The sequence below is a fragment of the Nicotiana tabacum genome, chromosome 7 (assembly GCF_000715075.1).
Source record: "Nicotiana tabacum cultivar K326 chromosome 7, ASM71507v2, whole genome shotgun sequence".
NCBI lineage: Eukaryota > Viridiplantae > Streptophyta > Magnoliopsida > Solanales > Solanaceae > Nicotiana > Nicotiana tabacum.
The window spans coordinates 148,158,066-148,230,154 of NC_134086.1; the positions used below are offsets into that span (position 1 = coordinate 148,158,066).

The 72,089-nt window shown below is 37.0% G+C and overlaps 3 protein-coding genes across 4 annotated transcripts; 2 read left to right on the plus strand and 1 right to left on the minus strand.

Annotated features, from left to right (window-relative positions):
- The first annotated feature begins 22,990 nt into the window (after nt 1-22,990).
- On the plus strand, nt 22,991-26,426 carry LOC107780608 (GDSL esterase/lipase At4g01130). Its single transcript, XM_016601161.2, has 5 exons — nt 22,991-23,341; nt 24,615-24,824; nt 24,898-25,055; nt 25,266-25,536; nt 26,074-26,426. Exons 1-5 carry the CDS (start codon nt 23,107-23,109, stop codon nt 26,340-26,342), a joined length of 1,143 nt encoding a protein of 380 aa, XP_016456647.1. The 5' UTR covers nt 22,991-23,106; the 3' UTR covers nt 26,343-26,426.
- An 18,690-nt stretch (nt 26,427-45,116) lies between these two features.
- LOC107765254 (GDSL esterase/lipase At4g01130) lies at nt 45,117-49,822 on the plus strand. Of its 2 annotated transcripts, XM_075217841.1 has the most exons (6): nt 45,117-45,249; nt 45,366-45,473; nt 47,847-48,056; nt 48,145-48,302; nt 49,062-49,332; nt 49,449-49,822. In XM_075217841.1, the coding sequence occupies exons 2-6, from the start codon at nt 45,410-45,412 to the stop codon at nt 49,703-49,705; spliced, it is 960 nt and encodes a 319-aa protein (XP_075073942.1). In that variant the 5' UTR covers nt 45,117-45,249; nt 45,366-45,409; the 3' UTR covers nt 49,706-49,822. The 2 variants fall into 2 exon arrangements, with proteins under 2 accessions (XP_075073942.1, XP_016439363.2); XM_016583877.2 differs by having other exon boundaries at nt 45,124-45,473.
- A 1,474-nt stretch (nt 49,823-51,296) lies between these two features.
- Nucleotides 51,297-51,998, minus strand: LOC107765255 (uncharacterized). Its single transcript, XM_016583878.1, has one exon. It carries the CDS (start codon nt 51,996-51,998, stop codon nt 51,297-51,299), a length of 702 nt encoding a protein of 233 aa, XP_016439364.1.
- Between the last annotated feature and the right edge of the window lie 20,091 nt (nt 51,999-72,089).

Consider the following 72,089-nt stretch of genomic DNA (forward strand, 5'->3'; position numbering starts at 1 on the left):
GTCATGTATGGACGTGAGGGTGGCGATGGGGTTGGGCTTCGAACCAGCTGCTCGACCATGCTGGATGCAGCAGGAGCAGCAGAAGCCGCTTGGTTTTGGAGCAAAGGCGACGAGGCAGCAGCATAAGCAGCAGAAGGGAGCTATTTGGAGTGAGCGACCAGCAGCCATGGGAGCTCAGGCTCGAGCTCGACGAGGCAGCTGAAGACGAAGCAGAAGTGACGGGGTTGAGAAGAAGATGCAGCAGCAGTAGGGTGTGTTTGGACGTAGTAGGAGTCGCAGCAACGCAGCAGCTATGGGAGCTTGATGAGCTCGGCAATGGCGGATGTTGTTCGTCGATGAAGACGAAGCTTGGGGCAGCAGCTGGTCGAAGAAGAAGATGCACAGTAATGGGGGTCGTTTGGCCTTCAATGGCGGACGAGGGAGGGGCTGTTTGGAGTGAGCTTGAGGGTGAGAAGCCATGGTTGGCTAGGGTTTGGGGTGAAGGTTTTTTTTGGAGAAGAAAAGAGGGGGTGGCGGATGGGTTTAGTTTTAGGTTTAGGTTTTTTTTTTCTTTTTTTTTTGTTTTGTTTTGTGAAGTGTAAGGTAGGAAGATAGGGGTGTTGGGTATTTGGGTTATGGACTGGGTCGACCCGGTTTGAAGTGGACCGGGTCACGGGGAAGGTTGGGTATTTTTTGGGCTTGTGGCTTGAATTTGAAGAAGAGCCCAATTCCGATTTTCTTTATATTTTTGCTCTCTTTTCTTCTTTTATTTTTCTAAAACTAAATTCTAAAAATCCTTAAATTATCACATAGAACTAAATTAAGTTATAAAAGCGTAAATTAACTCCCAATAACAATTAACACACAATTAAGTAATAAGCATAAAATTGTACAATTCGACATTAAATGCTAAAAATGCAAAAGATGCTTATTTTTGTAATTTTCATTTTTGTAAAACAAACTTAATTACTAACAATTGTATAATTAAATCCTAGATGCAAAATGCGACATATTTTTGTATTTTTTTATTAATTTAACAAATAAACATGCACAGACAACTACAAATAATTATCCAAAAATGTCACAAAAATTCTCAAAATTGCACAACAAGGAAAATCATTTTATTTTGAATTTTTGGGAAGTAATTCTTTCATAGGGCAAAAATCACGTGCTTACAGTTTTAATAACTTAATTGTATAAAAATCCTTATTTATATATATATATATATGTGTGTGTGTGTGTGTGTGTGTGTGTGTGTGTGTGTGTGTGTGTGTGTGTGTGTGTGTGTGGATTTTTATACAATTATTAACTTAATTGTACAAAGTTTGCATTTTCAACAACCAGTATAAGACACTTAAATAAAAGAAATTCTAAGCTAAAATACTACACATTACTACGCTACAAGGCTCTAAATTTACTACGCTATAAGGGTCTATGTTTTACTACGCTAAAAAGGACTAGATTTTACTACGCTAAAAAATAATCTAAACTAACCATAAACAACAAATAAATTTAATTGCAAATAAAATACAAAACGGCATGAAAACACACATATATAAATCAGGATATTAACAGACAAATTTATTTTACTAATTTATATTTTTTTAGAAAACACTAATATTAAATCCGGATAAATTTAACATGCTAGTTTCGAAAAAAAAACACAAACCGAAATAGAACACATACAAATCAAATAATATGCATTATTATAAATGTTTCAACTTAAAATAAATCGAAATACCTCGATTTAGAATTTTCGGAAAGCAAAAAGATTGAAATTTTGACTCCGGAAGTGTGAATCAACAATAACACGAAGCTCTACTCGAATGTGGGACCTACGTTCTTCGAGTTTTATGTGTCGGGGGGACCCAAAAAAAAAATTTATTTAAAAAAATGGCAGAAACGAGTCTGGGGTGGGGGACCAAGAAGGGAGGGGAGTTAAAATAATGGAGGATGAATCAGCATGGAAGACGGAGGGGATATAAAATATGTATGTATAGCGCCACTATACCTGGCGCTATACATTAATGATGTATGTATAGCGCCAGGTATTGTGGCGCTATATCTGGGCGTGTCAGATTTTACAGTATAGCGTCACAATATCTGGCGCTATACATTAACGGTGTCGTTACTGTTAGTGTATAGCACTAGGTATTATGGCGCTATATATAAAAATGTAATTTTTTTTACCACCTATTTGTGTAGTTTGAGTCCAAAAGAACCACATTTTGATTCCGGACTCCCAAATACTTTTAACTTAATAAATAATAAGATTTTTAAATAAAAAGCTGAGTATATGACGAGAATGGATCAGCAATCAGGTGCAGCCTTCATAGGTATTTGAACTTGTTTATGCTATCCTTTTCCATATTTGTGATGGATTTTGATACTAATTAAATAAGCTTAATTACCTAAATTTTGAATTGGTTAACAGATTGTTGATATTGTTTGAGCAAAAAAAGTAGGAGTCCTTTTTTGTTAAACTAATTAAATAAGAGGACGGAGGGTAAATTCTAGTTAAAGATAATTAATTCTAGATCCGAGATGAATAATATGAGTAGAAAAACATAGCTGAGTATAAATGCTGGCAGCGATTATGACCAGATTTAATAGCATAAAGAGAGATGCATTAAGTAACATTAAATGACAATAAAATGTAAATAAAAAAAAAAAGAATCACCCAATCTTGAGTGAGGCGGATCTTCTTTCATTTGATAAAGATGAATGATAGATAAATACAAGAACCTTAGGACCATTTTGGGATCTGATGAATGTCTGGGATCACAGGTCCTCTAATCTCTTTAGATATGCGTGTTTACATATTTTCTAGCGAGAGGGAGAGAGAGCCCCCTTTTGGAAAGTCTTCTATTCCTTTTTATAAGGGGTATCCATAAAAAATCCTAAAAAAGTACAGTTAGAAGGAATATTCAAAGAATATTCCCTTTGAGGATTCCAAAGCAAACTAGCTGTTTCATCACTGTCATTGTCCGATCTCGATCTGCCCGACCTCGACCTTATTGATAATTGTCTGACCTCGACCTTATTGATGATTGCCCGACTTCGATCTATTATCTTCGCGTGCCAAATTTCTCTGATCTGATTTTGACTCATACAGGCACAAAAGCACGTTTCATTTTTCCAAATAAGTGAGAGAGCCGAGGAAACTCATGCTCCACCTACTTAAAAAAAGAAACATTAATATATTAGTTTGGAGGTTTAATTCAGATGAAATGTTGGTTTGGCTTAATAAATTCAAACTTTACAAAGAAAAATCAAATGAAATTCATATTTTAACACAATTTCAGCTTCTGCAAAATATTGAAGTTATCTCGTATCTTAAAATAAAATTTTTTCGAATGTAACTCAACAATTTATCCAAACGTACGCTAAAGTTCATCATATTTCTGCAAGGAGAAATGGGGGATAAATTAACGGACTGGATTGACAAGATCTGGCGGCATAGCACAAGCCACGAAAGTATGGTTGTGATATCAACCGATATATTTGCCAACGAGGACTGCGAAGCATCTGAATACGTACTTGAAAAATGGGGCCCAATTTCAAACTTTTGCTGATATTGTCGGTGTGTAAATTTTAGGTCCCCGAAATGACGTGTACCACCCACAACACGTAGTGAAAAAGTGGACCCCACAATTTTGCGTTTTCGCCTAGGCCAGCTCACGATCACGACCTTCTAGATAGATGTTGTTGTGGCCCACGTGTCACCTCTGTGCTTCCACGTGGCTATAAAAACGTGGTTCTCTATTATTGGCTAGTGCCCTACGACTTAGTAATATTTAATGCTCGCATTTGGCAGGTGGCCTTGGTTGGATGTGACGTCACCTATTTTTTTCCTTCATTTTTCTTTCTTTTCTCATTTTCTGTTTCTTTTATATTTTCACTCTTCGTACACATGACACATTCTGACAGAGTCCATGTTTCGATAAGAGTAGTTTTAGGGGATCTTCCAACTAATTTATTTTTACGGACAAAGATTAAAACGTAATTACGTTTTATATAATCTTTCTGTAATCCTCATATGGTTTTAGCTTATGCTTTAGTATTCTTTGTGTTGTTTTATTGACTTGTCAAATATAAAATGATACACATGATCAAATTCGTTGGACCTGCTCTATTATCGTAAAAAATCAATGAACCAAAAGTTTTATCATTGTTATGATAAATATCATATTATGGTGGATATCTACTCTTCCTCCATGATCTTCATGTTAAGTGCTTAATGACATATTCAATGACATATTTTCTATGTTCAATGACATATTCCATGATATATTTTCTTCACTTTTCATGCCTATATAAAAGACTTGTAATAGATAGAAAAATACACACAATTGAAGAAGAAAATTTCTTCCTTCTCTCTATCTCTATTTCTTGTTCATGTTTTACTAAATTGCTTTTATTTCTTATTCATGTTTTACTAAATTGCTTTTATTTCATAACAATCATAAGTTTATGCTTAATTTTTCCACAATACGTTAATAATTACAAGATGACCGCTATTCGAAAATGAGGGTGAGTTATATCTATGTTTAAATTACTTTATTCGACATTAACGATTGTCACAAATTTTAATATTTCTAATCCTAATATTTGGAGTTTGTGGAATTCATTATTTCATAAGTGATACATGATGTTGGTGTTTGACTCAAAAGATTTTTAAATCTTTTAAAGCAAATCAATCAAAGATAATCGTAGTAAAACTTAATTAATACCGGATCGAAAAATTGAATGACCGCAATTGCAAATTAGATGAGTAGAGCATCAAAAGATCTTATTCAAAATTGAGCGCAGCCTTCCGTCTCCGTAGAGGGGGAAGAAGAATTACAATTGTTTTGCCCTTTTCGGAGTACAAGGATTGAGCTCACCGTATAGGGGGAAGAAGAATTAAAATTGTTTTGCCCTTTTCGGGGTACATGGATTGAGCTCACCGTAGAGGAGGAAGAAGAATTACAATTGTTTTGCCTTTTTCGGGGTACAGAGATTGAGCTCACTCCTTCTTCTTTATACGAAAAGCCCTCTTTTCTTCCCCTTTCCGGTGGAGTTCTATTCATCTCTTTATTTTGTAAGGAATCCCCCCTTTGGAGCTTACTTGCACTTGTATATATAGTCGAAAAATCCTCTTACCCTTGCCACGACCTTGGCGTGCTTGGGGTCGTAAGGTCTCCTGGTTGTTGTTGTGTGGAATGTCTTAAAAGAGGGATTGGATTAACTCTATTGACTTCTTATCCGGTGGCAAAAATGTGATCGTGACCGCACTAATCAAAGTGATCAGATTTTGACCAATACAGTTGGTATACTTCTTTTGTTGTAGTGATGTTGTCATAGTACTTACATAGTTACATAATGTTAAAAATATATTTAAATATTTAATTCTATATTATTTGTGATAAATGATGGTGTTCATTATAATTAACATGCACTCGGCTAATATATTGAATGGTTCGCTGTAACTACAAGAATATGAGCCCGTTTGAATTGACTTGCATTTAGGTTAAAATAGCTTTTAAGTTATTTTGTAGTGTTTGAATAAAGTAACAAAAAAGTACTTTTAAGTACTTATTTTTAAGCTAAAATGACAAAAATAAGCCAAAAACAAGAATTCTTAACTTATTAGAATATGCTTAAAAATCACTTTAAAAAAGCCCATCTAAAGGGGCTCTATATGTCGTTAAAGTTGCCAAGTAAATTGAAGAAAATGTGCTCAAAATAAGGGGAGAAATTTAAAAATAGTCAGATTTATAAGTGATAATTCAAAAATAGCCATAGTTTTAAAAGTAATCGAATTGTAGCCACTTTTTATGTAAAGATAAATCTGAACGAAAACACTATTCAAAATCCGGAAAATCTTCCAGTATAATATACTAGAGTTCCAGTATAATATACCGGTCCAGCATAATATATTGGAGATTGGAGAACCGGTGCTCCAATCGCCAGTATATTATGCTGGAACTTTCCGCATGTTGGAGTTCCAGCATAATATGCTGGAAGTTCATACACAGGTATACCGATCTCCAGTATATTATGCTGGAACTTTCCGTATTGCAGTAAAATAATGGCTATTTGTTAATGATTTTACAAGCACTGACTATTTTTGAATGAACAGTCCGAAAACTGACTAGCCCGTGATATTTTTACTAAAATAAGTGTAGCTTTGAGTTTTTGAAGATTTGGATTAAAAATTCTCTGCATAATTTTCACTTTGGTTTATCAAATTATTCAAACAAATACTATTACAAAAATTAAACCCCAATTTCTAAAAATTCAAAAAAATGGGTTATGAGATATTTAAGTTTTCATCTCATTAATCAGTCAATCTTCCTATTAGTAATTTTTTTTCGTACTTAATATTTACATGCAAATAACTCTTAATCATATGAGTTACACGTTAAAGCTAAAATTATTACTTGAGTGACAGATACATGATTCACGGCGAAGAGAGAGAATTGACGAAAGGCCTCTGACGTGGGTAGCCTTTTGCCGTTAAGTGACAAGGTGACGTGTCTTGCAGGCACATGATTTTACCAATTTCCCAATGGGTCCAGCTGACGTGGTCCATAGCAAAATTTTCAGATCCGATCTTTAGATATATTTTGTTGACAAAAGAGAAAAAAGGTCTCTGGATATATTTGAGTCATTACTTCAAAGTTGAAACTAGGCCCCGTTTGGCCATATATTTTGGCAATATTTTTTTTAAATTTTTTTTGAAAATATTGTTTGTTCATAGATTAATGTTTATTTTTGAAAAATTTCTGAAATTATTTTTCAAGTTAACAAAATTTAGTTTAGGGTAGATTTTGGGTGAAACTTGTTCTCCCACTCACAAAACTTTAAATTTTTTTCAAATAAAATGTATGTCCAAACATAATTTCAACTTTCAAAAATTATTTTCCAAAACTACTTCAAAAATTATTTTTTCAAGTATCAACTAAATCTATATCCTAACGCTAGCTAGATTTTCCATTTGTTATTTGGTCCCTCAAGAATTAAAAAGATCAAAAACTTTACATAGACAAGGAGATTTTTCCTTTGAACATTTTTCGGGTTCTCGTCTTTGTTCTTCCAATATTGAATTTTTTTCCATATAATTAGTGTATACGGTAGAAATCGGGGCTATACGATTTATAGGCTCGAGAGGTCGTCCAAAGCTCGAGTTCAGGTAAGGTCGAGTTCGAGCCCGATAGACCAGACTCGAGTTCGGAGACAGAATGCAATCTTGAAGATAGGAGTACGAGGAATACCGGGGTCGAGTATGCTCGACTTCGAAATAATACCGTTATGGATTTGTAGCAGAATGAGCTAGATTCATGCCACGTCCCCAAGATCATGGCGCAAATCCTGGAATATGATTGAACTATTCCGTACTAAGCGGTTAGACAACTGTACCTAGAATATTCCTTATTGTAAATAGAAATATACCTTATTTAGGGTTCCCCTATTATATAAAGGGGACCCGAATCATTTGTAACATCATCTAATCATTGAGCAAAGAATATACTCTCTATTTTTTCGCCTACCGTTCATCATAATTGTCCTTAAGCTCTACAGCTCTCACTTTAATTTTCTTGCCTAATTGTTCTAAATCCACCTCGAGGTCACTGTTGCTGGGTAACATTAGTTTGATTCACTTATTTCTTTCATTTGTACTTCATATTTTTTGATTATCAATAGGTATTGAACTAGATCACATATCTTTAAAACTACTAATCAAATTTAATTGTTACTCGTATTTCGAGGTAAACAATTAATTCTAGAGTAACATTATGCATTTTTATATAAAAAACAAACTATTACTATCTTTATTTATCTTCATATACAATTTTTTTATACAAAAAGCATATGACGAGTAGGTTGAACTAGGGCAAATGCCTAAATAGTCATTCTCAGGGATGCTATTTAGGGGTTAGTCAGTACTTATTTTGTCCTGAAATTTTAAACTAAAAATCATAACTTCGGAGCAATTCACGATATTTTTGTCTTGAAAAACTAAATTCAGGATAAACTGACTAATTTTTAAATAACAACCATTTAAGTTGCTACCTGGTGTCATTTCACGTTGGAATCGTTCTACTAATCTAACATAAATCAGGCTTTGGGTTGGCCTATGGAGGGAGAACGGTGGCACCGTATAGCCAGTTTTCGGACTAGTCATTTAAAAATAGTCAACGTTTACCAAGTCAATAAAAAATAGCCACTATTTTGCTGCAACAGAGATCAGTCCAGTATAATATACTGAAGTTCAGTGTACCTGTGTATGAACTCCAGCATATTATGCTGGCCGGTATATTTTGCTGGCTCCAGTATAATATACTGAAAACTGGAGCACCGGTGCTCCAAACTCCAGTATATTATGCTGGACCGGTATACTTGCTGGAACTCCAGTATATTATGCTGGAGTTCTAGTGTACTTATGCTGGAGCTCTATTATATTATGCTGGAGTTCCAACATACTTATCCTGGAATTCCAGTATAATATGCTGGAGTTCAAGTATACTTATGCTGGAACTCCAGCATAATATACTGGCGTATTTTCCATGTTTTGAACAGTATTTTCGCTCAAATTTATCTTTATATGAAAAGTGACTAAATTTCAATTACTTTTAAAATTGGGCTATTTTTGATCGACCAATTGTAAATCTGGCTATTTTTGAATTTCTCCCGGTCATGTGTTGCTAATCTCGTGCTTTTTACGCTAGATGGGCATGGCCAGCTTTTGTGGTCTTGTATTTAGAAGCTGATTACAATTTCAAACTTACAATGATCTGATTTTTAGTGTGAATGCATACCATATGAGATGACCACTCTTCCAAAAACTATTTTAAAAAAAAAAATAAAAAAAAATAAAATTTGATCAATGGGAAAAGGATATTTTATAGCTTAAAAGAGCTTACTGGCATTGGTCCATCAAGCCCAAAGCCCCAGAATCCACGTTCAGCTCTACGGTCCATAAATCGTTGAGATATTGGTAAGGGATTTTACATAAATAGCCGATCATATTTTTTTTTTACTTTTTTAGTTATACATATAGATTATACATTTATTATACATAATTATACACGTATAATATATAAATTATGCATATCTTACTTTTACCAGTTATTTTTAATTTAAACGGTTAGGTGACAGCTATTTGGGTTAATTCTTTTATTGGTAAGTATATGAAGGCCCAAAGAGTACGCGTCGTTGCTTTGTTCTACTGGGGAAGGAAAGGAGTACGAAAAGGAAAAAATCCCCATCTTTGAGCTTGGACTGGGAAAACGATCATTTTGCCCATTCTTCTTCTTTCCCTTTTGCTTTGCACAGGTATCTCAATAGATTCATCATCTAATTTAATCAAGTCTTGTTTACTTCAATTTGAAAAGAACTATTTCAATTGTTTCTTCCTTTGTAAAATGTATAAGTGAGTCGGAAGGCTGGGATGAGATAATTCAACAAAGAAGACAAAGAAGCACCTAATAGTTAGAGAAGACTCACTGCATTATTGTACGATATTAGACAACCAAACTGGTCAATATCAGAAGTGTTATAAGGCGATAAAAAAAGACAGTCCGGTGCACAAAGCATCCCGCATTCTGATCAAACAAAGTCCGACTTCCACAAAAAGTAAAAATCACAAAGAAGATTGTGCTGAGGTTGCAATGCCAAGGTAGCAAACATATCCCAGTACCCAATCAGGAGGTGCAAGCATTTTGAAATTGGTGTGGACAAAGATGTAAGCATAAACTATAATTCACACCAGGATCTTGAACATGATAATCTTACACAAAATCGTTACAGAAAATATACCTGAAGCGAAATCCATTATCTTGAAGCGGAAGCGTTAATCGGTAATTGGTTTCTCGCCCCTTACCCTAACTTTACGTTACTGCCGACTTTAGTGATGGAAAAGAGAATAAAAATACGGTAATCTTAATGGGTGGGGAGATGACCAATTTATAGAGGTTCTCACTTAATCTGGTACGTCCATCAAGTAACCAATCAGACGGATGAGATTTGATAATTAATTAAATATTAATTATGGGACTTAACTTATTGGGCCACATACACGTAGGAAAATAACTTACATTCTCCCACTTGGCCCAATAATCACATAATATTAATATTTAATATATGAACATTAGTTGCGCATAAACAAATCTCTTCTATAATGTCCATCATAAATACCATAATATGATAAACTACTAAATGTGAGTTATGGCGGTTATATATAATTTGTCTACATACTCCCTTCCATATACTACAACATTAGCAACTCATTGTACCAGGTCCATAAGCTATAAAATATTATGGTCCACAATAATGTCTCATTGAGATTTATCCTGTAGTATCTCAAAACAATAATGTGTACATCATTATGAGAAACAGGAAAGCATTAATGTATATCAGAAACTTATAAATGTACTCAGAGTGTCAAAACATCATAAATACATCAATCATTAATACAACCAAGACCCATTCTATGTACATATTCTTTAAATATCTTTGGAGTACTTATCGTTCTTGGAGAAGAATACTGCTGCAGAATTATCACAGTAAATTTTCAGCGGCTTGGTAATGGTGTCGACAACCCCAAGTCCTGAAATAAAGTTTTGCAGCCATAATGCATGAATTGTGGCTTCAAAACATGCCACAAATTCTGCTTCCATTGTGGATGTAGCAATGACAGACTGTTTGACACTCTTCCACGATATTGCTCCTTCAGCTAATTGGAACACATAACCAAACGTGGATTTTTTAGTGTCAATACATCCAGCGAAATCTGAATCCGAATATCCAACAACTTCCAAATGCTTGGATCTCCTATACATGAGCATGTAATCCTTCGTTCCTTTCAGGTACCTCAAAACTTTCTTTGCAGCTTTCCAGTGATCAATTCCTGGGTTACTCTGATATCTTCCTAGCATTCTGACCGCAAAACTAATATCCGGTCTTGTGCAAGTCTGAGCATACATCAGACTACCAACAATTGAAGAGTAAGGAATTGATTCCATTTTCTTTCGTTCTACATCATTCTTAGGGCATTGCATGCGACTAAATTTGTCCTCTTTTTGAATTGGAACAATTCCTGCTGAACAATTGTTCATATTAAATCTCTCTAGAATTCTTTCGATATAGCCTTTCTAAGACAATCCCAATAATCCTTGTGATCTATCACGAAATATTTTTATTCCTATCACATAGGATGCCTCGCCCATATCTTTCATTTCGAAATTCTTAGAGAAAAAATCTTTTGTCTCACGCAATATGCCTAAATCATTAGCAGCAAGTAGAATATCATCAACATATAGGACTAAAAATATAAACTTGCTCCCACTGATCTTTTGGTATATACACCGATCAACGGTATTTTTCACAAATCCAAAAGATGTTATGGTACCATTAAACTTTATATACCATTGTCGTGAGTCTTGTTTAAGTCCATATATTGACTTTTTTAGTTTACACACCATTTGACATTTTTCTTTAGTTTCGAAACCCTCTGGTTGGTCCATATAAACATCCTCCTCGAGATCTCCATTAAGAAAGACAGTTTTCACATCCATTTGGTGTAACTCTAAATCATAATGAGCCACCAAAGCCATAATAATTCTTAACGAGTCTTTCTTTGAGACCGGCGAAAAGGTCTCTTTATAACCAATGCCTCCTTTTTGAGTATAACCCTTGACAACAAGTCTGGCTTTGTATCGTTCAATATTGCCATCTGAATAGCGTTTGGTCTTAAAAACCCATCTACACCCGATTCTTTTAGAACTTTCTGGCAATTCAACAAGATCCCAGACTTTATTGTATTCCATGGATTTTAACTCTTCCTTCATGGCATCAATCCATTTTTCAGACTCATTACTTTCTATGGCTTGTGAAAATGAAACCAGATCCTTATTAAGACCAATGTGAAAATCTGACCCTTGCGAATAAACCACGTAATCATCCGAAATAGCCTATTTTCTAACTCTTTGAGATTTTCTTAATGGCATTTCTTATGGTTCACTTGTGTTAGATATTTGTGAGTTAGTTTCTTCATGAATAGTTTCATCCAAATGTTGCTCGGTGTTGTCAAAGTGTTCTTCAACAACTGGAACAATATTTGGTATTTGTGTGAAAGTAGGCACATTCGTGGGTAATAGAATATTGACCCTCACCTCTTCTATTTCCACACTTTGCTTTTCAACACTCCCACTAACCTCACCATTATCAATGAATCTTGAATTACCGGTTTCAACAATTCTCGAACTATGGTTTGGACAGTAAAATACATACCCTTAGATTTCTCTGGGTAACCAATAAAGTAACCACTTACTGTTTGAGAATCTTGTTTCTTTTCTTGTGGATTATAAACTCTAGATTCCGCTGGACAACCCCAAACATGGGGATGCCTTAAACTAGGTTTCCTTCCTGTCCACAGTTCAAAAGGGGTTTTGGAACTGCCTTACTAGGAACCCTGTTTAATAAATATACAACGGTTTTAAGAGCATACATCCACAATGATTTAGGTAATGAGGAATTACTCATCATGCTCCTAACCATATCCATAAGTGTTCGATTACGCCTTTCTACAACACCATTTTGTTGAGGTGTTCCTGGCATAGTATACTGTGCACATATGCCATGTTCCTCGAGGAACTTTGCATATGGACCTCGACATTGTCCTGATTTATTATATTTTCCATTATATTCACCACCTCTATCTGACCTAATGATTTTCACCTTTCTATCTAATTACCTTTCAACATTGACAAACACCTTGAGAGCATCTGTTGCTTGAGATTTTTCTTTCAGCAAATAGATATATCCATAACGTGAAAAATCATCGATAAAAGTGATAAAATATTTCTCTCCACCAAAAGATGGAACATCAAAGGGTCCACAAATATTGGTGTGTATAATTTCAAGAAGCTGAGTGCTTCTTGTGGCACCTTTCTTACTATGCTTGGTTTGCTTTCCCTTAATGCAATCCAAACACATAGTAAGATCAGTAAAATTTAGATTCGGAAGAATCTCATTCTTTACTAATCTTTCTAAACTTTCTTTGGATATATGACCCAAACGTTTATGCCACAAGTAAGCAGAACTTTCATCTAGTGAACTACGTTTAATTCCAATATTATATTGAACAGTAAGAAAGGATTCAGAAAAATCAATGTCGAGTTTCAATTTATATAAACCATCACTAAGAAAACTAGAACCATAAAAAATAGCATTCTTATAAAAATTAAAACATCCATTTCCAAACTTTAAATCAAATCCAGAAACATCAAGTCTTGAAAGAGAAATCAAATTCCTAGAAACTGAAGGTACATAAAGAGTCTGTAATAGATCAAGGTGACGTCCAGTCTCCATGATCAAACGATAAGTCCTTATGCCTTCAATTGGAGCCTTCATACGATTTTCCATGAACATGAAATCCTTATTTGGATTTGTAGTTTGGATCGTAAGGAATCCCTGCAACGTAGTAGATACATGAGCAGTTGCACCAGAATCAAGCCACCAAGTATTATTAGGAACTTCTACTAAATTTGATTCGACACATACAAAATCACTAATTGTACCTTTCTTTTCGAACCAAACTTTACGTTTCAGGCAATCTTTCTGATAGTGTCCTTCCTTGTTACAGAAACGACACGTATCTGCCTTATGTTCCTTGTTAGCACCCTGTTGAGCTTTAGCATGTGCTTTCTTCTTCTTGAACTTGTTGGCCTTCACTTTAAGTCCTTTACCAGCTCCTTGACCCATGAGGTTAATTGAATGATTCCCTTGTTTCTTAAGTCTTGGGCATACTGGACAATTCACTAACATTTCACTTATCCTTAATAGTGTTATAGTTAATTTGAAAAGGTCCATACTCAGAAGGCAAATAGTTCAGAATAAACTGAACCAAAAAGGAATCATCCACTTTCATCCCCAAGGTCTGAAGTCTTGCTGCAATGTTAATCATCTCGATGATATGATTTTGCATACTACGTGACCCATCAAACTTCATGGTCGTGAGTTTAGCCATTAGTGTACCAGCGAGAGACTTATCTGCAGAACGAAAACGTTCTTCCACAAACTTCAGGTATTCCCTGGCACTTTCTGTTTGTAGAATAGTACTCTTAATATTGTTGGCAATATTCATTCGCATAAACATAAGACTTAGCATGTTAGAGCATTCCCATGCTTTATAGAAAGACTACTCATCCGCACTGCTCGAATCAGTAATGGCAACGGGCTTATCATTTAGCAGAGCCAAGTCAAGATCCATCACACCTAAGTGGAACTGGACTTGTTCACACCATTCAGAGAAGTTCAATCTATTGAACACAATAACAGACGAAACAAGCGAATGAAAAGGAATAGCTGCAAAATAGATAATACATGCTCACAAATCAATATGGATTCAATAAAACAGTTAAAGCATATCGCAATTCTCCTTTGGGTAAATACTACGACACACTATTATAATTTAAATGCCATTTAGTCTTTAATAGGTAATTAAATATTTTTAACCAAATATATATGCCATCTTTGGACAGACAATATATATTTGACTAAAGAATATTAATTTTACCTCATCATATTCACTATTCATAGAATAATTGATTCACCTTTGGGTAAATCCTTAAGTTCTAGCAATAGTGAAAATTAATTTATCCATTAATTTTTAATTATTGGTATTTCATTAATTTCATGGATAAATTATAATTTTATGTATGCATATTTTTCATGAACATACTAGTTTGGCCACTTTGGTGACTAACAAACTATATAAATATAAATGCACACATAAAATAAATATTTGAAGATTTTATGCATGTGAATACTTTAAACAATCTAGTTTGATCAATTTGGTGACTAACAAACTATATAATTTTAAGCACATATATAAATAATCAATGGCCCTAATTTTAAAATAGTAGCCTAAAGAAACAAACATAATTTCATGACCACAATTATAAAATAGGGACATAATGGGATAACTTAGTACAACATAATCCCTATACGGCACTGCAAATTCATTTCGTGCGGTGCCGCTTTTTCAATCATCAAACTAGTATGTAGATTCTTCATTATTTAATATTACTGCTGTTTATTCCAATAAATATTTATATCATGATATACTATTCTGACACATATAATCATTGTGGTTGAACACAGGAAAATAGAATTGTATTCATAAATTGCAGACAGAAGCACATATTCATAATTATCAACCCACAAAGCTATATTACTCTTTGTATTTAACCATTCAATATGTACATAAATTAATGGTTCATCTTGGTATTAGAGGATGAGAGGCAGAACCCATTAAACTAAAGATTCCCTAAATTTTTTTTTGATTACAAGGTCACGGTCAGAGACCTCATTAACTCTTAAAACATACAGAGAAGGAAAATACTTTTACTACATTCATTCGGTCAGATTTTTTTCTTTCCGTATGTTTTCAAATTAATCTCTTCAATCGAAGATTATCAGCAAATATCCATGTTCATGATACCACATGTAAGTATAAACTTTAATTCACACCAGGATCTTGAACATGATAATCTTACACAAAATCGTTACAGAAAACATACTTGAAGCGGAATCCATTATCTTGAAGCGGAAGCGTTAATCGGTATTTGGTTTTTCTGTTGGGAATAAACCCCTTACCAAAATAATATTCACGGTAATAAAGCGGAATAATAATGTAGCACCGAGATACAGTAATTAACAAGAATAAAAGAGTAACAATGACACCAAGATTTTTACGTGGAAAACCCTTCTGAATAAGGGAAAAAAACCACGACCCCGAGAGGAGCAACTGATATCACTATAGTAAGGAATTTTACACTTTGTAGGTCGGAGGTAAATACTCCAAAGACCACTACAACACTCAAAAGAAATAACCCTCTTTTGATATTCCCACCTCACTACAATATCGCTCACTCTCTATTTTCCTCACAGACTATTTTCTTATACCTTGTCTGTGAAACCTCACTCTTTCTTTCTCTCTTTGTTGGTGTGAAGAAATGAGAGTTGAAGCTCTCCTTTTATAGCCAAAGCTTCACCCTCTAAAGCCTACAATATTTGACAATTTACACACATTTTTCACTTCAACAAAGTTGGCTACCAAACCAAAGAAATTCAACAAGGTTGGCTACCAACCAAACCAAGTCAACAAGGTTGGCTACCAAACCAAAGAAAACTCTTATTAGGCACATGCCTAATACTTCTTCAATGAGATGGACATCATCAATCTCCCCCTCCAGTCTCATTCATCCAGAGGAGGTAGCACTGTCTTCTAGTTTGAATGCATGCCGACAAGTTCTTTGCATAGCTCGAACTTGTTCCTTGGTACCACCTTGGTCAGCATATCTGCGGGATTCTCATTTGTAGAAATCTTCAAGACTTTTAGAGATTCATCATCTACCATTTCTCGAATCCAATGATATCTCACATCAATGTGTTTGGTCCTTGCATGGTACATAGAGTTCTTGCTAAGGTCTATTGCACTTTGACTGTCACAATAGACGACATACTCCTTCTGATGCAATCCAAGCTCTTGAAGGAATCGCTTGAGCCATATCATCTCCTTGCCAGTTTCTGTAGCAGCAATGTACTCTGCTTCAGTTGTTGAAAGTGCAACGCACTTTTGCAACTTAGACTGCCATGATATAGCTCCCCTGAAAATGTAAACAAATATCCAGTACTGGATTTTCTGTTGTCAATGTCACCTGCCATATCAGCATCTGTATAGCCCTTCAAGATTGGATCAGATCCTCCAAAGCACAAACAATCTCCCGTGGTACCTCTCAGGTACCTGAGTATCCACTTGACTGCTTCCCAATGTTCCTTTCCAGGATTTTCAAGAAACCTGCTGACAACACCAACTGCGTGAGCAATATCAGGTCTAGTACATACCATTGCATACATCAAGCTTCCGACTGCTGAAGCATAAGGAACTTTAGCCATGTTCCCTTTCTCCTCCACTGTTGTAGGACACATCTTCTTACTCAACTTTAGATGACCAGCAAGAGGTGTGCTGACTGACTTAGCATTCTTCATGTTGAAGCGTTCTAGTACACGTTCAATGTACTTCTCCTGAGATAGCCACAACTTTCTACTTGTTCTCTCTCGAACTATCTTCATCCCTAGAATTTGTTGTGCTGGGCCCAAGTCCTTCATATCAAATGACTTGGACAGATCTCCTTTCAACTTTGCTATCAACCCCTTGTCTTTTCCTACAATTAACATGTCATCCACATACAACAACAATATAATAAAGTTATTCTCAGAAAATCTTTTGAAGTATACACATGGATCAGAATAGGTCTTTAGGTATGTTTGACTTTTCATGAATGAATCAAACTTCATGTACCACTGCCTTGGTGCCTGCTTCAATCCATAAAGACTCTTATTCAATTTGCACACCATGTGTTTCTTTCCAGCTATTTCAAATCCTTCTGGTTGCTCCATATAAATCTCCTCTTCCAAATCTCCATGAAGAAATGCAGTTTTCACATCCAACTGCTCCACTTCAAGATCTAGGCTAGCTGCTAAGCTCAAAATTGTTCGAATAGAAGTCATTTTAACAACGGGGGAGAAAATTTCGTCAAAATCAATACCTTTCTTCTGTTCGAAGCCTTTAACCACCAATCGAGCTTTGTATCTGACCAGCTTGCCATCTCCATCTTTCTTGAGTTTAAAGACCCATTTGCATTTGAGTGGTCTTTTACCCTTTGGAAGTTCAACCAGCTTGTATGTGCCATTTTTCTGTAGAGATTCCATCTCTTCTTGCATAGCTTTCATCCACTGGTTCTTTTCTGGATGGGACAACACCTCCTTAAGACTTTCTGGCTCCCCCTCATCACTGATGAGGACATACTCTGTGGAAGGGTACCTGCGTGACTCTACCCTTGGCCTCTCTGATCTCCTCAGAGGTTGATGTTGTTCTTCTCCCTGAGTGGGGTGCTCCACTTCCTCGACACCTTCATCAAGTTGCTCCCCCTGCTCAATAACCTCACCAGGTTGCTCCCCCTGCTCGGCAACCTCGTCGGTCGTACTTTCTGCACTTGTGGGATTGTTAGAAGTAGAAGGAATAGTAACAAAGTTAGGAATTATACCATTCTTCGCCTTTTCTGACATATCAGCAGCAGTTCTAACTTCACTTTCTCGGAAGACTACATCTCTACTTCTGATGACCTTCTTCTTTACAGGATCCCACAGTTTGTACCCGAACTCTTCATCTCCATATCCGATAAATATGCAGGGAATAGATTTATCATCCAGCTTTGTTCTCTGCTCTTTTGGTACATGTGCAAAAGCTCTGCAACCGAACACCTTCAGATGCGAGTAGGACACCTCCTTGTTGGTCCAGACTCTCTCTGGGATTTCAAACGCCAACGGAACTGATGGACTCCTATTGATCAGGTAACAGGCTGTCTGAACTGCTTCACCCCAGAATGACTTAGGCAGTTTAGCCATTCTGAGCATGCTTCTCACCTTCTCCACAATGGTGCGGTTCATCCTCTCGGCTACGCCATTGTGCTGTGGGGTTCCAGGAACTGTCTTTTCATGTCTGATCCCATGACTTGAACAATACTCTTCAAATTCCCTTGAAGTGTACTCACCTCCATTGTCACTTCGGAGACGCTTTAGCTTTCGACCCGTCTCCCTTTCTACTAGAGCATGCAACTTCTGGAAAACTTGAAACACCTGATCTTTGGTTTTCAAAATATAAACCCATAATTTTCGTGAAGCATCATCAATAAAAGTAACAAAATATTTGTTACCGCCCATTGATTCAATTTCCATTGGGCCGCAAACATCAGAATATACTAAATCAAGTATATTCAATTTTCTTTCAGACGATGTCTGAAATGAGACTCTATGCTGCTTACCAAATAAACAGTAGTCACAAGGTTTTACAGTTGTACCTTTGGCATAAGAAATGAGTGATTTCTTGGCAAGAATCTGCAATCCCTTCTCGCTCATATGACCCATTCTTTTGTGCCATAAATCTACAGAAATCTCATCTTGTGCTGCGTTCAATTCACCTTGGCATATTTCTGCATTTGTCCTGTACAACGTGCCACGAGCAACTCCCTTTGCAATCACCAATGATCCCTTAGTGAGTCTCCACTTTTGATTTGCAAAATAACTCTCGTATCCATCTCGGTCTAAAGCAATTCCCGAGATCAAGTTCATCCGCAAATCAGGTACATGCCGCACATCCTTTAGAACCAATGTGCATCCGACATTTGTCTTGATACAAATGTCACCAATCCCCGCAATCTTTGAGTAACTTGTGTTACCCATTTTCACTGTGCCGAAATCACCTGCTACATATCTGCAAAAAAGATCTCTTACCGGTGTGGCATGGTGAGATGCCGCTGTGTCAACCACCCATTCCGACTCTGGACCTGACAGGTGCATGCATTCCTCTTCCTCATTTATAAAGAGGACAACATTATCATTATTTTGCACCATGGCGGCTGTGTTGTCGTCATTCTTCTGGCCACTGGTTTCACCTTTGCCCTTCCTTGGATTTGGGCAATCTCTTTTGAAGTGACCTGGTTGATTACAGTTGTAGCAATTTCTGACTCTTGATTTGGATCGGTTCTTTGACTTCCCACGAGCTCCGGATCTACCATAGTTGTTCGAACTCCTTTGATAACTCCTGCCTCTACCTTCTGTGATGAGAGCCTGTCCTTGATTTTCAGGCTTCTTTCTCATCTTCTCATTGAGTAGAAGAGCCGATGTGACATCTTTCAACTCAATAGTAGTCTTACCGTGCAGGATGGTTGTTGCCAAATTATCGTACGAAGATGGCAACGAGTTCAATAGCAAGATGGCTTTATCTTCTTCCTCGATTTTCACTCCGAGGTTGGCAAGCTGTGTGATTAGTCCGTTAAACACATTTAAATGTGACAAAAAATTCGTACCTTCACTCATGTGTAGGGCGTATAACTGCTTCTTCAGGTACAATTTATTTGTCAGCGTTTTGGACATGTATAGGCTTTCCAACCTTGTCCAAATTCCACGTGCAGTGTCTTCATCAATGATGTTATTTACCACATCATCTGATAAGTGCAACCTGATTGCACTAGCAGCTCTTTCATCCAAGTCAGCCCAATCCTCAGCTTTCATGGTATCAGGCTTTTTGGAATCAACATCTAGAACCTTGTGTAATCCTTGTTGGATGAGCAGATCTCTCATCCTTCTTTGCCATGTTGAGAAACCGTTATCTCCATTGAATTTTGCTACCTCGTACTTTACTCCGGACATTTTTATTTTTCACCAAGTATAGTACTACCGACAGTGAATAGTATTTCAGTGAACGAGCAGCACCTGTGCTCTGATACCAGTTGTTGGGAATAAACCCCTTACCAAAATAATATTCACGGTAATAAAGCGGAATAATAATGTAGCACCGAGATACAGTAATTAACAAGAATAAAAGAGTAACAATGACACCAAGATTTTTACGTGGAAAACCCTTCTGAATAAGGGAAAAAAAACCACGACCCCGAGAGGAGCAACTGATATCACTATAGTAAGGAATTTTACACTTTGTAGGTCGGAGGTAAATACTCCAAAGACCACTACAACACTCAAAAGAAATAACCCTCTTTTGATATTCCCACCTCACTACAATATCGCTCACTCTCTATTTTCCTCACAGACTATTTTCTTATACCTTGTCTGTGAAACCTCACTCTTTCTTTCTCTCTTTGTTGGTGTGAAGAAATGAGAGTTGAAGCTCTCCTTTTATAGCCAAAGCTTCACCCTCTAAAGCCTACAATATTTGACAATTTACACACATTTTTCACTTCAACAAAGTTGGCTACCAAACCAAAGAAATTCAACAAGGTTGGCTACCAACCAAACCAAGTCAACAAGGTTGGCTACCAAACCAAAGAAAACTCTTATTAGGCACATGCCTAATACTTCTTCAATGAGATGGACATCATCATTTTCGCCCCTTACCCCTAACTTTATGTTACCATTGACTTTAGTGATGGAAGAGAGAATAAAAATACGGTAACCCTAATGGATGGGAAGAGGACCAATTTATAGAGGTTCTCACTTAATCTGGTACGTCCATCAAGTAACCAATCGGACGAATGAGATTTGATAATTAATTAAATATTAATTATGTGCCTTAACCTATTGGGTCACATACACATAGGAAAATAACTTACAAAAAGAAAGGAAAGGGAACCTCTCTATTCTAGATTGCCTGTGAAGTGTAATCCACAGCTCTCATTTTTGCTGCCTTTTATGTTATTTTGGACGTTGCCACTTATGGGTTACATTGCTTTACAATAGATGATTTGTGCTATGATAACAAAAATGACAGCCCGATGTACTAAGCTCTCGCTATGCACGGGGTCCAGGGAAGAGTCGGACCCGTGACCTCCTGGTCACATGGCAACAACTTTACCAGTTACGCCAAGGCTTCCCTTCGATTTGTGTTATGATAGTGAATTGGAGAAATATGAGGGTTTTAAAGAAGAAAGTCAAGTTGAGAAACTTTTTATTACAATAAAATTTTGGTGCAATAAAATAAAAATTACGTGATCATTTGTGAAATTAATCCCTTATATATATGTCTTTTTGTCTAATATACCATTTATCCATCTCTTAAATGTCTCATTTAATCAAGAATTCACCAATTAGAGTGGTAATGGTAAATCTTAACGAGTAATAAGTTCTCCATCTTATTGTTCTGAAACCTCAAATATTTTGTACCTGTCATTTTAGTCATACTCCTATTTTCTCTAGGAAGATCGAATATTCATTTATTCACCATCGTCAACTTTACGCAAGTCATGGTTTTTAGTAGTAGGAAAACAAACAATCATTGATAGTTGCCCCTTCTGAACTAACAAAATCCAATGTACATAATCTTGTTCGTTGCATTTCCCTCGCAATTTAAAGTCTAAACACAAGGTACATGTTTTAGCCTATGGTGCAACTTAACTTTATAACCGCTTTTATTAATTATTTTTTAGGAAGATTTCAACGTTATTTAAAACACGTCTTGAACCACGTCACATAAATGCACCCGCGGTTCGCAACATATTTTATCTAACATTGTTGAGATTTGGATTTGGGTCACATAAATGCGCACCCAAATTTAGGATTACGTATCACAACTACGTCACGGGAACCGTACCCGTAGCTATGATAATTTTATTATAATGCGCCTAAGGCAACTAGCACATCTAAATTACTTTCCTAATCTTTGAGATTGTTGGGGTGCCAAATTTATGAACAAGATATTAGTAGAGCAAAGGGCTAGCTAACATGCATTTGACTAATTGATTAAATATATTAACTTTACTGAAGAGAAAATTATTCTAAAAGGAATAACGTAAAAATAAAAATTTCCCACCTCAAATATCCAAGAAATTGTGAATTACTAGTACTTTATATGCATCAATCAGAAAATGATGACATTATTCATTTGAGTTGCCAATCTTTGGAACTATGAAATAAGTCTCATACATGAACATTAATTTTCATAATTTAATTTTGTGTACTTCCATTTCTAGAAGAATTAACTATTATATTATTTTTTTGAGGTGTCGAATAATTTTTTCTTTTGATATAAAAATGACATTCAGTAATTTTATATAAGATTTTAATGTAAAAGCTTTATTTTAATTTAAAAAAATAAGGAATTGATATTCAAATTAAGGCTGAAATTAGATTATTTAACCGCTGACTGCTATCTTTCGTAATTGCCATTCTTTTTAAATAGAGGAATTACAAGATAAGAACTTCAAGACTATATATGAAATAGTAACCCTCTTTTTCCATTCGACTTAAGCAATGTTGAAGTTTCAACACATTTTTCTAGATTTAGAAAAATACTTTTTGAAATTTGTATTTCCCAATGTGATAGAATAATTCAGCAGTAAAGAAAAAAAAAAAGGAAAAACTTAAAAAATCCAGGGTTAATGATTGGAAAGAATTACAGTGACAATGTTTGTTTTTGACATATATACACTTGATTGCGTCACTAGTTGTTGTCTACATGCACAGCTTCTCTGTCTACAAATATGGAAAAGTGCTTTCACTGAATCCCACAGTACTACTCCATTTTATCCATAGTTACTTCTTGTTTGAGAGAAAACACAGAACATGAAGCCGTCTTATTCAAGGGTTGTTTTTGTAGCAATGCTGTTCTTTATGGTGACTACAACAGAATGCAAGAAATCATGTGGATTTAAGGCAATCTTTAACTTTGGAGATTCAAATACTGATACAGGTGGTTTTTGGGCAGCTTTCCCAGCTCAGGGCCCTCCCCATGGAATGACTTACTTCAAGAAACCTGTTGGAAGGGCAACTGATGGCAGAGTCATCCTTGATTTTCTAGGTCAATATATATGATTCTATCTCCATTCTTTAAGTTATATATGGTGATTGTGTTAGGAATTTAATTATAAATGATATTTAACCGAGCAGGTTACGAAACAAATGTAAAGAAAAATTCTTTTTTTAATAAAACTTGTGAGTACAACTCTGTGTATCCCCTGATTCTTGTCTCTAATTTGTTTTCCTTGATTCGAGGGCTGAAGCAGCGTATTTCTCGAGCGCAGGATGATGTGGACCTCCTTGTTATTTACTTGATCGTCAAGAAGAGTTAGTAGCGCTTGCTATAAAGAGTTACCTATGTAATTGTAGGTCAACTTAATGTGATGGTGTAAAAAGTTTTATATATTTGTGAGCGCACATAACTTAAAACTCTTTTCTTGAATGGATCCTACTATATAATGATGCATTTCTATAGCATCTTTGCCATCTTGGAAAACAAGATTTCTTTCAATTCTTTATTTTTGTTTGTTCCATGATAAGCATTAACTTATATCCCAGCATTAATTGGTTCTAGTTTCAAGCTAAAAGGTACTATTGAAGATTTAAAATGTATGTTAGAAAAAGAGTTTACAGGCCTGTTTGCATTTGCATTTAAAAGAGAACAAAATAGCCGTAGCTGGAAAAAGCAGCAAACTTGGTCCATGCTTTGTATTATCATTGGAAGCTTTTGTTTGTCCCTATAGTTTCTGTCCTAGATCCTTATCCTAACTATTGCACCCGTGACCGCTTCATATGTGTGCTTAATTTCGATTTACATTATTAGCCCTTTTCAGTGTTCTGGCCGGTCCCTAACTCTTGGCACCATACCATAAGACTAGTGAATTATAAAGGTTGAATCAGTTAAGTCATTTCCAGAATTATTGGAGGAATTAATTAAATAGAATTGTATTTTCTCGAACAATTTAAATTTTTAGTTAAGACGATTATATATACAGATAAGTATAGTTGAGGTCTTCGGTTCAAGCCTCACTGTCATTCATCAATAAAAAGAATTCGACCGTAAAAAAAGTAAGAAATCGCACGTGAAAATGTTTATTGAAGATATAATTAAGTAATATTTAAAATTGCCAATTTTTTGCAGCTTAAACTTATAGAATGAGATGGTCACCCATTTAAAATATCTACAATAATGATTAATTGGCTAATAATCTGGATCCTTCACACAATTATGTATTTAGGAAAATATTTGTCCTCCTTACTTCATCCCGCCTCTCATAAATTTCAGTTTAAATCTGTAACAGTTATTTGAAAGTTTGGTTGTTCCTCATGTGCAGCTCAAGGATTAGGTTTGCCATTTTTGAGTCCATATCTGCAGTCAATTGGATCTGATTACAGACATGGTGCTAATTTTGCAACATTGGCATCCACAGTGCGCTTGCCACAAACTTCTTTATTTGTTACTGGGGTTAGCCCTTTTTCTCTTGCGATTCAGCTTCGACAGATGAAAGAATTTAAGGTTAAAGTCGATGAACATCACCACAAAGGTACATCATATTTTTTTCCACAAATAGATATAATGTGTATTAATGTTATTCGTAATCGAGTCTGAATTTTCAGGGAAGACTAATCTGCCTTCGCCAGACATATTTGGGAAGTCACTATATACATTCTACATAGGCCAAAATGATTTCACTGGAAATTTGGCAAGAATAGGAATAAGTGGAGTGAAAGAGTATCTACCTCAAGTTGTTTCCCAAATAGCCAGCACCATCAAGGTAGCATCTTTAATTGGTCCCAGCATTCAATTAATAATTAGTCCCTTGTCATTTTTTCTCTTGTTTTTCTTTTTCTTTTGGAAAACTACTAATGTGTGAGTGTAAACTAGCTATCAGATAAAGTACACTTTTATTTACCTAATTATGCGTGTTATTGGCTCAGACATGTGCGACTTCTGATATTGATGTTGGTTCTGTTCTATTTGCCAGGAGATACATGCATTGGGTGGGAGAACATTTTGGGTGCTAAATTTAGCACCAATTGGATGTTACCCTGCATTTCTGGTGGAGCTGCCTCATAACACTTCTGATATCGACCAGTTTGGTTGTTTAATATCATACAATAATGCAGTGGTGGATTATAACAATATGCTCAAAGCAGCATTGGCAAAAACAAGAAAAGAAATTGCTGATGCAAATGTGATATACGTGGACACTCATGCTGTGCTCTTGGACCTCTTCCAACACCCTACTTCTCATGGTATTTGTTTTCCTTTTCTATTTAAGATAAAATGCTCAACAGTCCGAAATTCTGTTTTGAATGCCGCAAAATCTGACATTTTATCAATCTAACGCTTTAAGGCTAGAAAGATACTGGTTTTCTGCACATAATCCACAGCAATTAGGCCCCATTTTGTCATGAATAATATTTGTAAATGGAGTACTGAATTTTAGTATTTCAAACAGTAAGGAAATATTAAAAAAATTGTTTGAGGAGTATTTCAAGGGTACTGGTAATGGTTTTCATTCACAAATCTTTCAATTCCTTTCCTATATAGCTTCCTTGACCTTCAGAATACAATTTACATATTCGAAAATTATTTAAAAAATCATGTAAATCACATTCATTTATATTTAAATTTTTTCTAAGACAATTATTAGGAAAAAATATATTTGATTATAATCATAGTTTAGAAAAAAGGATTGTCCGGCTCTTCAAATAGTAAAAAATGTCATTCTTTCTAGCCAACCAAAAAAAAAAGTCATTCTTTATTTAGTGAAAAATATGCTTTTGCAGGGCTAAAATATGGAACCAAAGCATGTTGTGGATATGGCGGTGGTGCTTACAATTTTAACCAGCAAATATTCTGTGGAAATACCAAACAAATAAATGGAACTACAGTAACAGCCAATGCCTGTAAGGATCCACAAAATTATGTAAGCTGGGATGGAATACATGCCACAGATGCAGCAAACAAACTCACTGCATATGCCATTTTAAATGGTTCTTATTTTGATCCTCCTTTTCCACTTCACCATTATTGTGATGTCCAGCCTATAGATTGACACTGTTGTTTCTTGTGTTTAGCAATAATAAACCATGACTCATGAGTCATTTACTAGCAAACTGAATGAAACGAACTTAAATTTTCTTGATGCTTTGATAATTTATTTACTTATTTATTTCATAATGGCGGTGTCTTCATCAGCTAGTGTGTACCTCTATTATTCTACTAAGTACTTGCTACATGTACCAAATTAAAAGAAATCACCTAAATTTTAGTTATTGCGAAGAAAAAATTGTTGGGGTTTTAAGCTTATTTTAGCTTAAAAGAGGTTGAATGAGAAATGGAGAAAAATTAAAATATTTGAGTTTCCCTCTTTGACAAAAGGACATTGTCCATATTGGAGGAGGAAAAGATTTTTGATGGTTATATATACAATTGCTCTTCCTCTAGCTCTAAAGAGTTAACAAGAAGGCAAGCCTCGCGCCGCCGTCGTCGCTCGCTCGGCTTCGGCGTCGGTCAATTGATTGATTAATTTTTTGGACCAAATTTATTTGTTAATATTAAAGATTAACGTAATATTATTAATCCAAACTATTTGTTTTTGTAATGGAAAATTAATTTTCCTCCCCGTTTTGAATTCCCGTTTTATTTTGCGTAAATAGCCATTTGTATTATGGCCGTTTTACGTGAACAGTCATGACAGACCTTCTGAGCTGGCCTCGTGTGTTGGGATAATTGTACACGACCAGGTATAACTTGTGTTATAAGTAAATAAAGTCGATACACGAGTAATCCAAGTCAATCTCATTGAATGGCAATGAAACGAGTTTTGGGATATTTAGAACATACCGAGGACTTTGCTTTGCACTACAGTAAGTATCCTGCGGTGATTGAAGGATACTGTGATGCAAATTGGATCACCGTTTCAACTGATTCTAAATCCACAAGTGGATATGTATTCACTAATGGTGGAGGAGAGGTATCTTGGAAGTTGTCCAAACTAACTTGTATTGCCCGTTTTACAATGGAGGCTGAGTTCATAGCCTTAGATAAAGCTGGTGAAGAAGCTGAATGGCTCCCAAATTTCTTGAAAGATATTCCATTTTGGCCCTAACCGTTGGCCCCAATATGTATACATTGCAATAGTCAGGCGGAAATTGGAAGGGCTGGGAGCGTTATGTATAACGGTAAATCTCGTCATATACGACGAAGACATAAAATCGTTAGGAAATTACTCTCTAGAGAAATTATCACGATTGACTATGTAAAGTCAAGCAATAATGTGTCGGATCCACTTACAAAAGGCCTAACTAGAGAGGTAGTTGACAAATGATCGAGGGGAATGGGACTATGACCGAGGACAAGTCATTGTGGCGGTAACAATATCTAGAAGACTGGATATCCCAAGATCTAGGTTCAAGGAGATCAAACAAAGTCATTAATAATGGTTCAACATTGTCAACTAAAATTTTGGTTCATTCTCGTGGTGAGACAATGTTCAGTACCAAGGATAAAGTATTAAGGCTTTTTAATGGTTTCTAAATTTGATATCGCGTATATCAAATAGTGTATCTACGGGATGAATATTTAGGAATCACCTATGTAAGTGTGAAATGTTAGCCGCTTCAAGGAGAGTTCTGTAAGGCCAATTCTCTATGCATTTATGAAATCAGGCAGTGTTCATGGCTGAAACGAACATAACATTGAGAATCAAAGTCAATTAAGGGTTGATTGTGTGACTTATGGTTGTCTAGGTATACAACAAAGTTCGACGTTTCAAAGATATCAAATCTACCGATTGATCGAGTATATCCGACGTAAGTTCACTACGGAAAGTTCAAAGGGAAACCTACTTATCCAGATGCGATTAATCCTTGCTTGCGAATCACAGTTTTCATGCATATTTTCGTGATATAGCCATTTCCCATTGATGTGGGGGATTGTTGGGGTTTTGAGCTTATTTTAGCTTAAAAGAGGGTGAATGGGAAATGAAGGGAAAATAAACTATTTGAGTTTCCCTCCTTGACAAAGGGACATTGTCTCATATTGGAGGAGAAAAAGACTTTTGATGGGTATATATACAATTGCTCTTCTTCTAGCTTTTAAAGAGTTAAGAAGAAGGCAAGCCTTGCGCCGTCGTCGTCGTTGTCCCTCGCTCGACTCGGCTTTGGCTTCGGATTTTGTCAAATGATTGATTGATTAATTTTGGACCAAAATTATTTGTTAATATTAAAGATTAACGTAATATTATTTAATCCAAATTATCTGTTTTTGTAACAAAAAAATAATTTTTCTCTGCATTTTGAATTACCATTTTATTTTGCGTAAATAGCCATATATGTTATGTTCATTTTATGTGAACAGTCATGACATACCTTCTGAAGAGTTGCACCTCTTCGTTTAAACTCAACATGTTGGCTATAAAAAGCACACTTCCCTTAGATTTTTCATATGAAATTTCTGAGTTCTCCTCTTCTTTCTGTATTGTTTTCTTACAAAACAAACATCGTAAATGTGATTTGCTGTCGCCAGTTGTGTTCATTGAAACACTAGGGTTTGAAGTACCACTACAGTAGTGTATAATCCGTCTATCCTGGAAGAAAATAATCGATAACCTCGGGTACTAGGAGGGAATTAAGTTCCTTAAGGAAACACTGTGAATTCAGTGGGCTCGGATTAAATTCTGTTTCTTCTACATTTTTGTTTATATGTTATTTTCTTCTCCAGAATTATTTTACAAATATAGTATACTAACAAATTTAAGGAACTTAATTATTTTCTGTATTTGTGTTATACTCACTATTCTGGAGACTAAAACCTTTGTGGTTTTCTACTCCCGTTTTGGAGATTAAAGCCTTCTTGGTTTTCTACGCCATTTGTTTACTTTAACATATATCCTATTTTGGTTTACTATCAGTTATTTGGAGACTAAAATCCTAGTGATTTTCTACTCCATTGGAGATTAAATCTAAGTGATTTTCTACTCATGTTTTATTCGGTTTGAAGATATAAAAACTTCACCGTTTATTAAACGTTTGTTTGTGTCATTCTTTTGCAGAATTGACGACTGAGAACAGAAACCAGACTGTTCCTATGGTGAATGCCAATGCATTGACAAGCCGAACAATACCGGCAGAAAAACTCAAAAAAAAATTCGAGATCGATTTCAAGCGGTGGCAGCAGAAGATGTTCTTCTACTTGAAGACTTTAAGTTTATAGAAGTTCATTTAGGAAGATGTTCCTGTTCTGCCCGAGAAACTCCAGACAATGAACGCTTTCTCGTGACTGAGGCGTGGAAGCATTTTGATTTTCTGTGCAAGAATTACATTCTTAGCGGACTGGAGGACGATCTGTATAACGTCTATAGTAATGTGGAGACGTCAAAAGAACTGTGGATTGCACTTGAAAAGAAATACAAAACTGAGGATGTCAGGTTGAAGAAAATTGTTGTCGCTAAATTTTTGGACTACAAAATGGTAGATAGCAAGTCTGTTATTACCCAAGTTCAGGAATTGCAAGTGATTATTCACGATCTCCTTGCTGAAGGTATAAGTCGAATTAATACTTATGTTGAAAGTATTAATTATATTATTATTACTAACAGAATTTTTATTGTAGGTCTTGTCATCAATGAAGCATTCCAAGTTGCAGCGATGATTGAGAAATTGGCTTTTTTGTGGAAGGACTTCAAAAATTATTTGAAACACAAACGCAAGAAGATGTCGCTCGAAGATCTCATTGTTCGATTGAGAATCAAAGAGGACAACAAAGCTGCTGAAAAGAAGGGTCGTGGAAACTCAACAATAATGGGAGCAAACATTGTTGAGGATGCTCCTCAAAATAATAGAAAGAGGAAGAAGGCTTCTTGACCGAAAAGCAACCCAAACAAGAAGCAGTTCAAAGGAAATTGATACAACTATGGGAAATCTGGACACAAATCTGTAGATTGTCGTGCTCCAAGGAAAGACAAGAAGAAGGGTCAAGCAAAAACGGAAGATATTGATGACTTGTGTGCTATGCTTTCTAAATGCAACCTGGTGGGAAATCCTAAGAAGTGATGGATTGATTCTGGAGCCACTCGACATGTTTGTGATGTTAGAGAAGCGTTTGATATATATGCTCTCATTGGACCCGAAGAGACGCTTTCTATGGAAAATTCTGCAACGGCCAAAATTGAAGGATGTGGCAAGATATTTCTGAAAATGACTTCTGGCATTGTGGTGACTCTGAACAGCGTCCTTCATGTTTCCGAGATTAGGAAGAACTTAGTCTCTATTGCACTTCACGTTAAGAACGAGTTTAAGTATATTTTTGTATATGATAAGGTTGTAATAAGTAAGAATGATATGTTTGTCGGAAAATGTTACCTCACTGAAGGCCTTTTCAAACTGAATGTAATAGTCATTGAGAATAATAAAATTTCAGCTTCTTTTTGCTTACTTGAGTCAAATGATTTATAACATATACGTTTGGGACATGTCAACTATAAAACCTTGCGAAAAATGATTAATTTGGAAGTATTTTCTAAGTTTGAATGCAACAAATCAAAATATCAAATATGTGTGGAATCTAAGTATGTTAAACATCATTATAACTCAGTTGAAAAGAATTCAAATCCTTTATACTTAATTCACACAGATATTTGCGACATGAAGTCAATACCATCTCGCGGTGGAAAGAAGTATTTTATAATTTTTATTAACGACAATACTCGATATTGCTATGTTTACTTACTTAATAGTAAAGATGAAACAACAGATGCATTCAAGCAATACAAAATGAAGTTGAAACGCAACTTAACAAGAAAAGCAAAATGATAAGAAGTGATAAGGGTTGTGAATATGAATTTCCTTTTGAAGAAATATGTTTAGAATATGAAATTATTTATCAAACAATGGCCCCTTACACGCCCCAATCTAATGGGATTGCGGAAAGAAAGAATCATTCATTAAAGGAGATGATGAACGCATTGTTGAAAAGTTTTGGTTTGCCACAGAACTTGTGGGGGAAGCCATTCTTACGGCTAACCGGATACTAAATCGAGTACCCCATAGCAAAACGCAATCCATTCCATATGAAAAATGGAAAGGAAGGAAGCCCAGCTTGAATTATTTTAAAGCATGGAGGTGTTCGGCAAAAGTGCAAGTTCCTAAACCCAAAAGGGTAAAAATAGGACCGAAAACCGTTGATTGTGTTTTTATAGGATATACGACCAATAGTAAAGTATATCGATTTTTGGTTCATAAATCAGAAAATCGCGACATTCATAATAATACGGTTATAGAATCAGATAATGTTGAGTTCTTCGAAAATATATATCCATATAAAAAGGAATGTGATTCAATTGGTGAAGGATCTAAACGACCTCGGGAAGAAACAAAAGAAAGTATGTTTAATCAGGAGGATCCAAGACGTAATAAAAGTCAAAGAACGTCTACTTCATTTGGACCAGATTTTGTGACTTTCTTATTAAAAAATGAGCCTCGAATATTTAAAGAAGCTATGCCTTCTTCGGAATCATTATTTTGGAAAGAATCAGTCAATAGTGAAATAGAATCCATATTGAACAACCGTACATGAGAATTGGTTGATCTTCCTCCTGAAAATAAACCGTTGGGTTCTAAATGGATTTTAAGAGGAAAATTAAAGATAATGACACTATTGATAAATATAAGGAAATACTTGTGGTCAAAGGGTATAGACAACGAGAAGGTCTTGATTATTTTGATACATATTCTCCAATTACAAGAATTACGTCCATACGAACGTTAGTAGCATTAGCTGCAGTTTATGGTCTTAAAATTCATCAAATGGACGTTAAGACGACCTTCTTATATTGAGATTTGGAGGAAGAAATCTACATGGAACAACCTGAAGGGTTTGTGGTTCCAGGTAAAGAAAAGAAGGTATGTAGACTTATTAAGTCCCTTTACGGATTAAAACAAGCACCCAAATAATGGCATGCAAAATTTGATCAAACAATGTTATCAAATGGTTTTAAGATAAATGAATGTGAGAAATGTGTGTACATTAAAAATGTTCCAAATCACATAGTCATTATTTGCTTATATGTGGATGATATGCTGATAACGAGTAATGACATTGCCAACAAAAATGTGACTAAGTGTATGCTAAATAGCAAGTTTGATATGAAGGACTTGGGAGTTGCCGATTTAATTCTAGGTATTAAGATCCATAAGACTCATCAAGGTATGGAATTATTACAATCTCACTATATTAAAACAGTACTTGAAAAATTCAAGTACTTAGATTTTAAATTTGCAAAGACTCCAATTGATGTAAATCTTGCACTACCAAAGAACAAAGGCCAAAGCATATCATAATTGAATTATGCTCATGTGTTGGGATGTTTAATGTATATCATGAATTGTACACGACCAGATATAGCTTGTGCTATAAGTAAATTGAGTCGATACACGAGTAATCCAGGTCAATCTCATTGAATGACAATGAAACAAGTTTTGAGATATTTAGAACATACCCAGAACTTTGCTTTGCGCTACAGTAAGTATTCTGTGGTGATTAAGAGATACTGTGATACAAATTGGATCACCGGTTCAACTGATTCTAAATCCACAAGTGGATATATATTCTCTATTGGTGGAGGAGTGATATATTGGAAGTCGTCTAAATAAGCTTGTATTGCCCGCTCTACAATGGAGGCTGAGTTCATAGCCTTAGATAAAGCCGGTGAAGAAGCTGAATGGATCCAAAATTTCTTGGAAGATTTTCCATTTTGGCCCAAACCGTTGGCTGCAATATATATACATTTCGATAGTCAGACGACAATTGGAAGGGCTGGGAGCATTATGTATAACGGTAAATCTCGTCATATACGACGAAGACATAAAACCGTTAGGCAATTACTCTCTAGAGAAATTATCACAATTGACTATGTAAAGTCAAGCGATAATGCGTCGGATCCACTTACGAAAGGCCTACTAGAGAGGTAGTTGAAAAACCATCGAGGGGAATGGGACTATGGACGATGACAAGTCATTGTGGCGGTAACTCTACCTAGAAGACTAGAGATCCCAAGATCTAGGTTCAAGGAGATCAAACAAAGTTATTAATGATGGTTCAACATTGTCAACTAAAATTTTGGTCCATTCTCGTGGTGAGACAATGTTCAGTACCAATGATAAAGCATTAAGACTTTTTAATGGTTTTTAAATTTAGCACTGGGTATATCAAATAGTGTATCTACAGGATGACACATTTAGGAATCACCTATGTAAGTGTGAAGTGTTAGCGGCTTCAAGGAGAGTTCCATAAGGCCAATTCTCTATGCACTTATGAAACTAGGTGGTGTTCATGGCTGAAACGAACACAACGATGAGAATCCAAGACGGTTAATGGTTGATTATGTGATTTATGGTTGTCTAGGTATACACCAAAGTTCGACGGTTCAAAGATATCAAATTTACCGATTGATCGAGTATATCCGACATAAGTTCATTACGGAAAGTTCAAAGGAAAACCTACTTATCTAGATGCGATTAATCCTTGCTTGCGAATCACATAGTTTATATGCATATTTACATGATATAGCCATTCCCCATTCATGTGGGGGATTATTGGGGTTTTAAGCTTATTTTAGTTTAAAAGAGGGTGAATGAGAAATGGAGGGGAAATGAAATATTTGAGTTTCCCTCCTTGACAAAGAGACATTATTCCATATTGGAGGAGGAAAAGACTTTTGATGTGTATATATACATTGCTCTTCTTCTAACTCTTAAAGAGTTGAGAAGAAGGCAAGCCTCGCGCCGTCATCGTCATCGCTCGCTCGACTCGGATTCAGATTCGGATTCGGATTTGGTCAAATGATTGATTGATTAATTATTTGGACCAGATTTATAATATTAAAGAATAATGTAATATTATTTAATCCAAATATACATTTTTGTAACGAAAAATTAATTTTGCTTCGCGTTTTGAATTCCTGCTTTATTTTTGCGTAAATAGCCATTTACGTTATGGCTGTTTTACTTGAACAATCATGACAGACCTTCTGAAGAGTTGCACCTCTTCGTTTAAACTCAATATGTTGGCAATAAAAAGCACACTATTCCCTCAGTTTTTCTATACAAAATTTCTGAGTTCTCCTTTTCCTTTCTGCATTGTTTTCTTACAAAACAAACAACATAAGTGTGATTTGATGCCGCCATTTGTGTTCGTTGAAACACTAGGGTTTGAAGTACCGCTACACCAGTGTGTAATCCGTTCTATCCTGGGAGAAAATAATCCACAAGCTCGGATACTAGGAGGGGATTAAGTTCCTTAAGGAAACAATGTGAATTCAGTGGGCTCAGATTAAATTTTGTTTCTTCTATATTTCTGTTTATACGTTATTTTTCTTCTCCAAAATTATTTTACAAATCAGTATACTAACAAAAAATTTTTGACACTTTAATAATTATCATAAGATTCATTGATCCATAGTTAATAACTTAGTGATCACTGGACAACTAGTCTATTTTGTTATTTTTTTTATTTATCAATGGATAATTGATCATAGCTTTGGATTTAAATTGAGACCAGATTTTTCAAAATTGAGACTCTTTGTCCTTCACCATGTGGTTGAAGAACCATGACTCACCCCTAAAATAATTCCAAAACTCCACAAAACACCCATGTGAGTTCTGAACAAAGGGAAAATGCGATAAAAAAATATACTTTGAGGTTAACTTTAATCTCAAACCGATATAACGGGACCAAAATCCCATTAATCTACGGGGTATTTGCATCTATACCCGCTTTTTGTGTCACATTTTAACTTGTGCCCGCTTTGCAAAAAAAATTGCAAGCGTACCCGCTTTTTCGCATAACTTCAGCACACGGGGCTGAAGTAGCAAAGGCAATCACGCAAAACTTCAGCATTCTAGTAGCCGAGCCTGAAGTTCAGCTCTAGAGCTGAAGTTTTTGTGTTGTAACTGGGAAACTTTAGCTCTAAAGCTGAAGTTTCTTGGACTGTTTATCACAAGTAAATCTTTTTATTCAGAATCTGCAATGTCGAGGATTAATCTTCATACAACAAATATTTGATAATTTGGCTCTGCTCTTTATTTAGCAATTTTGGCGGTCATTTATACAATAACAGTTACTTAGAAGCAATATTCGGTAGAGTTTCCTCCAGAAAATTTCAGATACAGACCCAACCAAATACTCCAAGCAATGGATAAAGGATTTAATTGAATAAAGTATAATATCTTCCATGTTACTATCCAACAAAACATATTGCATTTTCTGGAAAAAAAATCTGCAAATTTTCCTGTTACTATCACATAAACTAAGTTCTAGCCACTGAATCTTGATCTACAGGCTGAAGTTCAAATCTAAGAAGGCCGAAGTTCGCCAGTTACAAACAAAAACTTCAGCTCTAAAGCTGAAGTTCCTCACTTACAAACAAAAACTTCAGCTCTAGAGCTGATGTTCCTCACTTATAAAACAAAAACTTCAGCTCTAGAGCTGAAGTTCCCCAGTTACAAAAACAAAAACTTCAACCCCAGTTACAAAACAAAAACTCGCCAGAGCTGAAGTTTTTGTGTTATAACCGGGAAACTTCAGCTCTAGAACTGAAGTTTTTGAGAGTTCTAATATGGGTATCCTTAAATATTCCTTCTCTATCAAACTTGATAAAACGCAACAACACATAGGAAACAACCCTTTGCAAATTGAACGACGATGCTTGCTTGCCTTATTAAAATTGATGTTGTATACAAGTCAGATCTGTTATATATGAAATTATTATTTGTATTATCGCTATATTATTTTTTTAACAAAATTATCCACTTATTAAAGTATTACAAAGCGTCAAAAGTAGTTGAAAAGTATGTTTCGAAAGGAAATAACAAAGTCAAATGATCAGGTCCTTTGCCTTTGGTCAATTCACGTAACCACCAGACAGTTTGTAAACGTTTGTGGTTGTTTGCAAGAAGAAAGCGAAAAAAAAACGAAGGAGGAGAAAGGGGCTGAAGTTGTTTAAAAAGTAGGTACAAATTAAAAGTTTTAAAAAAAATGGGCATAGGTTAAATGGGGGCGACCAAATAGGGTGCCCGGTGCAATTTTTACTTAATCTACGGATGTGGGTGTATCGGCAAAAATAAAAATTACACGTGGATAGAGCTGTCAAAATGGGCTAGCCCAGCCATACCAAGCCCAAGCTTTGTGGGCTTTTAAATTTGGTGGGCTAGGGCGGGCCGGCCCTCCATCTATATGGGCCTTAAAATGGCCAACCCAGCCCAACCCTAAAAGGGTTGTGGGCTAGGGCCGACCGACCCTTCAATTTTTTTAGAAAAAATATTTTTTCAAATCTTTAGATATTTTTTCGTGACATAATCTCTTAATCATATGAACGACTTCTGTTTATTTAGAGTGTACAAAAATCTTGATATTTGACAAGGAATCTCGTAACTCAAATGCAAATTCTCTATATCTCTAGCTCTTCTTTTTTTAACTTTACATGAATATTTTTTTAGTACTTTTCTTTCATTTTCCTTAGGTTCAGGAATTGCATCAATAAGTTTATATGTTAAGGTTTTTTAATTTAGGTTTAACATTATTTGTTGATTTCATCATTGTAGTCCATAAATTTTTAAAATTCACGAAAGTTGCCAGTGTTGTCAATTTTCTTTGGGTATTAAAACTTGACATTTTTCTATACTGAAGAGCAATTTGATAATTAATAATATATTAAAGTAACCAAACTGAATAATATTTTCTTTTGAAAAAGTTTATTGTTGGCCACTTAAAACTTTCCTAGTTCGTTGTTAGTTAAGCAAAAGAAAAACTAATCTTGCCATACTACAAGTATGCCAAAAATATAAATTCTAGTTGATATGCAAGGGTAAATGAGCAATCTAAGATTGGAATTTGGGGATTATAATTAATATTTTTTAGTTTTTACTTTTTTTAAATATTTAAATTTGAATTTAATTAATTTTTGGCCCACAGGCCGGCCCAGGCCCAACATCAGTCAAGCCTCAATGGCCAGCGAGCTGACTTGGGCCGGGCTTATAAGCCTTAGCTTTAAATAGGCTTAAAAAATTCCAACCCAGCCCTACCCAAGTAGCGGGCTGGGTTGGGCTGGCCTCACGGGCCAAACCCATTTTGACGGCTCTACACGAGGATTTATATAAGTGGCTGATGTTGCAAGACACGTGGATCATTAAGAAAGCGACAGCTGCAGAGATGCATTAAAAGATGCACGAGTCTTAATAGGTACGAGCAAATCACCCACGCGATAAAAAGGTATGGTCGCTCGAGTCTGAATTGCTATATGAAGAGATACTGGCATAATGAATCAAGACAGTAAAGAAGGAAGATTCACGAATCGTCAATTAATGTGCATGAATGATCATAGGCATTACAAAATCTTCATAAACAATTACAATTGCCAATTATAACGTCTAATTAATGTCATTAATATTCATAATGATTTAGTTATAAAAAGGAAGAGACGTTGTACTTATAGATTCCTATATAAGGGAAGGGGATTTCACTTGTAAAGGCACGTTCTGATTATTATTGGAATACAATTACTTTCTTTTGCTTTCTATTGATTACTTTGCTATTATATTTCTTTTTTTATCACTGAAAAAATATAGAATTTTTTAATTATTAGTAGCCTGAGTACTTCTAAAATAAGCTTTGACCGAAATACACAATTTTTGATTAAACAGCGGGAACTTAACAAAATAGCATATTTGTTGGAGGGGAAAAAACAAACAAAATTCCTTATTCCAGAAGAAGAAAAAAACAAAGGAAAAAATGGCGTCACCACTCTATAAACATGGGTCACCCCTCAAATAATTCCCGAACTCCAACCCATTGACTTCTTTAAAACTATCATTAGTGCTTAGGAGGCGGATTTTTTTTAATTAGGAGTAGAGAACACAGGCGCTTTGATTGTTCAAAAGAGAAATTCAGTGTGCATGCTTTGGCATGAGAGTAAATCAACAGAGAAATATTCGCCATGTATTTTTCTTCTTTCTTTTCAGATGGGGCTCTTATGTTTAGTGTTAGTTTAATCATGTCATGTGGATAACGTGACATGTGGATAACGTGAGATTCTTATTGGAATTTTTACCTCCTATAGCAAAGATTAACATCTTATTTATTTTAAATAAATACCATTTAAAAAAATTATATTCTATAGATACCTTTTAAGGTTTATAACAAAATATTTAATTTTGGTTACCTCCTAGCCCTAAGCCACTAAATACGCTAATCAGTTACATTATTTTCTTTCTCTCTCTACTTTGATACATCTCATTCTCTTCCCTCATTCCATTAAAATTTCCGATATCCTCCTCCTTCCACTGGATTTGTGCTAAACCCACTTCAAAAATTGCTCCGGCTCCCGCATCCGGTTGAGAGACCGGCCTTTTCCGACAACGGAAGCACTCCGAACAGTCTCTGAGACCGGCCTTAGAGCCATCAATTGGCTCGCTGTAACCTTTAATCGATACCTCTCAAGTAGCCATTTTCCTTATACTAGTTCTCAACACAGATCTCTCATCTCCAAGCACAAATTAATTATCAACAAAATGAAACTTACTTCTCACAAATTAGCAAGTAATCAAGTGATGTCCTTATCAAAGTCAAACAGAGTATACAGAATCTTCAAATACAACGAGATACATTCAAATTGCTTATGGAATCATAGTCGGAATCCGATGAGTCGTCGGATCTGAAGTTTGGGATTGAGCAATTTGAAGATTCTGTTACCTTTTTAAGTGCATTTCAATGTATCTCGCTATATTTCTATGTATTTCATTGTATTCACTATCATTTTTTCATTGTAATTCAATGTATCTCGTTATATTCCATGTATTTTATTGTATTAAGTGTCTTTTTTTCTCATTGTATTTCAATGTATCCCTCTGTATTCTATCTATTTCATTGTATTTTGCGGTTGAGAATCTTTTTTATAACTAAAAAATACAAAATTTGTGTGTTATAATTGAGTTTGTTGAGTTATATTAGGAGTCTATTATGTTAATTGATTCACTTTCCGTTTTAAAAACATTGTAATCCCCTATTTCACGCCGTGAATACAGTCCAATACAATAATCTGTCCAGCTGTAATCCCATGTTTCACTTCATGAATACAGTCGAATACACTCGATTACAATAACTGATTAGCTGGACTTCCTTGATTCACGCCTATTTTTGCTACTGTATGTCACACCTCCTTTTTCCGCACCCGAGGGGGTACAAGGGAGTTTTTTCCAATTAAAGGACAATCGAAACGGGATTGGTTTAATTATTTCAGAATCGCCACTTGGGAGATTTAGGGTGTCCCAAGTCACCAATTTTAATCCCGAATCGAGGAAAAGAATGACTCTATATTACAGTCTGCGTACCAAAAATCCGGATAAGGAATTCTGTTAACCCGGGAGAAGGTGTTAGGCATTCCCGAGTTCCGTGGTTCTAGCACGGTCGCTTAACTGTTATATTTGGCTTATTTATCTGCTTTTAAATACAATATGAACTTATGTGCAAATTTAAATTTTAAACCGCTTTTATCATTTACTGTTATTTTATAAGGCTTGCAACGTTGTGAAAACATATCTCGAACCACGTTGCATCAATGCACCCGTGATTGTTGACATATTTCGACTCGGTTGAGATTTGGATTTGGGTCACATAAATGTGCACCCGAATTAAGGAGAATAAATTATTAAGACGTGCCTAAAGCAACTAGCGTATTGTTGTTTTGGGTAAGACCGAAAAATTCGCTAAACGGCATGTCCCGAATTCTAAGTGTTTTAATATATATACAGTTAGAGGGCCCCGCAGCTGTGTACATTTTTTGTTTGACGAGGCTCGTCTCGTTCTACTTTTAAAAGGAATTCGCGACGTCATGGATATGCCTCTCGAACCACGTCACAATCAATGTACCCGTGATTAGAAATACATTTCGAACCCGTCGAGATTTGGATTTGGGTCACATAAATGTGCGCCCGAGTTTAAGAAGGTAAGGTTTATTAAAGCGTATTCTAACGAGACTAACGTATTGTTATTTTTTAGGAGGGTTGTGAGATTTGCTAAACAACCCGTCCTGGAAACTAAATGCTTCAATAATATACATTTAACAAGGGCCCCGCATCTGCGCGTTTTGTTTATTTTCATCGAGGCTCATCTCGTTCTTATTTTAAAAGGATATCCTATAGCAACTACGTTTCTTGTCGTGTTTGTCTCTATCAATTGAAAACAACAGATAGTCCTAATTAATTACATGCTTGCGAGTTGTTTGTAACGGAATTCGGAAATGCTTTAAAGTCAGAAATGAGGCTGCAAGTACAGTCAGCCGAACAAATAATCCCGGGCCCAAATCCAGCCCATGCGTAATAGGCCAGACCTGGGCCACTGCTCGTTCGATGCGGGCCTGCCTGGTCTGTTTTTGACCTGGGCTCGACCTTCATGAGGTTGAGGCCCTGAATTTGTGTTCTTTATCTTAAAACATGATTTTAAGAGTTATATATGGCAATTTATTAGAAAGGAAAGAACTTATTTACAGTGTACGAATTTCATGCTTGGACTATATTACAGGCTCATACTACACCATTGAACTAAGTATGAGATACTACCTACTGCCTTGGGCATACTCTCATCATCAACCTATATGCACATTCTAGCATTCAACTACTTACGCATTGACATTCAGGATCTTTCATTTGTATTCATGCTCATTTTTCAATTACATTTCTTGACAGTGCATTGGTTGTGTACCTGGTTTAGAAGACAAAGAAGAAAGGGATGATCAGCTGGGCAATATGCAGTAACACAGCAACAGCAGATACACAGCAACAACACAGCAACAAATCAGCAAACCAAGTGTTTTCCACAGCCACAGACAACCAACAATATCTCCCAGAACAAAAGAACTAGCAGATAGTCGAGTACCAAAACCAGCAATCCCAGGAAAGAGTAAGGAAATAGCAGCAATAACTGAGGGTTCAATGCAGTAAAACCACCAGTTCAACCACCACAAACAACTCGGTCCATGCAAGCAACAGAACTTGGCCAAGACAGCTTGACCAATATGCACTCTTATACAACTTTCAAGCAGTGTTTGGTTACAATGTTTATTGGAAACTAACTTATGTTTTTTCAGTTTTTCTTTGAACTCACTAGACCTCTCTTCAGACTAAAAGTTTTTTCCAGCCTTTTGTTTTCTCCTTTTCTCCAGACTAAAAGTCCAGCCCTTCTTAGGTTCTCAAAGGACCTATTTATAAGCCAAAAGACCCAGTGCAGCTGAGCTGCCCTCATGCTGCAACTTGCAGTCTGCCCATACTCTGTTAAACCCATGCTTGAGCATCTCTTGATGCCAGCCATTGGTTCCCCACGCCTGGTTTTGTTTAATCAAGAGTTATGGGCTCATTTTATTATTCATTTTAAGCCCCATACCCTTGTGTCTTGTTCCCCATTGGTATTAGTTTAATCCCAAATTAGTACCCTGCTTGTCAGCTCATTTAAACTAATCTTTCTGTCCTTTTTAACACCCCAGAATACCCTTGTTAACCCTTGATTATTACTGCCCTTCCTATTGCAGCATCAGGGCATTTTTGAACTGATGAAAGTTCAAATTCAAGACTGCCTGGACTGAACCTTTTCAGTCATTTTTACAATGCAAACAAACCATTTCAAACAATGCTGGGGCATTCAGTCAGTGGCAAAGTTCAATTAGTCATGCGACATTATTAGCTCATTCGATTCATTAGTTATAGAAAACTAATCGACGACATTTATCGAGTCGACTATACTAATTATAACAAGTAATAATCAGTCGGTCATATAAACAATACGTTCAGGGACCTAAAGGGTATCAGACAACTTTTGTTCAATTACTGGGGCCTATATAAGTTATTCATGCGACGACTATACTAATCGGACATGCTTATCATAGGATACATTTAAATCATACACAGAAAACAATCGACCAAATAAAAGGTCTTTACAGAGAGGAAAGAAATTAAGAAACTATCAGAAAATAACAAACAATTACCACAAAGCAATGCTAATGACTTAATCAGCAATTAATATAAACGAAAAGGGAAAGAAAACTTACCGAAAAATGTTTAAATCAAACAGACCCAAATCCGACTCAACTCTGCCCATTTGAGGCCGAACAAATTTTAACCAGGGTGTTCTCACATGAGAACACCTTGGTTAAGATCCATTGAACCTCAAACCCCTTTCAAGACCGGCTGGATTCCCCAAGTGCATGTGTTCTAAGGTCTGGATTTTCAGATCTGGATTTTTGGGAGTTGTGGGTAGATTTGGACCAAACCAAGCTTGGTTTGGTCACGAGGGGTCAGGGGAGTGTCTGGTATGAAGATGGGGTAATTTGGTATAGGTCCGGGTTCGACTCAAATCTTCAAACGAAGATTCGAGACGAAGGAAAGTGATTCGAGGCTAGGCAGTAACAGATCCATGTTCAGGAGAGTGAGGGGGTCTTAGGGTGTTCAGGAGGTGGTCACCGGCGTTCGTGCCGCCGGGTTCTGGTGAAAGGGATATCAGGGCGGCTTGCTAGGGTTTGGGGGTTTCAGCTTGGGGAAGGAGACGAGTGAGGGGTGGGGTTCGGATAGGGGGCGTGGGGTGAAGGGCTGAGTTTATATATGGGGAGGTTGATTGGATCTGAGCCGTTAGATCAGACGATCTCAACGGCTTGGATCTGATGGTGAGAAATGAAACGGGGTCGTTTGGTAGTTGAACGGGGTTGTTTGGTTTAAGTGAGGGGTTGGGTCGGATTGGTTCCTGGGTCGGGTTTTGAAACGGGTTACTGATAGTGATCCTGGACCGTTGGATTGGATCGATTGGAACGACTGAGATGAGTTTGCCTGAAACGGCGTCGTTTCAGGATGTGCCTGGGCAGGCCTGGACTGGGTCTGAGTGCTGGTTTGGGCCTGTTTTTGTTTCATTTCTTTTGGGTCCAAACCGATTTTCTTTCACTCTTTTGTTGTTTTTTTTTTCTTTTAAACAAAAATGAGATAATAATAAAATAGTGAAATTAAAATCAACAACACTGTAACATTTCCACATAATTATCACAAAAAGTAAGTTAAATCACAACCTAGAACGAACGACGCACATATATTTATATTTTTTTAATTTTCTTTTAACGACACATTTTTTTTGTATTTTGTTTGATAATGACTAGATGCAAAATGGACAGACCCACAAATGACTAGCAATACATGTCATGAAAAATTTGTACCGCGGGGTCATTTGTCACTATTTTTATTTTTTTGTTTTCCTTTTGGAGTGATTGTTTGTGAAGCAAAAATCACGTGCTTACACTGTATTCATGAATACAATAGCTTAAATACATCAAATACATCTTATAACCACATAAAAGGTATCTATATTCCATAATATAGCAAATAGTATTTATAGATGGCTATTACTACTAAAAGATAGTGCTTTATGAAAATTTCTCATTGTTATTTACTAGAAAAAAAACACCAGTTGTTTGTGGACTATCTGAATTAATTTGAGTGTCAAGGCCAACTGCGTGTTATTATTTACTACTTCCTCCGGTTCACAATAAGTGACCAATTTGTTTTTAGCACGCCCATTAAGAAAAATATTAAATTCTATACAAAAATACCTACTATGACTAAACTACCCCTAATTAAACATTTAATGTGAGGAGTAAGAAAACTTTTTAAGGATATGTACATAAGGGTTATTTTGTAAAAACAAATTGAATTCTTTCTTAATTACATAACTGGACACTTATTTTGAACCAAATTGAAAAAATAAATTGGTCACTTATTGTGAACGGGAGGAAGTACTATTATATTTGTGAAAGATTTCCATAAACCCTTACAAAATCTTTTGCAAGATAGATGTGTCTGAATCAATTAGTATTTAGTTGTACTGTTCTCCCACCTAACCTTAACAATAAAAGCTCAGATTTTAAATTGAATTATTTTTAGATATAAAAATACATCATTTTTTAAAATGGATTAATAATGTCACATAAAACGGACGTGTGAATAATATTGTTTTCTCAAAGGAAAAATATTCACCATTGTAATCTGTCATGGTTTTTAGTAGTAGAAAAAAAAAAAAAACAGTCGTTGATACACGTTGTCCCTTTTCTAAACTAAATCCAACGAATACAATCTTATTGTTCATTGCATTTCCCTTACACTCTAAAACCAAGCTGATATAGGAAAAAATCTCATGCATTTTCCCACATCAAATCTCCAATAATTTGTGAATTAATACTTACATGCATCAATAAAATAATGACACTAACATCTTTCATTTGAGTTTTGTATATCTTTGGAACTATGAAAAACAAGTCTCATAGGTGTACATTAATTTCCATAATTTTGTGTACAAAACTACTAATATTTGGGGAATCAAATACTGATTTTTTTCTCTTGACTATGTACAATAATGATTTCAAGTAGTTTTATAATATAATTTTTGAATATGTGGGATTTATTTTCATTAAAAATTAAGGAATTGATATACGAATTAAGGCTGAAAATGAGATAGTTTGACCGTTATATTCCAAAACCTATTATTCCTTTTTAAGTGGCGGGGATTACACGATAAAAATTTCAAGATTGTGGACAACTTTTTTTCCACTTCATTATGCAAATATTTTGAAAATTTTACATATTTTCTTGATAAGAAATATACTTTCTAAAATTTCTATGTCCCATTTGATAAAATAATTCAGAAAAAGCGAAAAAAGAAAGTGAAAAACAAATTAAAGTCCACGTTAATGACCGGAAAACATTACCAAACAATGTTTTGACATGAACTTCATTGCTTGACCAGTTGTTGTCCACGTGCACAGCTTCTCTACCTACAAATATGGAAAGACCAGTGCTTTCAGCGAATCGCACAACAAGCTCCATTCTGTCCAAAACAAAAGCACTAGAAAACATGAAGCCATTAGTAAGAATGAGTTTATGGTCGGTGATTACTTGGGTTTTTTTTGCAGCAATTTTATTTATGGTGGATACAACACAGTGCAAAAACTGTGGATTTAAGGCAATCTTTAACTTTGGAGATTCGAATACTGATACAGGTGGTTATTGGGCAGCTTTCCCAGCTCAGGGTCCTCCCCATGGAATGACCTACTTCAAGAAACCTGTTGGCCGAGCAACTGATGGCAGAGTCATCCTTGATTTTCTAGGTCAAATGATTCTTCTCCATTCCTTAACCGACCTATTTTTTTAGATTAGCATATCAAACTTGCTATGAAGAGCACTATTTAATTGTTGATCAAATTAATCTGATGGTGTAAAAAACTTATGTAGTGTATATATATACAAGCTGAACTAACAGTTACAACAACGACCCAATGTATTCCCACAAGTGGGGTATGAAGAGGGTGAGATGTACGCAGCCTTACCCAGCCTGGACGGGCAGAGAGGCTGTTTTCGATAGACCCTCAGCTAAAGAAAAGATGAAAAAAGCACTTGTATCAAGTAATGACAGTACAAGATATTTAGAAAACTGAGACTAAGATAGCAAGATACAAGATGAAAGAAGCACTGATAACAAGTAATACATTAGAAGCTGAACTAACAGTACATGATGACTAATTGGACTATTACATATAATGACCAAAATGCCTTTGCTTCATTTAACACTTCCCTCAAACTAGGTGGGGTGAAGATGTTAAGAGCACCTAGCTTGGAGGTTAGATATTGATGTTGTTAAACCCTTTGTGAGAATATCTGCTGGTTGGTCTTTAATAGAGAATGTATTTAGTAGACACAAGTCCTTGTTTAGCTCTTGGATACAATAGTTTGTTTCTTTAATTTCCAGGAAACTAAGTAGTCACCAACTTTGATTGGGAACCTTGTAATAGATCTTCTGGTAAGATGACATGCTACCTAGTCTGCATCACAGTATGCAGTAATTGTATTGCTGTAATTGCTGGATAATAGTATTCCTTGACTTGGCTGGTTCTTCACATATTTCACAATTCTTAGATCAGCTTCCATATGTTATTTTTTGGGTTGAAGTAAACTTAGTGTTTGAACACTTAATGAGATGTCAAGACTAGTAACTGTCAAGTATAGGAGCTTACCTATTAATCTTTGATAAGAGGTTCGATCAGTAAGAGGATCTTCTTGTGTTTTTCCTGCTGTACTAATGTGATATCATACATCTTTGAGGTAATCTTGACATTGATGTCAATAGGAGTTTCCATTGGTTTGGGTGCAACTAGCCCTACTTCTGAGATAATTTGTGCATATTTCCTTTGATGCATGATCAGAGGCGTAACCAGGATTTTAACGCGACGGGGGCAGCAGTATTCTGCTCAACCAGTACCCCCTAAAGGCTTTTAGTGTTCAGGGTGCCAAGTGATTTAAATTAACCATTTTCAAAGTATACACATATACAAATACAAGATCTCTGCCGAAATTTACGGGCTCCTGTGACCCTTCAAGTTTATACCTAAGTCCGCCTTTGTGCATGATAATCCCTTGCTTGGATTTCGCAAACTCAATCCCAGAAAATATCTTAGTTCCCCTAAGTCTTTCATCTTAAAAGCCTGCTGTGATGAAGCTTTTCTCTCCTCAACCAGTTTCAAGCTATCCCCTGTAATTAACATATCATCAACATATACTAACACTATAGTGATGCCTTCTGTTGTTCTTCGGACGAATAAGGAGTGATCATATTGACTATGCTTGAACTACATTTTTAGTAATGCGTGCTTGTTGGCTGTCGCTGTAGTATGTTGCCATCTTGGAAAACATGATTTCTTACAATTATGGTTTTTATTTGTTCCATGATAAGCGTTAAACATTGTAAAATTAGATTAACAAAAACATCGCTCCCAACATCGGTTCTAGTTTATGCTCTTGCTGTTTCAATCAAATTAATTAAGACAGACGTTTAACAGAGAGATAAGGATAGTTTTTACGAATAGTATTATGATTTAGACTATTAAATAAAGGATAGATAATATGAAGGAGACGAAGTGTACTGTGTTAGTGTCATGTCTTTAAGGACCTGTAAACTTTCGGACCGAGATTACAGGAGTTTGCATTTACAAATAAATGAAATAGCTTTTGCTGGAAAAAGCAGCAATATAGGTCCATGCATGTTCTGATTATCATCGGAAGTTGTTGTTTGTCAATAATATATAGGTTCTGTCCTAGATCCTTATCCTAACCATTATTAGCCCTTTTATTGAGTGTTCTAGTCCCTAATTCTTGCCACCATACTATAACACTGATGATGACCGATGAATCCAGAATTTAAGTTGCATGAGTTCAACCTTTAACATTATTAATGTTGAAACTATTGTATCTTTAAGGTTATGGATTCATATTTACTATTTGGTGCAATTTTAGTGAATTTTTAAATATAAACTTATGTTCCGCATCAAACGAACTGGGTTCAGATGAACCCGATACTGATAGGCTACATACGCCTTTGCTTTTAGATAAGATGATCACATAAAGCTGTCCTTCATCCTGCCTCTCCTACATTGTTGTTTAAACCTGTAATTTTTTTTTTTGAAAGTCTAGTCATTCCTCGTGTGCAGCTCAAGCCTTCGGTTTGCCATTTTTGAGTCCATATCTTCAATCAATAGGATCTGATTACAGGCATGGTGCAAATTTTGCAACAGCGGCATCCACAGTGCGCTTGCCACAAACTTCTTTATTTGTTACTGGAGTTAGTCCTTTTTCTCTTGAGATTCAGCTTCGACAAATGAAAGAATTTAAGGTTAAAGTCGATGAACTTCAGCATAAAGGTATACCATTAGTGTTCCATTCTACAAATTTTTCGAGGAATATTACTTTTTATTGTTAACCATAACCGAATATGTCCGAATTTTTCAGGGCAAACTAATCTGCCTTCCCCGGACTTATTTGGAAAGTCGCTCTATACATTCTACATTGGTCAAAATGACTTCACTGGAAATCTGGCAAGAATAGGAATAATTGGAGTGAAAGAGTTTCTACCTCAACTGATTTCTCAAATTGTTAGCACCATCAAGGTAAGATCTTTGACCTTCAATTTCCTAGCTAGCATCCGATGAATATTTAGTCGCTCGTCTTTCCTTTCTCTTTTTATTTTACGTTTTCTTTTGGAACACCAATGTGAGTCCGGTGAGCATAAAGTGAAAATGCATTTAGCTATGATCAAACCCAAGTTCTGACTTCAGACAAATAATACAGTTAATCTGTTGAATTGTGTAACCATCTTATTTAAAAACTTAATTTATTGAATAAATAAACTTTAATTTACTTAATTATATCTTCAATATGTGGTCCGACTCTCTTTTCCTAGATGAAGCACATGCTAACTCTCCTTGATAAATAAATGACTGAGAGATTTGAATCAAGACCTCTATCTGCTCTAAGAGCCCGTTTGGATGTGCTTGTTTTAAGTGACTTTTAAGCCAAAAGCCATAAGTTAGGAATTCTAGCTTTTGGCTTTTGGCTTATTTTTATCATTTTAGCTTAAAAACAAGTGCTTAAAAGCACTTTTTTACTTTATCCAAACACTACAAAATGGCTAAAAAGCTATTTTGGCTTTAAAACACTTAAAATATGCCAATCCAAACGGGCTCTAATATCATGTCAAGTGTTTAACGATCTTATAAAATAAGTTTGGCTAGCTATTTGATAAAGCATTGAACGGAGAGATGGGACATTCAATAAAAGAAGATAGTTGTTGAGGAAACATCTGATTATGAGTTTGTTCTCAAACTAACTAAACGCCTATATGATGTTGGTTCTGTTCTATTTGCCAGGAGATATATGCATTGGGTGGGAGAACATTTTGGGTGCTAAATTTAGCACCGATTGGATGTTACCCTGCATTTCTGGTGGAGCTGCCTCATAACACTTCTGATATTGACCAGTTTGGTTGTTTAGTATCATACAATAATGCAGTGGTGGATTATAACAATATGCTCAAAGCAGCATTGGCAAAAACAAGAGAAGAAATTTCTGATGCAAATGTAGTATACGTGGACTCTCACGCTGTGCTCTTGGACCTCTTCCAACACCCTACTTCTCATGGTTCTTGTTTTCTTTTTTCTTTCTTTTTTAAGATGCTGAATAGTACATGTTGTGCTCTTGAAAGGCCAAATATTCTAATGATAATTTGTTTTTTTGTTTTTTGTTCTTTTTTGCAGGGCTAAAATATGGAACTAAAGCATGTTGTGGATATGGAGGTGGTGACTACAATTTTAACCAGCATTTATTCTGTGGACAAACTAAACAAGTTAATGGAACTAAAGTGACAGCCAATGCCTGTGAAGATCCACAAAATTATGTAAGCTGGGATGGAATACATACTACAGATGCAGCAAACGAACTCACTGTACATGCCATTCTAAATGGTTCTTATTTTGATCCTCCTTTTCCACTTCACCACATTTGTGATATCTAGCCTATAGGTTGACTCTATTGTTTCTTGTGTGTAGCAATGATAAACCATGACTCATGAGTCATTACCAGCCAAAGAAATGAAAATTTCTTGATGCTTTGATTTTTAGCATCAAGTTCATATAATAGATAGTTAATAACCTGATAGTCCGTTTGGCTTTACTGATTTAAAGTAGTTGGTAAGCATTACAAGCTTAAAAGAACCTTTAAATGCTGAATTGATCTAATGATTACGTATTTTGTTAAATTTTTAAGATTTGCCTAGTAGTATGACTTATCTTTAAAATGTGACAGATAATGGAAAAAACTTTACAGGACTTTGATAATTGAAATTAAGATTATTGAATTGCATCCCATGAAAACAGACTTAATTTATGAGCTGTGATCCATATCCTAATCTAATTTTCTTAAAAAATTCAATCCATATGATGTCAATTTATCATTAGGTATTGTTTAATTTGAGACTGGACTTTGCAAAATGTTTGAAGAAAAAGAAAAAACCTTTCTTCTTCTAAAACTGTAATTCAACTTAATCAAGAGGTCATCACAAAAAAAAAAAAAAAAAAATACTACTCTTTACATCAGAAACAACAATTTCAAATGCTATAATCATTTAGGAAATTCTTAGCTTACACATCAAACTTTTAGCAAACAAGCAGACAGCTCAAAAGAAGGATATTCTAAAATTCAAGGCTGGCCCATACATTTTGAGGAGAAAAGGTCAGATGTGCTGATCTTTATGTCAAAAAATTGTATAAAATTTTGGTTTTAGTACAAAGTTGTAGGCAATTGTGCCTTCTACCTGTCAAGAATAAATTTAGTATTTAACAGAAACAAACAAGTATGTTAGCCTAAAACTACAGATAAAAACCTAATGAGGTGACTTCACTAATTATATAGACTCTGAATGTTTCTTTCACATAGAACAGTCAACTTAATATTTAAATGGCATTGTATTATTTAAGCATAATAAGTTAATGATCTCGCTTTAGTACATTCTAATCATTTTGGAGTTTCTTCGTTGGATTAAATTAATATCTTCAACCAACTATAAAGTCTAATGACAGTATGTACACTCAAAAGGAATCTCACCTTTTATGCATAGTTTTCTTTAGAGAAAGCACTTTGCCTTCTTATTTTATTCATTTATTTGGAGGGTAGGAGCAGAATTTAATTTTGGGGTTGAATTATTCCCCTGCTCCTAAAAAAAAATATAAGATGATAAAGAAAAATAGTCCGGTGCACTAAATTCTCGCTATGCGCGAGATCGAAGGAAAGACCGGATCACAAGGTTTTATCGTACGCAGCCTTATCCTGTATTTCTGCAAGAGGCTGTTTCCACGTTTCAAACCCGTGACCTTCTGATCATATGACAAGAACTTTACCGGTTAAGATGATTTCAAGTAAAATTTCAAGAAACTATCCATGAGAATTCTGGTTAGGGGGAGAAATGTGAGCAATATTCATGATTCATACTACATTGGTTTCCTATAATAAATGAATTTGATGAGACCTGAATGTATATACACCTTAAAATGGAAAGAACAAAAATTGAAATAGTGAAAACAACAAAGGGGGAAAAAAGGAAAATTGAATCAAGGAACATAACTATTTTCAAGAACTGGTTGAGTTCTGATACCTGAAGCAGAAGGCATTCTGCTATTCCCAACCCAAACTGTGTCCAAAGCCTCACTTTTTTCAGATTGTCTCTCCATTTTTTTCCTCTTTTTTAGCCTAACACATTTATATACCAAAATTCCAATCACAATCAACCATATTAATCCAACAACTCCTACTCCAAATCCTATTACCCACCATTTCCATTGCCATCTTTTCTTTTCCTCCTCCTCTGGTTTCAATGAAGGAATAACTATGGAGAAATGACCTTGTCCTCGCGATATACACGAGTTATTCATCGTTACATTGCTGAACTCTATGCTTCCATTTGTGACAAATCTAACACATTTCATTGCCACATTCTTGTTGTGGTCTTGTGGCATATATATGTGTGGAAAATGAACCAAAATGTGATTTGCCATAATGTTGAGCTCAACCATTCCATAATTTTCTCCGCTTCTATTTGCATCATATGCTAAAAAGCCTATGACAGGAGTTATAAATGTGTAATTTGGAACATCATAGTATTTTGATGACCAATTACCAAGATTTTGATATACGATGTCAAATCTCTTAACAAAAGGCCATGGTAATACACTTGGTGGGATGTGGAAGAAGCTAAAATTGGCTCCTTTTCTCCAAAAACTTGCACTTCTAAAACGAACAATTGAAGTTTCCATGCCAGAAAAATTTGTAGGGAGGGGAATATTATACAATTTACCTGTATAATGTCTCGTCATATTCTTGATTGCATAGTCATGAATGAATGAATCTAATGAGTCTCGATCTAATATATGATTTGATCCTCGTACTTTTGATGGCAATAACAATAATAACAATAATAGCCAAGACATCAGTGGGATGACGTGACATATATTGTTAGACCCCATCAACAATCGCCAAATGACCTCTTCATCCTCATTTCTTCAAAAATATGAAAATCTTGATCTTCTCTAGCCTAATGTGACATATATTGCACGAAAGAATATAGAGAAGATCACAATTATTCACAACTAAATAATAATTGAACCTCTGAAATAAAGTCAGGGTTTTGGGGTGGAGTGAGGATATTAAACAAGAATTAGCATTGCTAATCTTCTTGGCAATGCCCAAGATTTGGAGTATGAGTTGTATGAGAGAGGCTGGACTCTTTGATGTAATGATTGGTAAATGCAACAAACAAGAATATTTAGGTATAAATGAAAAAAAGGGGCTTTTTAAATATGGTTTGTAATATTTTCGTGGGGTGGCTAGAAGGGAAGGTTAGGGGCCTAACCTTAATCTGGCACCTCAAAAAGAAAGATACTATACTAAAAAAGGGTCCCTTAGGAATCTGTTCTATGTTGTTATTCAATTTGTTTAATCAAGATTGTGTCAATTGGGTTGGTTGGAAATATGATATTAATTTTATTCTCCTAATCCATTGTACTATATAAAATGTGCCAACTGGGTTTTTGTTGGGATCAATCTTACAAGAAGGACAAATCTATGCATACAAAATATGCACAAAATGCTTATTTCAAGGGGGTGGGTTGAATGGTCCATTTTGTTGTCAAATCTATCTGTATTCCAAGTTACAATTTTGCTTATTAGGAAAAAAAATTCAATATGAAGCAGAAACCTCAATTGGTTGATACATAGTTTTTTTTTTTTTCGCAACAAAATATTTTTATTTTTTTTGCAAAAACTCTTTTTCAAAATTAGAACAAAACACCGCTTATATTGGATCTATATCTAGGATGCAAAAATGACTCGTTTAGACGACAAAGTTGATTTAAGTTTGGTTTCCAAATACGTCTTTGATTATTTAGGCATAATGTTCTTAAGATAAATGTGCACATATGGTACGAGAATGGAATTTTTTACTTATACTTGTTGTTCAATTCATTTCATAAGTCTTTAATATATAATTTCCACTTGACCAAAGTTAATTAGCATATATTCTAATCTTAATTTATACCTAACTAAAATAAATTTATTTGAATTGGTATAAATATTAGAGGTAAGTAAATTTTGTACGAGGGGTACTAACTAAGGACGGCCAGCTGACACGTGGATATTTGTGCTGAGTCAACTTGGTGATTAGGTGGCCTCAGTGCGGCCAACTCAAGATACCATATTAGCCGAAAGCTTACCTCCACAAGCCATTCACTATGCAATAAGAATCGGTATTAGTGCTAAGACTGCAAAAATACAAATGTAAAATTCCTCAATTTATTCTAAGAAAATGTTATTGACATACTTAACAAAAGAAGGAATTCACCAATTATTTTTGGGTGCACTTCTGAATGTTAATAACATGTTTGGTATTGTTGGCTAATAGTGTATAGGCTAAAATCGAAGAGTCCGATTTTATGATCATTATGACACTCTATAGCCCGTCTCTAGAAGGCTCGAGGCACAGTTCGAGGGTTCCCTATGTTCGACCTCGGGGCAGTGCAAATCGGTGGCTATGATGGACAAGCGGGAAATTCCCAAGGCACGTGGTTAGAGCTGACCAGATCTACAAGAATAGTACAAGTCCATACCGTGGTATTAAATGGCTGTACCAACCGCATATCTTTGTAATAAATGTACATATACTATGTTAGGATTCCCTCTCCTATATATAAAGGGGACCCTTATCATTTTGTAACACACATGATAATCACTAAAAGAACAATAACATTCTCTGCTCTTCAACTAAAACATATTCTATTGTCGCTCCTTTGATCTTATTGCTTACATTTATTGTGTTTTATTGATTGTTCTTCATTTATTACTCATCATTGATCATAAAGAGCAATCATCACAGTCCTTAGAACTATTAGTTCTTCAACAACCATCCCCAGTCTGACACTTCAGCCCGACCTCGAGGCCCAGCATAGGCCAGCTCGAGACCCCGATTCACGCCCATTCGGTCTGCATAATACACTGTCCTCAAGCTCTTATCTCATTTTCCTGACTCACACTTAGCATCTATCGCTTAACAACTAGCATTAAAATAAATCACATATTTTAAGAACCACAAAATCAAATTTAATTGTAATTACCATTTTAGGTAAACAGTTTGGCGCCCACTCTAGGGCTAAAAATAATAGTGATTGTTTTCGTGTTGGTTTATTGAAAACACAAGTTATTCTTCACACTTTTTCTTGTCCAAGAATCTTTGATTTCAGGTCAAAATGTCTAACTCAGTGAATGCACATGAAAACAACGGTCCTGAGGACCATGGAGAGAATGGTGTAGTTGTTCCAGGCACCGGTGTACCTGCGAAACCCTGAGGACGCACCAGAGCCAATCCCCGTGGATGTGGGCTCACGCAACGCCCAACACGTCGATATAAGTTCCCACACTAACGGGAGTATACGCCAAGAAGACCAACAAGAAACTCAGAGAACCCCAGCTCGGGAGGAACAAGAGGTTAGCCTTCACGTCATTTTTGAGATGTTGCAGGCACAACAGTTGGCGATTGCTCAACTGCAAAGCCACCAAAAAACTCCAAGCACAGCAACACCGAAAATGACTCCTCGAGCCGAACAGGTACCAGAAAAATTGAGCAACAACGGGTCAGCAGCCGACCCCGCTATTATAAAGCTGCTCGAGGACCTCGCAAAGAGGATTGAATCGGGCGAAAAGAAGATAGAAGCCAATGACAAAAAGGTGGAGCCTACAATTCAAGGGTCGATCAGATCCCGGGAGTTCCTCCAATTCTGAAGGATGTAGATTCAAAGAAATTCGTACAAAAGCCATTCCCATCGAGTGCTGCTCCAAAGCCCATCCCAAAGAAATTCAGAATGCCCGATCCCCCGAAGTACAACGGAACCTCGGACCCTAACGAGCACATCACTGCTTATACTTGTGCTGTAAAGGGAAATGACCTGAAGGACAACGAGATTGAATCCATCCTGTTAAAAAAATTCGAAGAAACACTTTCAAAAGGAGACATGATGTGGTATCACAACCTATCCCGAATTCGATAAACTCATTTGCCATACCGGCAGATTCTTTTATAAAGGCACATGCCGGTGCCATCAAGGTTGCTACAAGGAAATCCGACGTCTTCAAAATCAAACAGAGAGAAAACGAGATTCTACGGGAGTTTGTATCTCGCTTTCAAAATGAGCGAATGGAATTACCACCAGTCTCCGATGATGGGGCAGTGCAGGCCTTCACCCAAGGTTTGAAAGAACGAAGCTCGATAGCTTCGAAGCAGCTAAAGCAGAACTTGGTTGAATATCCCGCCGTGACTTGGGCGGATGTCCACAACCGGTATCAATCAAAGATTAGGGTCGAGGATGACCAACTAGGAGCCCCCTCGGGCTCAGTATATCCTAGCATGCACCTGGCAAAGGAACCAAGGCCAAATAAGGAAAGGTACCAATAGTACACTGAAGATCGAAGAAATGCCCCAAGGCATAACATACCCCGAAAAGACCAAAAGGGCAGATCGAGGTCAGAATCCTCGAGGACTCGTGAGCAGAGCCGGATTCAACAGACATGCAGGACCGACGAAGGCACCTCGATTATCTAGTACAACTTTAACATTGACGTTTCGGACGTCGTATCAGCCATAGGTAAAGTCAAAGACACCAGGTGGCCAAAACCCATATTATCAGATACGTCGCAAAGGAACCCTAACCTGGTGTGCGAATTTCACGGCACACATGGTCATAGGACCGAAGATTGTAAACAACTCCGAGAAGAAATAGCCCAACTAATCAACAAAGGGCACTTTCGAGAGTTCCTCAGCGACCGAGCCAAAAATCAATTCCGGGAAAGAGAGGCGAACAGAAAAAATGAAACAGAAGAGCCATAACATGTCATCCACATGATTGTTGGAGGAATCGACATCCCATATGAACCCATTGTCAAACGAACAAAAATATCCATCACCAGGAAAAAGCGAACTCGAGGGTACATACTCAAGGACACTCTCACATTCAGCAAAGAAGACATCGAGGTCTTGTCTCAGTCTCACAACGACGCATTGGTAATTTATTTTCTTGTAAATACATTTCAAATTAAACGTGTGCTTGTGGATCCAGGTAGCTCGGCCAATATTATCAGGTCGAGGGTGGTGGAGCAGCTCGAACTACTCGACCAGATCGTGCCCACCTCTCGAGTTCTCAACGAATTCAACATGGCGAGCGAGACAACGAAAGGGGAGATCACACTCCCGGCTAACGTGGCCGACACAACCCAAAATGTAAAGTTTCATGTCATCGAAGGAGACATAAGGTACAATGCCTTGCTCGGAAGGCCATGGATACAGTGCATGAGAGAAGTACCATCAACCCTTCATCAAATGATGAAGTTTCCAACGAAGGACGGAATAAAAATGGTATACGGGGAGCAACATGCAACAAGAGAGATGTTTGCGGTGCACGATGTGACACCGGCATCGACACCTTCAACATTGAAGGAGCCAAAAGATAAGCAAACAACGAAGTAGCAATCACAAGCTACATTCTCGGTTGCACCCGAGTGAATGAGCAAAGGACCGTACTGCGTCCTCGAAGCGAGCAGTTGAAGCATATCGAGGCTCGAAGCGCCATCACTACTAAGGTATAACCGTCTCACTTTTTATTTACGTATTACACTAACATGTGTGTGCAGATGTCTGGTTAGAAAAATTAAAGCACCTTCCAGCTTGAAGACCTTAGGTTTTAAAGCATGCGTTGCACTCTTTTTGTTCGATCGGATTTTATCCCAAGAAGGGTTTTACCGGCAAGTTTTTTAACGAGGCAACATCTATATGCTACCTAAGGAGAACTTAACAAGTATTCAAGGCTTCTCTTCAATCAACCTCGAATACTGGGGGGAATCCCCCCGGGAGATCATCTCCTCGGAGAAATCAAGATGAGCCAAAGAGTGTCTCGATAGAAAATTGATGTATCGGGCTAAATGGTCAAATGAACCGTGTCCGCATAGAATAATCAAACCCCCGACAACGAAAAAAATGTATACTTGTACCAAGTAATCAAAGAAGTATCTTTTACCATCAAAATGCTTCGCGCTTCAAAGAAGTTTGCTATTTTTACAAGAAACGACCCCAGGGCCAGAAATTTCCCAAACACTCGGGAACTGACATAAAAAACTTTCGATGTCTCGGGGACTGTAGCCGACTGTCACCCCATCGAGCTATCAAAAATCGAGGCCATAAGACCCCAAGCGGGCAACCTCGATCTCGAAAGCCCTTCATGTGGCAATGCTAGAAAATGTAAGACCTCCATAAGGCATTATCAACAGTGTAAGACCTCCATGAGGCAAACTCGAGCTCATAAGACCTCTATAAGGCAATACCAAATCTGTAAGACCTCAAGCAAGGCATGAATTATACTTGTGCCAAGTAACCAAAGAATCCGTAAGACCTCAAGTAAGGCATGTTCAAATTTATAAGACCTTACAAAGGGCATAATCTCGATCTTAAAGTCAAGGTTATATATTCAAAATTGTAAGACCCCTAAAAAGGCATACCCTCGATATAGACGCTAAGACTACATCACTCGGGGACTAAAAGGCTACAGCCAAACACAATGACTATGGTCATAGGCCTTCAATTACTTCGAAATACTTTGAAAAGAATCGGTTAATTAGGATACCCTCTACATAAGCAAAAGAGCTTCAATCATGTCAGCCTCAAACAATGAAAAGGCTTCGAAACAATTCAGCCATCGGGCAAAACCTCCCGAGGTGCTCATTTATCATCACATAACGGCTCACAATCGAGGTTCTTATCGAACTATCGAAGAGTCAGATGAACACAAAAACTTCAAAAAGTCTTTGACGAGGGAAAAATAAAGCCTATATTAGAGGTCTTACCGACCTAACGCGTAAGAGCCTAAGTGCCAGCCTTATTAGAGGTCGTACTGACCCAACACGCAAGAGCCCAAGCGCCAACCCATATTAAAGGTCATGCCGACCCAACGCGTAAAAGCCTAAGAGCCAGCTTAAAATTCAAAAACTTAAGGGTCGATGAGCTCGAGTCGAAACCCGACTCAAAGACTGAGACCGAAACGGTTAACTAAAAAACGCCTAAGGGCAAATGCGTAAGCGCCTACGGGCCAGCCCAACAAGCCTTAGGGACGATTTGTAAACCTAAGGGTTTTACCTCGAAATCCAACTCATTTGGCTAATCATTGGCAAATGTCAAAATTCAAAACAAAAGAAAAACATACACAAGCAAAGGAAAATTCATGAAAGGGGAAAACCGAAAGGCTTCTTTTTATATGTATATGTGAAATAATACAAGGCTTCATTTACAATGTTCTCTAAGAGCATTGTATGCAGAATCAGAAAGGAAAGGCCTAGTCTACTTTCCCCTCGGGGACTGCGGCTCCATCTGCCTCTTCCTCATTATCTTCGGCATCGGATATGAGGAACTTGACATCATATTCATCCGCCTTGGCCTGCTCTATCTCTTCCGAGAGATCGAGGCCCCTAGCGTGGATCTCCTCGAGGGTTTCCCTCTGGGATCTGCATTGGGCATATTCATTACTTCTTCTCTACCAATAGGAAGCCCCTCTCAACTCAGCTCGAGCGTCGGTAGTGTCTTTTAAATAGACGACCACTTTCTTATCAGCCTTAGCTCGAATCTCTTCAGCTTCAGCCCGGGTGTCCACGAACTCGGCCTTTATCTTCAAAAGGTCAGACTCGAGCCTTACAATCCTGCTCATCTGGACCAAGCTATTTTCACGAGCATTCCAGAGTTGCACCTCGAGGGTAGAAGTCTTGTCCTAAGCATTCTTCTTGGCCGTAACTTGGGCATCTATCTGAGCCCTTAGCTCATTACACTCATACTTGGCCTGACCAACTTTGCCCCAAAGGCGTTCCAGGTCCTCTGTCTTACTCTTCAACTGAAGTATCAAAATATTAATCTCCGGGGATAAAAGAAGAAACATGTACCCCCTCGAAACAAAGGTTACCTGTCTCTCGAGATGGCCTTCATAGTTTAGGCTTCGATTCATCTCGTACTGAAGGTGTATCAAATCCTTTGCCCTTTTATCACAAAGAAGCCCGAGGGATTTCTCCCAGTCCAAGGCTTTCCGCAACCTGGCTTCACGGCGGAGCAGCTCGGACTTAAGTTTGTCAAAGCCTATGAAAAAGAAGCTCAGTGAGAAAATGAAAATACAAAACCGAAAAACCAATGAAGTCAACCAAAACTCACCACAGAACAGAGCCGCTGAGCCTCCTCAAAAGTTGAGCGTACATCTACTCACTTGGTCTCATTGGCCCCAATCGAACCACTCTCGGTTGGGATATGATCGCTCGAGACCTCACTTGATTTAGGCGGCCCCTGGCCTCGAACGTCCTCAAAGTACCTTCGACGGGAGAAGAAGACGGCGGCAGAAAATTTGTATCCCTCGAAGTACCTTCGACGGGAGAAGAAGATAGCGGCGAAAGATCCTTGTCCTTCTAAGTACCTTCGACCAGGGAAGAAGACGGTGGCAAAAGAGGAGCCACTTCCCGAGGCTAGAAACCTTGGGTATTGCAGGCTCAGCTTCCCCGAGAGGTCTCTCGGCTCAGACCATCGGTATGTAGCCGCTCCCTTCTGTTGCACCAATGTCCACACGACGGCCGATAGGTACATGATCTACCTCAACGGTTGGATCTCCTTTTCGCCTCCGGGTAAACCTTGCCTCATTATAAATCTCCTCGCCCACCGAGGATTCCTTACGCATGTTATCACTCTTTGGCCCCGAAACCGATGATCCTCCCTCCGCTCCGAGAGGGCATGGTCTCATCTCGGAAAATTCTCCAACGCCTGCAGTAAAGAAGTTAGGAAACACAAAGGGAAATATTCCTTAAAGAAAAGAATCATACGGTACTCACCGTGGTGTTTTGCCTCCCATCAACCCTTCAACAGGTCTCGCCACTTACGCTCATCATAGGTCGAGCAAGCTACCTGTTTCCAAGTCCAATCTTCCAGATCAGGGACCTCGTATGGAAACCACGAGATTGCTGCGAAAAGGGAAAGAAAACACCTTTACGGAGTCTGCCTCCACTATGAACAAAAATGGCAAAAGCACAAGTGTACCACTTACGTGTGAAATTCCATTTCCTAGGGAATGGCAGGAACTCTAGGGGATAATGTCAACAGTCTACACTCTGAAAAATTGACTCATCAGCCCTCAGTCCCCATCTCCTTCATTACTGGCGACAAAGGGTCGGGTGGATCGACATCGTAGAGTAATCAGGACTCAATTTTATCTGCAAAGAACCTTATTATCAACACTATCCTCCAAAACAACGGGTGAACTTGTGCCAGGGTAACCCGATATCTTCTACAAAACTCGAGCACGACTCTATCGAGAGGGCCCAATGTAAAGGGGTACGTGTATACGTTCAAAAACCCCTCTACATGAGCCATGATGCTCTCTTCTAGGGAAGGTACCCACAGTACCGCCTTTTCTCCCCATCCGTAGTCTCTGTCACACCTCCTTTTTCCGCCCCCGCGAGGGGCGTAGGAGTTTTTTCCAATTAAAGGACAATTGAAACGGAATTTGTTTGTTTATTTCAGAGTCGCCACTTGGGATATTTAGGGTGTCCCAAGTCACCAATTTAATCCCGAATCGAGGAAAAGAATGACTCCATATTACAGTCTACGTACCAGAAATCCGGATAAGGAATTCTATTAACCCGGGAGAAGGTGTTAGGCGTTCTCGAGTTCCGTGGTTCTAGCACGGTCACTCAACTGTCATATTCGGTTTGATTATCTGATTTTATACAAATATGAACTTATGTGCAAATTTTAGCTTTTTACCGCTTTCATAATTATTATTATTATTTTTTACAGGGAATTGCAACGTTGTGAAAATGTATCTCGAACCGCATCACAATCAATGTACCCGTGGTCGTCGACACACTTTGACTCCGTTGAGATTTGGATTTGGGTCACATAAATGTGTACCCGAGTTTAAGAAAATTAAATTATTAAAGGCGCGCCTAAAGTGACTAGCGTCTCATCTACTTTGGGTAGGGCCGTGGAATTTTGCTAAACAGTCCATCCCGAAGTCTAAGCAATTTTAAAGCAAATATTTACTGAGGGCCCCGCAATTTTGTATTTTTATTCGGCGAGGCTCATCTCATTCTTACTTTTAAAATGAGTTTGCAACGTCGTGGACATGCATCTCGGACCATGTCACAATCAATGTACCCGTGATTAGAGCCACATTTCGACTCTGTTGAGATTTGGATTTGGGTCACATAAATGTGCACCCGAGTTTAAGAAGGTATGATTTATTAAAATGTGCGCCTAAAGCGATTAACGTATTATTATTTTGGGTAAGGCCGTGGAGTTCGCTAAGCGGCCTATCCCGAGTACTAAGTAATTAACACGTACATTTTGTGAGGACCCCGCAATCTGTGCGTTTTATTTGGCGAGGCTCGTCTCATTTTTATTTTAAAGGATAAACCTACAGTGACTAAATTTCTTCTATTAAGTTTGTCTCTAAAATAAAAGAAAATCTCTCAATTAATTACATGCTGAAAAACGTAACTTATTAGTTATTAGTTTACGGCTAATGCGAATGGAAAATTGCGATCGAGTTTGTACAAAGAAAGACTGCTTTCATTCTATATTCTATTATTTAATAATACTAGAACATGAGATTGCCATACTATAATATCAAAACAAATTAACTAGTCTTTGATTAATTTAAACTAATACTATTAGATGAAGAAGTTATACATATGCAACCCCATTACTCATTAATCAGTCAACTACATTTTTATACAAAGAAGGGAAAATTCTATTCAAACACAAATCTAAACAGGAGGAATTCAACAGGAACAAAACCTGATTAATATTTCATTTTGCTTTAGGCCGAAAATGTACAAATGTGTACCTGGAAATGGCAGTACAAGAAGAAAAGAAGGAGGAGTCAGCAACAGTAATAACATAGCAACAGCAGGTTCAGCAACACCGCAAAACCAGTAACGACCAGTAGAATAACCCAGTAACAGATTGAAAAATCAGCAATACCAAAGTACAATCGCATTCAAAGCAGAAGAGAGACGGATACAAGATGCAGTAGTTTACTGATTTTGAATAACACTCGAGGAAAGGCAAACGGAAATTGTTCAAGTGAAAGTTCAAATCGTCTTTCTCTTTTACTCTCAAATTCTGATTTCAAAATTCAGCCAACTCTCTCAACTTTTTTCTTCTTCTAAAAGTCTATTCCTTTCTCTTTTTCTAAGTCAAAGTCTTTCTCCTCTAAGTCTTTTTAGCTCTCAAGTCTTTTTTAAAAAAAAACCTTAAGAATGTGTCAAATGACTCTATTTATAACAAGACTCTTGTCTTGAATCCCCAACCCAAATATTCCCCCAATGGCATGCTTTGTCCCCACTAATTAATGTTTTCTTTATTTTAAACCTTGTCCCCCATGCTTAACATAAATAATTACATTATTCCCACCCCACTACATTATGTCTTGTCCCCCACTATATAAAACAATTATATCAACCCCACCTCATTACATCTTGTCCCCCATGCTTACCATAAAGAATTATTCAAAATGTTCAATTCCCAAACTACCCCTCCTACCTTATTGCAATTACCATTTTAACCCTGAACGTACTGCAATTTACCAAACTACCCCATCAGCTATAACCAATTCACCTAATCAATCTCAACCAAAATATAGCCAATATGACCAATTTCTAAACAAACTCAACAACAAATCATATGAACACAGATGAATCATACGACTTCAAATTAAGGGAAATAAATTAACCATATTGGGAACCAATCCTGGTTAACTTAGACAAAAAATGGATGAGCAAGGAAACAACAATATTAACAACACAATACATGATTCAAACTAAATCAACAAATCAAAAACCAAAGCATAAACTCACATTAAATCACTGGATTAAAAACGAACTTCAAACAAAGATGAACATGAATTAAATCTATTTTAAACAACAAAACATGACGGATTCAAACGATTTAACCAACGTTAACAATTTCTAAAAAAAATACATAACACATAAAACAAACTGAAGAAATAATTAATTAAACTTCAATTTTGCATCTAACAAACATTAAACTAACAATTTCACATAAACAAACTGAAAAATTAACAAAACAATGAACACGAACAAAACAAATATTTACCGATTTTAGATTTGAGAATATCAAAACAAAATACGGACAAAAGTAAAACTCAAAACCCACTAACCGGATCGAAACGACGAAGAACGTGAATGAAAAACAAATCTGTTCGGAAACGATTATCGCACCAAAATAACTTGACGATGAAAACGATGACGAGCCTGACTGTTGCTGCGTCGTTGAGCCGGAGCTTGACGGACTGAGCTTGAACTTGGATTGTCGTTGCTTGCTCGCTCATGGCTGGATCTCGACGCAATGGCAGCAAATGCTGCTCAACTGGATGGGCAGTAGCCATGGTTGTCGAGGAGGTGAAGCGGAGTGGTCGTTTGGGTTGTCCGTGGGTTCAAGGGAGATAGTGGTGGAGGGCAGTCCATGGACGAGCCTGAGCTCGCCATGGAGAAGACAAAATAGCAAGGGGCAGCGGTGGAAGCACTAGCCATGGCAGCCATGGATGGTGGTTGACGAGCGACGGGGAGCAGCCATGGACGACGAACGCAGCAGTGATGGTTGACGCAGCAACGATGGTTGCTCGTCAATGGCGGACGTGAGGAGGAGGCTGGTTTTTTCTGGTGATTGGAGGGGTCATTTGGAGGTGAGGAAGAAGATGAAGACGTGAGGGGTCTGTTTGGAGGGTGGTTGTCGGGCAGCCATGGGAGCTAGTCTTGCAGAGGTGAAGGAGAAGGAGAAGAAGAGGGGGGGGCTTTAGTGTTAGGGTTTTTGAAAAAAAATGAAAATGAAGATTAGGAAGGGTTAGGCCATTTTGGGGTTAATGGGGTGGACCGGGTCGACCCGTGTGGAGATGGACCGGGTCATGGGGAAGGTTGAATATTTTTTGGGCCTGTGGCTTGAATTTGAAGAAGAGCCCAATTCCGATTTTTTTGTATTTTTGCTCTCTTTTCTTCTTTTATTTTTCTAAAACTAAATTCTAAAAATCCTTAAATTATCATATAGAACTAAATTAAGTTATGAAAGCGCAAATTAACTCTCAATAACAATTAACACACAATTAAGTAATAATTAAGCATAAAATTGTATATTTGGACATTAAATGATAAAAATGCAAAAGATGCCTATTTTTGTAATTTTTAATTTTTGTAAAACAAACTTAATTACTAACAATTGTAGAATTTAATCCTACATGAAAAAATGCGACATATTTTTGTATTTTTATTAATTTAACAAATAAACATGCACAAACAAATACAAATAATTATCCAAAAATGTCGCAAAAACTCTCAAAATTGCACACCAAGGAAAATCATTTTATTTTAAATTTTTGGGAGTAATTCTTTCATATAGGGCAAAAATCACGTGCTTACAACTGCCCCTGTTTGCCCGAAGATACGAAGGGTTTTCGTGCAAAGATAAAGTGAGCGATTTTTGCCCATCCGAGTACTCCGTATGAAGCATTTTTTGAAAAAGATTTGACTGAACCTTTGCTTCAGAGGTTTCCTACATATCCTAGGCTAAACAGGAATCGGGTCAATGTAGTTCGGAAAGTTTTGGTAGCTGGGACTACCATGGGACTGCAATGTTACTGCTGTTGCATACCATCACCCCTGCTTACCGATCTCCTTGTTACACCGTGCTTAAAAGAAAACAAGAAGCTAGGCTAGACTATGGATCATAAGATCTCATCTATCTTCAACTTGTTCTTGCTGCCTTGCTTTCTTGTCGGCTTGTGTTTCTTCCGAGACTTTGGGGATGGCACTAGCCTTTTGCTTTTCTGAATACCAGTTTTCATCATTTTGTTCGGTCCGCTGGGGATATGGCTTTCTTCATTAAGCTTTTCGGCGGTTCCTTTGGGGATACGGCTTTCTTCATCAGATTTGTTATGCTGGGCATAATTTAATGTTCACAAGCCGCTTCTTTCAAGACGCATCTTTTCTTCCTTTTGACTCATGCGCTTGAATTTGTGCTGGGACTTCTTGTTGCAACCTTCTGCTTTCCGGTGCTGGGATTTTTATTGTTTCCTGCTGGGGATTCCTGTTGTAACCTTCTGCCTTCCGGTGGGGTTACTGATTTCAAAATATGCAGTATAAGACTGAAAAGTATTCCTCTCGTTATACAGGTGGGCGCCTGACTTCAACAAACAACTTTGAAAAATAAAACGCCTTTCCTCTCTTCAGGCGGGCTCCTGACTTCAACAACTTTTAAAAATAAAACGCCTTTCCTATCTTCAGGCGGGCTCCTGACTTCAACAACTTTGAAAAATAAAAATGTCTTTCCTCTCTTCAGGCGGGCTCCTGACTTCAACAAACAACTCTGAAAATAAAATGCCATTCCTTTCTTTAGGCTGGCGGGATTTCAATAACTTTTAAAAATAAAACGCCTTTCCTCTCTTCATGCGGGCTCCTGACTTCAACAACTTTGAAAAATAAAACGTCTTTCCTCTCTTCAGGCGGGCTCCTGACTTCAACAAACAACTCTGAAAATAAAACTCCTTTCCTCTCTTCAGGCGGGCTCCTAACTTCAATAACAACTTTAAAATAAAAATGTCATTCCTTTCTTTAGGCTGGCGAAATTTCAACAACTTTTAAAAATAAAACGCCATTCCTCTCTTCAGGCGGGCTCCTGACTTCAACAACTTTGAAAATAAAATGCCATTCCTTTCTCTAGGTTGGCGAGATTTCAACAACTTTTTTTAAAAAAATAAAACGCCTTTCCTCTCTTCAGGCGGGCTCCTGATTTCAACAACTTTGAAAAATAAACGCCTTTCCTCTCTTCAGGCGGGCTCCTGACTTCAACAAACAACTCTGAAAATAAAATGCCATTCCTTTCTTTAGGCTGGCGAGATTTCGAACTTTTAAAAATAAAACGCCTTTCCTCTCTTCAGGCGGGCTCCTGACTTTAACAACTTTGAAAAATAAAATATCTTTCCTCTCTTCAGGCGGGCTCCTGACTTCAACAAACAACTCTAAAAATAAAACGTCTTTCCTCTCTTCAGGCGGGCTCCTGACTTCAATAACAACTTTAAAATAAAAATGTCATTCCTTTCTTTAGGCTGGCGAAATTTCAACAACTTTTAAAAATAAAACGCCATTCCTCTCTTCAGGCGGGCTCCTGACTTCAACAACTTTGAAAATAAAATGCCATTCCTTTCTCTAGGTTGGCGAGATTTCAACAACTTTTTTTAAAAAAATAAAACGCCTTTCCTCTCTTCAGGCGGGCTCCTGATTTCAACAACTTTGAAAAATAAACGCCTTTCCTCTCTTCAGGCGGGCTCCTGACTTCAACAAACAACTCTGAAAATAAAATGCCATTCCTTTCTTTAGGCTGGCGAGATTTCGAACTTTTAAAAATAAAACGCCTTTCCTCTCTTCAGGCGGGCTCCTGACTTCAACAACTTTGAAAAATAAAACATCTTTCCTCTCTTCAGGTGGGCTCCTGACTTCAAGAAACAACTCTAAAAATAAAACGCCTTTCCTCTCTTCAGGCGGGCTCTTGACTTCAATAACAACTTTAAAATAAAAATGCCATTCCTTTCTTTAGGCTGGCGAAATTTCAACAACTTTTAAAAATAAAACGCCATTCCTCTCTTCAGGCGGGCTCCTGACTTCAACAACTTTGAAAATAAAATGCCATTCCTTTCTCTAGGTTGGCGAGATTTCAACAACTTTTTTTAAAAAAATAAAACGCCTTTCCTCTCTTCAGGCGGGCTCCTGATTTCAACAACTTTGAAAAATAAACGCCTTTCCTCTCTTCAGGCGGGCTCCTGACTTCAACAAACAACTCTGAAAATAAAATGTCATTCCTTTCTTTAGGCTGGCGAGATTTCGAACTTTTAAAAATAAAATGCCTTTCCTCTCTTCAGGCGGGCTCCTGACTTCAACAACTTTGAAAAATAAAACATCTTTCCTCTCTTCAGGCGGGCTCCTGACTTCAACAAACAACTCTGAAAATAAAACGCCTTTCCTCTCTTCAGGCGGGCTCTTGACTTCAATAACAACTTTAAAATAAAAATGTCATTCCTTTCTTTAGGCTGGCAAAATTTCAACAACTTTTAAAAATAAAACGACATTCCTCTCTTCAGGCGGGCTCCTGACTTCAACAACTTTGAAAATAAAATGTCATTCCTTTCTCTAGGTTGGCGAGATTTCAACAACTTTTTTTAAAAAAATAAAACGCCTTTCCTCTCTTCAGGCGGGCTCCTGGTTTCAACAACTTTGAAAAATAAAAACCTTTCCTCTCTTCAGGCGGGCTCCTGACTTCAACAACTTTTAAAAATAAACGTCTTCCCTCTCTTCAGGCGGGCTCCTGATTTCAACAACAACTTTGAAAAATAAACGCCTTTCCTCTCTTCAGGCGGGCTCCTGATTTCAACAACAACCTTGAAAAATAAACGCCTTTCCTCTCTTCAGGCGGACTCCTGACTTCAACAACTGCTCAAAATAATTCCGCCTCCATTCTCCAGGCGGGCTCCTGACTTCTTCAACTTAAAATATAACAACCTCCGTTCTACAGGCGGGCTCCTGACTTCTCCAACTTAAAATTTAACAACCTCCGTTCTCCAGGCGGGCTCCTGACTTCAACAACTGCTCAAAATAATTCAGCCTCCATTCTCCAGGTGGGCTCCTCACTTCAACAATCTTTTATTGAGAGAAAATTTTCTGCCCCCATTCTCCAGGCGGGCTCCTGACTTCTTCAACTTCCTCAAAATTTTATCACCTCCATTCTCCAAGCGGGCTCCTGACTTCTTCAACTTAAAATATAACAACCTCCGTTCTACAGGCGGGCTCCTGACTTCTACAACTTAAAATTTAACAACCTCCGTTCTCCAGGCGGGCTCCTGACTTCAACAACTTCTTAAATTCTATCACCTCTATTCTCCAGGCGGGCTCCTGACTTCTTTAACTTAAAATATAACAACCTCCGTTCTACAGGCGGGCTCCTGACTTCTCCAACTTAAAATTTAACAACCTCCATTCTTCAGGCGGGCTCCTGACTTCAACAACTTCTTAAATTCTATCACCTCTATTCTCCAAGCGGACTCCTGACTTCAACTCTAATATTTTTTAAAAATAAATCAAGCTCCTTTTGAGCTTTGGAGAAAGATTCATCGGACTAAGATTTGATATCTCAGGAGAAAATTTCATCAGACTAGGACTTTTATCCTAGGAGGAAAATGTAAAGATCAAAGGTTTGAGAAACTTACCTTTGTAATTCCCTTTTTTTTCTTTTTCCCTTGCGCTGCTTTGTTCCTGTTTCAACTCTCAAGCAAAGAAAATTTTATCAGTTTTTAAAATGGTGGCCGATTTGTGGCCTTGCTGGGGATGATTTTCTCCTTTAAAAGCTCGTGTTGTCTTTCCCTGAGACTACTGGGGATAACACTGCTGGGAAATTATTTACTTACCTGTTGGGGAATAATATTATTGGGGAGTCTCCTTTCTTCTCCCTTTCTGCAAAGCCACTTCCTTCAAAACTTTTCTCTCTCAACATTGCTGGGGATAAAATGTTATCAGCCGGGGATAACGCTGTTGAGGATAACATTGCTGGGAGATTTTGATTCCTTCAAAACTAGAGCTTCACTCTTCTGAAGGCTGCTGGGAATGATACTGGCCTTTTGCTTTTTCCGTGCACAAGTTTCATCCTTTTGTTCTGTCCGCTGGGGAACAACTTCCTTTATTAAAACTTGTTATGCTGGGGTAAAACTAGTTCAAAGACCACTTCCCTTGAGACTGGTGCTATCTTTATTCTTCCCCAAATGGGTATCTGACTTTTAGAAAATTTTCTAAATGAAAGGAAAATTTTCTGCCCTAGTTTGATAATCTCCCTTGTGGCATGCATTTCTGTCATCAATGCCATTTCCTTTACCTGTTTCAAATCAAACAAAATTTGTTAGTTTAAAACGCAGTGGTTGGTTGTGATACTCCACTGGGATGGCTTTTCCCTTTCTCCTTCCTTGTTCTGCATTCCAAAAAACTTGTTGGGGGTGATATTATTTGCTGGGGATAATCCCTTTCTGCTGGGGATATCCCTCTTCTTTTGTGGCATAGTTCGGAAACTGTCATTTTCCCGACCTTTTAGTCTCATATGAATTTCCCAAATCATGCCCATTGCTCTCCTTGCTTTGTCCACGGGCTTCGGCCTTGAGGTTTATAACCTTTGATTTCGGCAAGGATATCCCTCTTGACACTCGTCAATCCTTTTGTCAATTCCCTTTTGCTGGGGATATCTTTTTTGACACTGGCCTCGCCCTCGTTCCTTGCTGACTATACCACTTGGATGTACTAGTCAGATCTCATCTTGCATGATTGGAAAGTTGATGGCCTATTTTGAAGTCATTTCTCACTTGTTCTGACCAAACAGACTCTACTGGGGAATTTTTCTATGAAAGGAGAAAGATAAAAAAAAAGGGAACCGAATAAAAGACAAAGTAAAAAGATGACTTTTTAACAAGAGAGACTATAAATAAAAACCTATCAAACGCAGATATCGACTCTAATGGTCATGACATGCGCATGTGGCCTATCCTTTGCCGTCAATCATCTTTCAAGATCTTCGCTTGGCGATTCCCCATCTGATTCTCAATCTTATTCGACTTGTAGTGCCCGAAGGGTTTTCACTATCAAGCTTCTCTCATTTTGGTTTTCTCTCAACTTTCATCGCCTTATGGTGTCCGTGAAGATTTTCACCGATAAGACTCTCTCATTTGTATCACTTTCCAGCTGGGGATTTGGAGTGTTGCTGGTATGACTCTCTCTGCTGGGGATTAGAGTCCTTTCTGTTGTGGGACAGAGTGTTGTGTTCACCGGTAAGACTCTCATTTGTCTGACTTGGCATCTTTTGAAGACTGATCAGAAGGTCTTTCTTTGGACCGTAATGTGGGTTTTTGGATAGGCTAGAAAGAAAGGGTATTAAAGGCTCAAAAAACAAATCAATTTGGGGTTCAAAATTACAACCTTCAGAACCATATTTGTTTACAACAAGCGCAACCCTTGCCCAATTTCTTGCTTGGGGATTATTATTTTTTGCTTTACACTATGTTACACTATGAACACTATGTACCCTATGACCGAGCTGTGAGGCGCCTACGTATCCTCTTTGAGGAATCAGGTCAAACATAGTTCCCAATTCCTTTGTTTTTCTTGTGACTCTTTTTGTTTTTTGTTATCATTTTTCTTTCCTTCCTTTTTTTCATTTTTCTTTTGTCGTTTTGTTGATTTTTTTTCTTTTTCTTTTTGTGTTTTTTTTTCTTTTTCTTTTTCTTTTCTTATATTTTATGTTTGTGTTTCTACTCTTTGCTACTGATTCCGAAAGAGGGGTATGAAAGAAGAAAATAAACAAGGCTCAAAAGGGATAACGAAGGATAAAGTGTTTAGGCAGCAGAACGAAATGCCTTCGTCATTCCAGTCTTCAAAACATGCCAAGTGAAAACAACACAATTGAACATAGATTTATAGTCTCTTCAGATGGTGCTGGACTTGACAATTATATTCAACATTTGCTTTTCATTTGTCATTTCTAAAGCACCGTTGGGCGACACTCTCACTCATATTATCATGAACGACCCTCATGCCAATTTGGCGAATCTTGCTTTTAAACGGTTTTCTTTGTGTTTTACTTGCCCTAGTTCCACATGACTCGAGCTCCGAATAATCTCAACCGTCCTTATTTTCTTTAAATGTTCTGACCACCTTTCCGGGGTTTTATGATTAACTTTTAAGATTAGGCCCAAACTGTGTGTGCATGTCATGTCACTGGAATTGGCGTTGAACAAAATGATAAAAGGACTAAACAAAAAGATGACGGGAAATAATAAAAGACCGGATTTTGAATTAGACTACCGGTGAAATGGTTTGAATAACAAAACAAACAAAAACAAACCAGAATAAAATCCTAAAACAACCTGGACAAACTTAAACAAACCGCTATGACAAAACGGAAAGATAAGACAGTTTGACACATGACAATATCCAAATTACAACCCTAATAATCCGAAAAACAGAAATGACAACAAAATAAGCCACCACAAGCTTCTCTCTTGCTAACCAAGGAACGGAGCATCCTCCCACTTTATCAAAACTGGCATCTTAGCCACTGAGCTTCGCATCAGTATTGCCCAGACCATTGCCAACTTCAATATCATCAACTTTAGTCAACAAGTCCCCGATAGGATTCGAGTGCTTCTGTTATCAAGCCTTTTCCCCGCAAAGTGTGTATCATGATGTGCAGGTAAAGGATTCTGCGCGATATTCTGGGTGTCATTGTCTTGGATCACAATTAGGGTTTCCTGGATCTTGTGTTTCCAGCTTACCACAAACCAACCACCTTAGCTTTCTTGCGATTCAAAACAAAACAGGTTACCTCGACTTCCACTTCAGGTTCGGGGAGCTCCGGCAGGGGGACTTGAGTCTCAGCAGAACCTTCTCTTTTCTTCTCTCTCCTTTCCCTCATCTCCCGGGCCTCAACCAAATTTGCTCCATTTTGCTCAGTTGGGGAGCGGAGGTACCCTCGAGCGGTGTATGGGCTGTGATATTTGTGGTAGCGGGGGTAGAACTCGGAAGGCTGGCCAAGGTTGTGTCCTTCTGAGCGGACGAGGTCGGCTCGGTGACCGAGGGCTTGCGTGGAGGTGGCATTGCGACCACGGGCTTGGACGTCACTTCAACATTTCTCTGCTTTTTGAGGCCCGAGTGAAGGCATATATGTCGAACGGATTCACAATAAACAAAGG

Coding starts and splice junctions, on each gene's coding strand:
- LOC107780608 (XM_016601161.2), top strand. CDS start 23,107: ATGAAGCCGTCTTATTCAAGGGTTGTTTTTGTAGCAATGCTGTTCTTT. Junction 24,825..24,897: donor CGATGAACATCACCACAAAG/GTACATCATATT, acceptor CTGAATTTTCAG/GGAAGACTAATCTGCCTTCG. Junction 25,537..26,073: donor CCAACACCCTACTTCTCATG/GTATTTGTTTTC, acceptor ATGCTTTTGCAG/GGCTAAAATATGGAACCAAA.
- LOC107765254 (XM_016583877.2), top strand. CDS start 45,149: ATGGAAAGACCAGTGCTTTCAGCGAATCGCACAACAAGCTCCATTCTG. Junction 45,474..47,846: donor AGTCATCCTTGATTTTCTAG/GTCAAATGATTC, acceptor CCTCGTGTGCAG/CTCAAGCCTTCGGTTTGCCA. Junction 48,303..49,061: donor AAATTGTTAGCACCATCAAG/GTAAGATCTTTG, acceptor TCTATTTGCCAG/GAGATATATGCATTGGGTGG.
- LOC107765255 (XM_016583878.1), bottom strand. CDS start 51,998: ATGGAAACTTCAATTGTTCGTTTTAGAAGTGCAAGTTTTTGGAGAAAA.